The sequence below is a fragment of the Chlorocebus sabaeus genome, chromosome 14 (assembly GCF_047675955.1).
Source record: "Chlorocebus sabaeus isolate Y175 chromosome 14, mChlSab1.0.hap1, whole genome shotgun sequence".
NCBI classification, from domain to species: Eukaryota; Metazoa; Chordata; class Mammalia; order Primates; family Cercopithecidae; genus Chlorocebus; species Chlorocebus sabaeus.
Genome location: NC_132917.1, coordinates 73,633,696 through 73,705,579, shown reverse-complemented (window position 1 = coordinate 73,705,579; position 71,884 = coordinate 73,633,696). Strand labels below are relative to the sequence as shown.

Sequence of the window (71,884 nt, the reverse complement as noted above, 5' to 3'; positions counted from 1 at the left end):
ATATTGGCCAGGCTGGTCTGGAACTCCTGACCTCAAGTGATCTGCCCAGCTCGACCTCCCAAAGTGCTGGGATTACAGGCGTGAGCCACCGTGCCTGGCCTAATCCTGGTATTATTTACATTTTAAAACGTTGAAGACTGTGAGACCAGGGAGGTCAATTTACTTTTTGAAGTCACACAACCAGTAAGTGAGGTGGCCAGAAATCTCCCCAGTCAGTCTCGCCCCTGCACCTGCCCTCATAAGCTTGGCATTATGCCTCCCCTAGCACTGAGGGAGAAAGCTCTACTTGCAACCTGGTGTTAGCTGAGAACTATTAAAATCATCACTTGCAGTGTTCTGAAGGCGAAGTTCTCATGTAACATCACGCAAATAACTAAGAATCAGTTTTAGTTTCAAAATGTTACTGCAAATGTGGGTCCTCCTTTCCATACATTTGGTTTAAGAAGGATTTTTGGGTAACCAAAAATAACCTTTAACAAGTCCAATGAAGAAGCTGTGAAAAACCAAGATAGAAAGAGGCCACTCAGGACTTCATCAAAGTTACAGTTTATCCTACATTTTTCATCGTATTTATTTATTTAGTTTTTTTGAGACGGAGTCTCCCTCTGTCGCCAGACTGGAGTGCAGTGGTGCGATCTTGGCTCACCGCAACCTTTGCCTCCTGGGTTCAAGCAATTCTCCCGCCTCAGCCTCCTGAGCAGCTGGGATTACAGGCATGTGCCACCACGCCAGGCTAATTTTTGTATTTTTAGTAGAGATGGGGTTTCACCATGTTGGCCAGGCTGGTCTCGATCTCCTGACCTCGTGATCAGCCCGCCTCAGCCTCCCAAAGTGTTGGGATAACAGGCGTGAGCCCCCGGGCCCAGCCTTTCACTGTCTTAAAAATACTTTACTTCAATACATTGTGGTAAGAATTGAATCTGGCTGATAGATCTCTGGCAACAAAGGCAGACTCTGGAAGCTTTCTGAGTTATTCTGGAAAGTGGGTTTGTGTGTGGCCCAATGCTGAGTAACACCTAGGAAGTTCACTTCCTCCAGCTCTTACAAAACGGGGTCAACTGCCCCAAGTTTTATAAATATGAGGCGAGTCTCTGACTAGAACCCAGTTATGGTCCTTCGCTGCCCAGGCAATTTTAAAACTTGACCCTAATCTAAAGCACCCACATAGAACTTTCTGTCTCTAGAGTTGTCAATGCTTCTGAATCATGAGCTCCAATCCTCAGGTGTATTGATTGCTTTATTTATTTATTGTGTTCATTTTTATTTTATCACTCTATGGACTTGGCTTTGTTTGGCTAGACACAGAGTCCAGTTTATCTTGCCTTCAATAAGGACATCCTGTGTCTCCTCTAACTCAAATGAAAAGTCTATTTGTTTATTGGCCATTCTACCCAAATTCCATGCCAGCTTTTTAACAAATTGTATAAATTGGGATTCTCAGATCAGCATTTGACATAAGGAACAGATGAGCTTTAAATAATAATTCCACAATAGGCTGCTACTGCCATAATTTTTGCCTTATGGTAGTAAGAATAATATCAAATCATTTGCAACTTTTATTGACCTATCCTCAGCTATGGGCCATGGACGAATTGACCAGGCACTGCCCTTCTGCTTCATGGGTCAGAGCTGTGGGAACAACTTTCCTGAGGGCTGATCCAGGCTGAGCTCTGATACCATGTACTTTTCCACTCATAAAAACAAAAACAAAACAAAACAAAAAAAACCCGATGCCATCTTTGGATAAGCTGGTTGCATAGCCTCCCTTGCTATTAAGGAAAAAAAAAAAAAAAAAAAGGAGGCTGGGCATAATGGTTCATGGCTATAATACCAGCACTTTGGGGAGGCCAAGGCGGGAGGATTGCTTGAGGCCAGGAGTTTGAGACCAGCTTGGGTAACATAGCAAGACTCTGTTTCTACAAAAAACTTAAAAGATTAGCCAGGCATGGTGGTGTGCATCTCTAGACCCAGCTACTCGGGAGGCTGAGGCCGGAGGATCACTTGAGCCCAGGAGGTCGAGGCTACAGTGAGCTATAATAGGGCTACTGCACTCCAGCCTGGGTGACAGAGCAAGTCCTTCCTCAAAAACAACTCTTCCCCCCAAAAAACACCAGAAAAACAAAAACCGCACTCACACAAAAGAAAAATAAATATTCTTTCTTACTCTGATGATATAGTTTAATTTTCTCGGACAGAGAATGGTTTGTATATATAGCAGAAGCTACTAGCCAATTATGGACAGAAAGAAAGGCTACAGATCAAAAACCTTTGATGCTAGTTGTTACCTAGGTAGGTATTCCAAGTTCGTAAGTAAGGAGACAACCACACTGTCTGAAATTCAATTCCCTAAATTTGCTTATACAGAAACTTTTGTGGTTACTGCAAGCTCCTTCTTCACTGTAAAGTGGGAATCCATTTAGTAAGTGGACCTATAGGCTGTGTTCTTCCATCTTGGTGAGCCGTGTTAAAACAAAACAAAAATGTGTTAGAAGTTGAGAGCCTCATATCTTACTCAGCCACCAATAAAGAATGGCAGCTGCACCCCAGGCATTGCCAAAGATTACAATTCTGAGCTCACTGCCACTAAATATTTATTAAAATATTAGTGCAGAGAACAACCCAGAGTTGTTTAAAATGCATGCAGTCCACCTGAGCTCCCAGATACGACGAAATCCATCCGTAGGTTAGGTCCAGTTAGCAGACAACCCAGTGTCTCAGCTGGACTATGTTGCCTTCCCCACACCCACCACAGTTTCAGTAGAATTACATTCACCATATCTTGTGCCTTAGTGAGACTTCATCATTTCTATGGGAAAACAAAACCCCTCTACCAGATGTTGGGTTTGTTATGCAAATTATTTATTATGTCATACATCCTACGGCCCATCCATGGTGGAAATGTAAGTAATCATGGTTTACGTGTTTTGCTTTATTGCTGAATTCACTTCGTTGCATACTTGATTTCTAGATTCCTTTTCCCCACTTTCAATTTATTTTCTCTTTCTAGTATTTTACACATCCTGGGAATCTGTCTGAAATCCTTTCTACAAAGTTTCTAGAGTCCTGTGGGACTTGGCATTTAGTAGGCGTATAGTAAATATTTGTTGAATAAAAGTGGAAGATACAGAAATTAAAATGAAAACATTCATTTCTCCCTCACTTGGGTTCTCTCAACACTTCAGGATAAAGTTGGTGCTCATGATTCTGCGTACACTCATTGATCATGAATTGCTCGTGCGCTGCGAGAGTAGGGCTCCTTTATCTTCGTTATCTGCTCCTTGAGGACAGAGAGCATAACATCTACTTTTGTGTACTTTGAACCGTGCTCTGCACACAGCAGGTATTCTATATGCAAATTAAATGAATGACCCACAGCCTGGATGTGCGACCCACCTTTTTGGGAGAAGGTCACTACCCCATTGTCCAGCTGCTATTATCTAAAGCTAACAGCACTTGGTGTTCCCATTTATATTAGCTCATTCACTTTGGGTCGTACTGCCCACAGTAGAGATGGTAGGTTCTAGTTTTTTTTCTTCTAGGCACACATGGTGGACATCTGTTACCTCTGCCTCCCCAGCATCTACTTCCCCTTCTGCTATTAATGCCACCACCATTCTTCTTTGGAAATGAATGCTGCCCCACTCTCAGTGCATGTGGCTTAGATAGGTTATGGGTGCATGATCCAGGCCTGGCCAATTACAGCATTCCATCCTTCAGGCCAGAGTGATTGGTTCAAGGATGAAGTCATGACCAAAGCCATGACCCAATAACTCAATTCCAAATATTGTGCTGAAACTGTTGAACTAAGAAGTTCTTTTTCTTGGCCAGATGCAGTGGCTCATGCCTGTAATCCCAGCACTTTGGGAGGGTTAGGCGGGTGGATCACTTCAGGTCAGGAGTTCGAGACCAGCTTGGCCAACATCGTGAAACCCCATCTATACTAAAAAAAAAAAATACAAAAATTAGCCAGTCATGGTGGTGTGTGCTTGTAATCCCAGCTGCCCAGCTGAGGCAGAAGAATCACTTGAACCCAGGAGGCAGAGGTTGTGGTGAGCTGAGATCTCGCCACTGCACTCCAGCCTGGGTGACACAGTGAGACTGTTTCAAAAAAAAAAAAAGGTTTTTTCTTGTTGAGTTTACCAAGGCAATAGGCTATATAACCCTCTGGCTGTCAAAGCTACCTCACTGAAAAAGCCAATTAAATGAACAAACATTAAGCATAGAAGAGCCTAGAGATGAATAAAAAATTAGCCTTGATGACAATGGACACTGGATCCAACTGTACCTGAACATCAGTTTTAATTGAGTTTTCTGTCAGTGCAATTAAAATAATTTTTGTTTTTTTTTTTTAAGACGGAGTCTCGCTCTGTTGTCCAGGCTGGAGTGTAGTGATGCAATCTCGGCTCACTGCAACCTCCGCCTCCCGGGTTCAAGCAATTCTCCTGCCTCAGCCTCCTGAGTAGCTGGAATTACAGGCACCCACCACCATGCCCGGCTAATTTTTTTTGGTATTTTTAGTAGAGACAGGGTTTCACTATGTTAGACAGGCTGGTCTTGAACTCCTGATCTCTGGCGATCCACCCACCTCAGCCTCCCAAAGTGCTGGGATTACAAGAATGAGCCACTGCGCCTGGCTGCAATTAAAATAATTTTAACTAACAGGGTTCTATTTTCATTATGTGGTTTCCTCATAGGCCAGCTGAAGTCTCAAAGGCCATAATCATAGGCCCTGTGCTTATAGAACAACACTGTGGCTGAGAACCAAAATATTTGTGTAAACTTATCCTGCATTTACCATGGTTCAATTAAAAATAATTTTAAATTCTTGGCCAGGCACAGTGGCTCACGCCTGTAATCCCAGCGTTTTGGAAGGCTGGGGTGGGAGAATTGCTTCAGGCCAGGAGCTTAAGACCAGCCTGCACAACAAAGTGAGACCCCGTCTCTACTAAAAATAAATAAATAAAAATTTAAACCCTCCTACAACATGGGAAAGGTGAATACTAGGCTGCATGAGAAAAGTTCTAGACACAGGTGTCTAAGTGTGGTGAGCAGGATGTTAAGAGCTGTTCAGTGTGGCACAGGGGCTTGTGCTGTAGGTGATATGGAAATATTTTGATGGAATTCTGCTTTGATATGATGCCATTCACTTTTTTGAAGGCAAAACGGGGTGAGGAGAGGAGGCTGCTGGGGATAGGGAAGCTAACCATAGGGAATTACGGAGGGGTATCTAAGAATAGTGTTACTTCCTTTAGTCTAGGTAATGTTTTCACTTCTGTTACCCACCAATAACCCATTATGATTTGTCCAACACAAGGAAAATCCTACATTCTAACGCAAGCCCAGAAAAAAAGACAGAAATAACCCTGGGTCATTGTGGGAGTTCTTTTTTGAAGGAGGCTGAGGTTGGGAAAAGTAATCCTTCCCTAGGAATAGATCATAAAGGAGACCTGCTAAGTCCAGATGGGTACCCAGGACTTCTTCAGGCTGTCTAAGGCCAGTGCTTCTCTCTTCTTTAGGTCAGTTCTTTCTCAGCTCTCCACTCACCACGTTTTGTCCAAAGAGCTCTGCTAGTTCTTGCGACAAGGTTTATGTTGAATGGGTTCCAGTGGTGAGGTCACCCTCATGGAAGGTTTCCATATATGACATGCCTCTGCTGCTACGCCCAAGAGCTTTCCCAAGCCCTTTTCACTGATGCTGTCCAAGAATAAGGTCTGGCTGGATTCCCATATTGAAGGGGCAATGAAGTTTTAGTTTCTGAAAATAGAAGGTATTGTCCTTTTTGTCTAATTATTAAAGCAATACATGTTCTTTGTAGTACATTTGAAAAAATTCAAAAAAGGGTATGGGGAAAAATGAACAGTCATCCCATAATTCTGTCACCTATGATAACTAATATTAATATTTTAATGTACTTCTTATTCATAGTTTTTCTGAATACATGTATTTATGTATATTTTAGGAAGGTAGCATTGCAGTGTGGTTGAGTGTGGGTTTGGAAGTTTGACATTATTCATTTGGAGTTCTGTGACCTTGGGCAACTTAAAGTCTTTTTTTTTTTTTTTTTTTTTTTTGAGATGGAGTCTCGCTCTATCGCCCAGGCTGGAGTGCAGTGGCGCGATCTCGGCTCACTGCAAGCTCTGTCTCCCGGGTTCACGCCATTCTCCTGACTCAGCCTCCTGACTAGCTGGGACTACAGGCGCCCGCCACCGCGCCCGGCTAGTTTTTTTGTATTTTTTAGTAGAGACGGAGTTTCACCGTGTTAGCCAGGATGGTCTCGATCTCCTGACCTCGTGATCCACCCGCCTTGGCCTCCCAAAGTGCTGGGATTACAGGCGTGAGCCACCGCGCCCAGCCTAACTTAAACTCTTTAAGTCTTACTTCCTTCAACAATAAAGTTAGCTGATTCTTAATTTAGTCCTCGGTCAGTATCAAATTATTTTAACTTACAGGTTTATAATAAGCATTATCTGGTAATAAAATTTCCCCCAACATTCTTTCTTCCAATTTTTAAATGGTTATTTCACATATCCTAGATTAATTTTAGAATAATCTTTCAAGTTAAAAAATGGTATTTTTTGGTAGACTTGCATTTAAATTTTTGGATTAAAGAAGAAGTAGCATCTTTAAAACATTAAGTCTTCCTCTCATAGAATACTGATAGTGTTTCTGTCTTTCCATTTATTTTCTGCATGTTCCTCTGAAAAGCTTAGTGGTTTTCTTCATACAAGGCTTGCACATTTCCTGTTAACTTTGTTCCAAAGTATTTTATATTTTTAGTTGCTAGGTGCTGAATTAGATTTTTTTCCCCCAATCACAAATGGCTATTACCTGTACTGGAAAGCTATTTTCAAAGTTTTAAAATGCATCTTTTAGTGAACAACCTTGTGCCTTTCTCTTATTAGGTCTGATTGTTTTTTCAGAGTTTATTATCTTCAGATTTCTAGGTAGATACTTAAGTTTGTTGCCCAAACCTGTCCGCTTTCCAGTAGTATACTCTTTATCCTGCTTCATTGCATGGGTTAGATTATCCTTTCAGGACACTGTTCAATAATAGTAGTTAGAATGGATCTATCTTGTCCCTGACATCAGTGTTTGCTTATTAAGTATGATGCTGCATGTTATATCAGATTTATCATGTTAACAAAGGTTCTTTCTTTCCTCTTTCTTTTTCTTTCTCCTTCCTCCCTCTTCCTTCCTTCCTTCCTTCCTCCCTCCCTCCCTCCCTCTCTCTCTCTTTCTTGTCAGGGCCTCTCTCACCCTCGTCCAGGCTGGAGTGCTGGAGTGCAGTGGCGCGATCACAGCTCACTATAGCCTTGACCTCCCTGGGCTCGGGTGATCCTCCCACCTCAGCTTCCTGAGTAGCTAGGACCACAGGCATGCACCAATGCCTGGCTAATTTTTTGTAGAGACAGGGTTCCACTATGTTGCCCAGACTGGTCTTGAATCCCTGGGCTTAAGTGATCCGCTTACCTCAGCCTCCCAAAGTGCTGGGATCACAAGTGTATGCCACCGTGTCTGGCCTTTTCTTTCCTTATTAGGGGAGTTAAAAGAAAAAAAAAAAGTTGATTTTCATCTTAATTTTTTTTAATGAGAGACTCTTGTTTCTGTTTGTTTCCTTTGACCTACTCCTGTGATACATCAGTGGATTTCTTTTAATGAGGCCACCATTACATTCTAGGGACACAAAAATCACCAGACACCTCAGGGCTCTCAGAGTCAGGTAGACCTGGGCTGCCATCCGACTCATCACTTTCTAGCGGGGGAACCATGGGCAAGTTCTACAGGAGAATGCATAATACATGCTGGCAGTTAGGATACTTTATTCCTTTACTAGATTGATGATTTTTTTAGAGCTGTATTTAGAATGTTTGCATCTATATTATTGAGATTGGTGTGAAGTGTGTATACACAATTAATGAGATTGTGCTCACAAAAATGAATTATGTTGGTTTTCTTATTTTCCTATGCTCTACAACAGTTAAAACAGCAATGAGGCATTGCACACTCATGTTCATAGCAGCACTGCACAACAGCCAACAGGTGAAAGCAACCCGTGTCCACTGACAGATGAATTAATAAACAAAATGTGGTATCCACATAAAATAGAACATCACTCAGCCCTAAAAAGGAAGAAAATTCTGTCACATTACAATACAGATGAACTGGGAAGACATTACACTAAGTGAAATAAGCCAGTCAGAAAAAGACAAATACTGTATGATTCCACTTATGCAAGGTATCTAAAGAGCTCAAATTCATATAGACAGAAAGTAGAATGGTGGTTGCCAGGAGCTGGGGGAGGGGGAAAGGGGAGCTGCTATTCAACGGGGATAAGAGTTTTAGTTTTGCAAGGTGAAGAAGTTCGAGACCTGTTTCATAATGATAGGAATATACTTGACATTACTGAACTATACACTTAAAACTGCTTACATTGGTAAATTTTGTTATGTATTTTTTATCACAATTAAAAAATGGCATGAGAATTATATCTGTTCCTTGAAAATTTGAAAGAACTCATAAAAGCATATGAAGATAATACTTGCACACTTTTCCCCATTTCTCTATTGATTATTGTCTTTGAAGTCTTCCACTTAAGATAATTTTGGTTTCATTCACGTGTATTAACATAATTTTTTTAAACCAGAAAATCATCTATTTCATTAAGTAGCAAATTCAATAACTTAGTTATACATAGGACTTTCTTACATCATGCATTTGTCATATCCCCTTGCTAATTTCTAATTTTATATACATTTTCCTTTTTCCCCTTTGGCTACTTTATTGCTTTTTCAAAGAAAGACATTATGAGGTCAGGCACGGTGGCTCATGCCTGTAATCCCAGCACTTTGGGAGGCCAAGGCAGGCGGATCACAAGGTCAAGAGAGCGAGACCATCCTGGCCAATACGGTGAAACCCTGTTCGAGACCAGCCTGACAAACACGGAGAAACCCCGTCTCTACTAAAAATACAAAATTAGCTGGGCACGGTGGCGCGTGCTTGTAGCCCCAGCTACTCAGGAGGCTTAGGTAGAAGAATCAGTTGAACCTAGGAGGCGGAGTTTGCAGGGAGCTGAGATTGCGCCACTGCACTCCAGCCTGGTGACAGAGCGAGACTCCATCTCATTAAAAAAAAAAAAAAAAAAAGACATTATTATCTATCTATTCTCCTATTTTTAAATTACTTAATTTCTGCTTTTTTTTTTTTTTTTTTTTTTTTGATATGGAGTTTTGCTCTTGTTGCCTGGGCTGGAGTGCAATGGTGTAATCTCGGCTCACCACAACCTCCGCCTCCTGGGCTCAAATGATTCTCCTGCCTCAGCCTCCTGAGTAGCTGAGATTACAGGCATGCGCCACCACGGCCGGCTAATTTTGTATTTTTAGTAGAGACGGGGTTTCTCCATGTTTGTGAGGCTGGTCTCGAACTCCTGACCTCAGGTGATCCACCTGCCTTGGCCTCCCAAAGTGCTGGGATTACAGGTGTGAGCCACCACACCCAGCCAATTTCTGCTTTAATATTTATTTCTTTCCCCCTGGTTTCCTCGTATATTTTATTATCCTTTTTCTAATTTGAGTCCAATGCTTAATTCATATCTTTTGATTCTTTCTTCTTAAATAATGAAAGCATTTAGAGTTCTAAATTTCCTTCTCTGTATAATTTGTAGAAATTACAGAAATTTTAATTTGTGATATTATATTATCATTCATCTCTAAATAAAAGATGAATGATTATATATGTAGTTTTTCTCATTTGCCTTCCTTCTAGAGGTAACTTTCTATGATTGTTATTTATTTTTTTACACGGAGTTTCGCTCTTGTTGCCCAGGCTGGAGTGCAATGGCGCGATCTCGGCTCACCACAACCTCTGCTTCCCAGGTTCAAGCAATTCTCATGCCTTAGTCTCCCAAGTAGCTGGGATTACAGAAATGCGCCACTACATCCAGCTAATTTTGTATTTTTAGTAGAGACAGGGTTTCTCCATGTTGATCAGGTTGGTCTCAAACTCCCTACCTCAGGTGATCCGCCCGCCTCGGCCTCCCAAAGTGCTGGGATTACAGGCATGAGCTGCCGCACCTGGCTGATCGTTAACTTTTAATTTGCACAATCTTTAAACATCAGTATTTTTTTTTTTTTTTTTTTTTTTTGAGACGGAGTCTTGCTCTGTAGTCCGGGCTGGACTGCAGTGGCCAGATCTCAGCTCACTGCAAGCTCCGCCTCCCGGGTTTACGCCATTCTCCTGCCTCAGCCTCCGGAGTAGCTGGGACTACAGGCGCCCGCCACCTCGCCCGGCTAGTTTTTTCTATTTTTAGTTTAAAATGTGTTCACATTTGTTGCACTTCTCCCAAAAAAGCAAAGCCTTACTGTTTATTAATTGGATGATTTTGGACAAGTCTGTGCATTTATTCTTATCTTATTCCATGTCAGGGGACTAAGAGTACAAAGGTGAAAAAGACAAAGTTGCTGTTCTCAAGGAGTATACTTTAGATACATAAGCTAGTAATAAACAAACAGGATGATTTTAGCTCATGACAGGGCTACACAGACAGTAACAGTGACGTGATAGAGTGATGGGGACGAGGTGCTTAAAATGGGGTTGTCAGGAAAGGCCTCCGCTAACCACCAGATCTCATGCGCTCATCTTGAGATTTAACCCAGAAACCTCTTCTGAGCCAGCTGGCACCACTGATCTCCCTCTCCTCCTTCAAACTGTTGCCTTCCTTAATTTCTGTGACAAGATACTGATGTCGCTATCTCCTTGTCTCCTTCTACTTCCCAGCTCCCTTTTTCAGCCTTCTACGCAGGCACATCTTCTTCTGACCACCCATTAAATTAGCTGTTGGCCTGCTGGCAGCTGGAAAGAAAGTTCAAGTGCAGCACAGGCCCAGCATATGATGCTGAGTCAAGTCCAGACAGCTTCCTACAAGGTGACGTAAGAGTTTCTCCAGGCTAGGACACAGGTCCACCTGGCTTCCTAACACATTATTCAACACCAAGGAACAGCTAAGCAATAAGGTTAAGTGCCTATACTGACTGCAAGGCATGTTACACAGTGCATAAAACAAATATGATTCTTATCCTAATGAAATTTACACGATAGTTCAGAAACATGACTTACATAAAAGACAATATGAAAACACTGCAAAACAACAAAAAATACACACAAGTTGTGGGAAACAGACTATAGTTGCCACTGGAGTTCAAGGAAGGAAGCCCTCAGACTGAACCTACCAGTGAGGGAAGGCACTAAAGGAACTGGAAGGACACAGAACCCATGGTTATGTAGTGTCATAGTGCTGGATTCTGGATCTAACAGGCTGATTGAGTGATGCTGGACACACCCTGTAAGTTAAGGCCCAGCTTCTAACCTCAAACAGGCTAAGGTGAACTAAAAATTGAACCCTGGATTAACGAGTGAAGACTTCAGTGAAGAGGGCCAATGTTCTGCCCTTCCTTCATCTCAAGAAGTAGTTGGAACAACAAAAGTGGGAGGTTCAAACAAGAGGGGGCTGGAGCCAAGGGAAAATAGAGATGATATAATTTCTTTAGGTTCTGGGTCTGCTCTGGGTCTTAGGGAGAATGATAGAAAGTTGGAATGGTTCTTGAGGTCCTCCGTTTTCCTGCTCAGAACATCAGGGTAGACCAGATAGCTTTGGAGCCAAAGCCCAGCTAGTGCTAAAAAATGTGGATCTGCCCAAAGATTCCTCTAGCTGTACGCTGAATGGGGCAGAGGTCTAGAAGATAGAAGCAACCGCATCCCAACTGTAACACCTCAAGAAAGACAAGTAACAAATCCCTTACATCTTTATAGCATATTTCAACTAACATAGGCCTTATATGCATATAGATGTCATTCTGTCATCACTTGAGGTAGGCATATTAGACTGATCCCATTTTACAGATTTTAAAGAAATTTGAGAAGTGATTTGCTGGTGAATGTATAGCTGGGCCTAGAAGCAAAGTCCTAAATGTTCAACCTGGCACTTCCTCTGGAGAGGAAAATATTCCAATAGTCCTGATCTAAACAGGACTTCCAGTGCCCCAAGCAAAGCTCCTCAGAAAAAGACATGATCCTTGACTCAGAAGGTCTACTCTGGGCTCATGCTTGAAAGATCCTTGGAAAACTGGTCTCCAAACTCAGGTGGGGTTAAAACACTGAGATATGAGGGGTGGGAGGCACAATACCAATAGCTGACTGTATTTTCTAGGGAAGAACATCTACTCTCGGCCTAAAACTGTGTTCTCAAAATCCACTGGAAACATATCAAAATTGCAGGATTCACCAGACTTTCACTCATTAAAGCTTTGCTCCTAATAGCCTCCATTCTTCTCAACCCCAATATGAAAAATTTCTCTTTCAACTGGGGTAACTAAAACCCCAAAGAAGCCATCAACAGTCAAAGGGGATAGGCACTTACAATTTCAAATTCTGTGGCACCAAAATGAAAGCTGAAATCCTCGTCTCTCAAGCAAGAAAATCCACCATGACACTGGCCCAAAGGAATCTTTCTCTCATGCTGCCTTTTACAATATCTGGTACCCAAGACAATATTACAAAAGCTTAAGGGTTTCTTCTTCTTCCCCTTTGGTCCCATTTAACAAGGAGTATATGAAAGTGATGATCTGAAAAAAACCCAGCTCTGCTCTGATCCCCAGCAAAGCAGCTCCTCTGATTCTCTCTGTACCTGGCCTATGGCACTTCGGTGGGTTTGTGCCTCCCAGGGCAACTGGGACATTGTTTGGCAACCTGACATTGCTTTTGTCTCCCCTCTCAGTCCAGAACACTAGGTATGGTACTTGTGCAGCTTGCAAGAGTGGGAAAGTCTCCTGGTCTTTGAGCCTCAGGAACCCAGGAGTCAGTCCCTTTAGCCAAATAGTCATTACCCTGTCAATGTAATAGCTTTCCTCAGCTTTCATGGTCTTAGTCCCTTTTATCCACAGTATTCCTTTCCTCTTTTCCTGACTGCTCTGGCTCCTCCTCTTTCCCTCTGGCCTACCCAGTCTCAGGGCTTCCTTGTGGGCTGCCTTGACTCCACATCTCCTCCACAGAGGTAGGATGAAGGCAGAGACACTTAGACCATCCTATGCAGAGTGCCTCTGCAGTGGCTAGGCTGCAGCAGATATGAAGAGGGATCTACAGACTGATTTCCTGCACCCATCTAGTCACTAAGATATCTTGTGCATAGAGGAAGAGAAAAGAAGATAGCAGTTTGGCGATCAGTCTGTGATTAATGTGGTTGCAATCAATATGTTGTTCACCTGGCTGAATGTCTTTGGTGGGCAGAGACTGATAAGAGAGCTCACAATTCTTAGGTATCAAGGACCAATGCAGTGGTTTTCAACCCTGGTTGTACTTCAGAATTCTAGCAGCTTGAACAACAAACGCAGAAACAACATCTGGGGCTCCACCCCAGAGATTCAGCTATAATTGGTGGGGGTAGAACACAGGCATCAGTATTTTTTAAATTGCTTTCTAGGTATTTGAATGTATAGCCAGGGGAAAGAACTTTTTCTTTTGAGATGGAGTCTCGCTCTGTTGCCAGGCTGGAGTGCAGTGGTGCGATCTCAGCTCACTGCAAGCTCTGCCTCCTGGGTTCACGCCATTCTCCTGCCTCAGCCTCCTGAGTAGCTGGGATTACAGGCATGTATGACCACACCCAGCTAATTTTTTGTATTTTTAGGAGAGATGGAGTTTCACTGTGTTAGCCAGGATGGTCTCGATCTCCTGACCTCGTGATCCAACCGCCACAGCCTCCCAAATGTTGGGATTACAGGCGTGAGCCACTAGCCAGGGGTAAGAACTTTAAATGGGAAGTTCTGACTAAAAGCTAAATTTAGACTTTCGGCAATGGGAAGCTATTGCAGGTTTTTGAGCAAGAGAGAAAACATGAACATGGCTGTAGTGTGAGAAGCTTCTCCTGATCAAAGTGTGCAGAACAGACTGGAATGAAGAAATGCTAAAAACAAAAAGACTTGGTAAAAGCCAATGGCTACAGTCGAAATAAAAGGTAAGAAAGCCCTAAGCTAAGTGGTAGACAAAGAATGGGAAGAAGGGGATGGATTTCCCAAAAGCACAGAACTGGGCGATTTCAGGACTGTTTAGAGCAAGGTGGAATAGCCAGGCTGCTCTGGGCTGTAAGAGGAAATGGCTTTCCCAAGTCCAACTGGCCTCCAGACCCACCCATACCAAAACAGCAGAGAAAGAATTTCCACTATATGGGGAGTTAACAACCCAAGAGAAGAAAAATAATATAGAGAACTGGGCTCTTTCAGGGGACAAGTTCAAGGACCTCCAACCTAAGCAATAAAGACTGAGATAAAATTTAAAAATGAAGCAAAACTTTATGCATTCACAGATTCTCCCTCCCCTCACCTAGAATTCTGATATAGAAGAAATCACTCTTCTCCTAGCCAAAGTATTTACTCTCCTGCCCTCATTCGAGGTGTCACAAATGATACCATTAATTCTAGGCCACCTAGAACACCAGGCTCAGCTCACAGAAAAAGGCAGTATCAACTGCCGCTTCAAGCGTCTTCCTAGGTATTGCCTTAGTCAGAAAAGAATAGCCAACACAGTGAAATTGGTAGGGTGGGGTGGCTGGGAAATGTAATCATTTACTGGAGTGTAACCTGGTACTCCAAACAAAGACTTCATTATCCTCAGCCAAAAGCATGGAGGGCATAAGGAGGAAGTGAATGGTTGACCCATTTGAGACAGCACCAAAAGAACAGAGATGACTTCACACCTCTGGAAGACGGCAACAGGCAGATAAAAAACATGGAATAATTAAAAGTGAACTGGGACACACCTTCAGTGTCAGTAGATCTCAAATTCCATTTTCCCCTCACCTTTCCAAAACAACCACACCTTTTAACCTGTTTATACAATGCTTGATCAAATGGATCACTCTGGAGCACAAAAACATAAGTTAATTGTTACTTTATTGTAGAGGAAAAATATCCTGAAAACACTTGTTAAATAACAATAATTCCTGACAAAATCACTCTTCAGGATGTGTTAGCCTCACCATCTGGTGAAATGGAGTGAGCTGTCCCTCACCCCAGTAATAAGCTCCATTAATATTGCCATAAACCACAGGAAAATCCAAAAGATTTTCTAAATGGCTTCCAAATTTCTGCATAGATGCCCTTATTGAGCCCAGAGGTAAATATAAACAAATTGACAGATAAATTAGAAGGACAGCTGAGAGGAAAAAAATGTTAACAATTGGTGAATCCAGAAGGAAGGGGATATGGGGGTTCATTATATCATTCTTTCCACTTAATTTCTGAGTTACAGTTGCTTTTGGATGATCATATTCTCTTTCTGACTTGTCTAAAAAATATGTTCAGTTATTTCTTTTCAAACCTGAAACAAAATCAACTCTTTCTCAGGTGATGCCCCACTTTCTATTCTGTCTACAAAAACTTCCAAAGCTTTCTAGAAACCTTATATTAAAGGGCTACAGTACACTGATATGGTTCTGTTGTTCTTGGAAAGTGTTGGACTCAAACGCTCATCGAAGGTCTGTGATGGTCACTGCTCTGTCCACAACAGTCACGTGGCTGCAGCTCTGCAATAGGAAAAGAGAAAGAAAGGTGGAGCTAGAAAATTCTGAAAAGTCTTTTTTTCCCCTTCATACAGGGTCTTGCTCTGTTGCCCAGGCTGGAGTGCAGTGGCACGATCTCAGCTCACTGCAACCTCCGCCTCCCGAGTTCAAGCGATTCTCCTGCCTTAGTTTTTCCAGTAGCCGGGATTACAGACACAGTCACCATGCCCAGCTAATTTTGTGTTTTTAGTAGAGGTGGGGTTTCGCCATATTGGTCAGGTTGGACTTGAACTCCTGACCTCAAGTAATCTGCCTGCCTCAGCCTCCCAAAGTATTGGGATTATAGGCATGAGCCACTGCGCCCGGCCTGAAAAGTCATTTTAAAAAACCCCTTTTTGGCTGGGCGCAGTGGCTCACGCTTGTAATCCCAGCACTTTGGGAGGTCAAGGTGGGCAGATCACGAGGTTAGGAGATCAAGACCATCCTGGCCAACATGGTGAAACCCTGTCTCTACTAGTAAAGAAAAAAAAAAAAAAAATATTAGCCCGGCGTGGCGGTGCACACCTGTAGTCCCAGCTACTTGGGAGGCTGAGGCAGGAGAATTGTTTCAACCTGGGGGGTGGAGGCTGCAGTGAGCCAAGATCGCACCACTGCACTCCAGTCTGGCAACAGAGCGAGACTGTCTCAAAAAAAAAACAACAAAAAAAACCTTATTTAAAATGTTCATTCTAGGCTAGTGGTTCTCAGTCTGGAAGCCAGACTGCTATTTAAGTGGTAGTTATGGTAAGAGTCTGGGACTCATTACTATCACCAGTTCCACCTGTACATGGAATCAATGTTTGCCCATATACCTTTGTTTATTTTAAAAATGTATGTACATTCTAGACTCATTCTTTTTGATGCCTAAGCTTGGGAACAAATAGTGTCATCCCTAAAATATACATTACTTTAAAAGAATTACTGAATTCATCACACTTTTTTGGGCTATGATGTCGCCCAAATAATAAAGTATACCTACTGTCACATGGTGAGAGGAGAATGCTCCCTTTTGGCAACAGGGGTCTTTATAACCGAAAACATGGGCACTGGTGCCCCAAACCTTTTTTTCTGATTGTGTAGTCTTTGTTTCAACATCCTGGTACTTAGACATTCCAAGGCAGACTGATCTATTTTTGAACAGATTTGTCAGAAAGTTTTTCCTCACGCTCAGCAGAAAACCATCATTCCATGAAGTCTTAGTTGTAGTGCTAGGAGTGACATGAAACATACCCAATCCCTTTTTTCATACATCAACTCTTCTAACACTTGAAGTCAGCTCTTAGATTCTTCCTAGGATTTCTCTTCTAAACATCTCCAGTTCCTTTTAAGTGTCAAGGTTCTTAGTCCCTTTTTCATATTGCTGACTTTTCTCTGAACCCAAAAGAAATAATACTCCATGGCCAGCATGGAGTAATGCAACATCATCAAATCAGATTGGTGGCGCAAATGGAAACATACTGATCTTATCATCAACTAAACTTTTTACTCACAGACCACAGCATAGGGAAAAAAAAACTTCGTAGGAAGGTCGTAAAGCCCCTATGATTTAAGCAAAATTCTACAAATATACTTAATTTACCTATCTTAAGTGGCTTCTCTTTTCCTTTGTATTCAAATCTCTTATTGAAGTACAGGCTTAGAAACTGACATTGACTAAAGAAAAAAGTAACATTTAAAAAGCCAGCGACTGCATTAGGTACTTCCTGCACATTACTTCAGTTAATCATCTCAAGAACCCTATAAAGTAGGTGTTGTTATTATTATGCCTATTTTATAGATGGGAAAACTGAGGCCCAGGAAGGGTAAGTAGCCTAATCAAAGGCACACAGTGGCAGAGCTAAGATTCAAATCTATTCCTATCCCACACTGCTTCTCATGTACGTCCTTACTATTGAGATCTGGAAAGGTAAGTGACAAGGCTGGTCTTCTGTGTGGATCAGGAAGGATGATGCATTTCATCAGCTCTCACTGTCCTCCCTGCCTGAAACACAGCCCCAGTTTCTTCTACATAGATAACGTACACAGAACAGCGGTGGATCCTTGCTGTGTGGGTGAAATCCTTTCTGGCGACAGGAAGAAATCTCCTCTAGTCCATGGTCAGTTAGTTTAAAGAATCCAGTTCTGAAATTAAAAAAAGGCAGGCTAAGAGTCAAGCAAAGGTGTCCCTCCATCCCAAACACATGCACACACACGCACACCAGCATGCACACTCGCACAGCAGGGCAGAGGTCGTTGTGAGACAGCTTCTGTAGGATGCTGCCTCATAGGTCTCTTCTCTGGTGAATGAATCACAGTTAGAGAATGATTCATTACTGTCATCACACTAGTTTTGCTGGAGAATTCATAGTAAATAATCAAAGTGGGAGTAAAGACAGGATTTGGAATTGAAAAGAAGTGCATTCTGAGATAATGTGTTTGATTTTGAAACTTGCTAATCCAGCATAAAACTCTTGACATTCCTATCGCTTCAAGACAAACACTTCAAATTTCTTGTGGACTTTTCTTAGAATAGCAACTAAGTTGTTACTTGGATATCTTTTTGAACAAGCATGATAGATTAATCATGATATGGTGCTTAAAAGGAAGCCCTTTAGAATAACCAATTCATACTACAATCTATGTGTTTTACAAAGAACAAGGCTGCAAGAATAGAGACCTTTTCCCCTGAGGCTTTCTTCCCTACTACCCCCTTGAAACACCCAGAACCATGCCCTTTATACTCACTCCTGGAACTTTGGGGAGCAAACAATGGCTATCGACTCTGGCAACATCATCTGGTAAGAGCAGTGAGTGTGTAGGTCAACACTGGAGAGAAATGCGGTCTGTGTGGGGTGAGTCTGAGGAGAGAAAAAAAGTCAGAGGACTCTTAGCGAGGATATATGGTAGTCCTTCCTTATTTGCGATTCCCTTTCTGAGGTTTCAAGCTACCCATATCAACTGCAATCTGAAAATATTACATGTGATAAGATATTTTGAGAGAGACCATATTCACATAACTTTTATTACACTGTATTTTTATAACTATTCTATTATAGTTGTTGTTAATCTCTTCCTGTGCCTAATTTATAAATTAAACTTTATTGCAGGGCGCAGTGGCTCACGCCTGTAATCCCAGCACTTTGGGAGGCCGAGGCGGGTGGATCACGAGGTCAGGAGATCGAGACCATCCTGGCTAACACGGTGAAACCTCGTCTCTACTAAAAATACAAAAAATTAGCCAGGCGTGGTGGCGGGCGCCTGCAGTCCCAGCTACTCGGGAGGCTGAGGCAGGAGAATGGCATGAACCCAGGAGGCGGAGCTTGCAGTGAGCCGAGATCGTGCCACTGCACTCCAGCCTGGGTGACAGAGCGAGACTCCGTCTCAAAAAAAAAAATTAAACTTTATCGCAGGTATGCATGTATAGGAAAAAAACATAGTATATATAGGGTTTGGTACTATCTGTGATTTCAGGCATCCATTGGGGGGTCTGGGCTCATATCCCCTGAAGATAAGGGAGGATTACTCTGCCGTACAACCAAGCCTGGTCTCTGAAGGAAGTAAAGCCAAGCAGTTCTCAACAGCTGGGCACAATCTCCTTTGTAAGAAGCCACTTGCAACCATGAGAGGTCCACCTGAAGTTCCTAATAAGTAAGGAAGCTCCTTTCCAGCACTGTAAACAAATATAGCTTAATACCAGTATGTGAAGAGACTCATAATTTCTTTCTTTTTTTAAGTTCAAGAGACTTACTATACAATGTGGTGACTACTGTTCATCACAATGTATTATACACTTGAAAACTGCTTAAAAGAGTAGATTTTAAGTGTTCTCATCACAAAAAAGTGATGTAATGCATATGCTAATTAGCTTGATTTTCCCATTCCACAATATGTGTATACATATTTCAAAACATATAGACTATTGTTATTTGTCAATTAAAAAAAGAAAAAAAAAAAAAAAACAAAAACAGGCTGGGCACAGAGGCTCATGTCCGTAATCCCAGCACTTTGGGAGGCTGAGGGGGGCAGATCATTTGGGGTCAGGAGTTTCAGGCCAGCCTGGCCAACATGGTGAAACCACATCTCTCTTAAAAATACAAAAGTTGGCCAGGTATGGTGGCAGGCACCTGTAATCCCAGCTATCTGGGAGGCTGAGGCAGGAGAATCGCTTGAAGCTGGCAGATGGAACTTGTAGTGAGCCGAGATCGCGCCACTGCGCTCCAGCCTGGGTGACAGAGCAAGACTGTGTAAAAAAAAGAAAACAAGAAAAAGAAAATGAAAAATATATATGTGCCCATTATAAAGTCCTAGGTAACAAGGAATAAAATGAATAAAAGAGCTCGTAGAAATAAGGAGCATAGGCCAAGTGCGGTGGCTCACGCCTGTAATCCCAGCACTTTGGGAAGCTGAGGCAGGCGGATCACGAGGTCAGGAGATCGAGACCATCCTGGCTAACACGGTGAAACCCCGGCTCTAGTAAAAAAAAAAATAAATTAGCCAGGCATGGTGGTGGGCACCTGTAGTCCCAGCTACTTGGGAGGCTGAGGCAGGAGAATGGCATTAACCCGAGAGGCAGAGCTTGCAGTGAGCCGAGATCATGCCACTGCACTCCAGTCTGGGTGACAGAGCAAGACTCCATCTCAAAAAAAAAAAAAGAAAAGAAATAAGGAGTATAAACAATTATTGGAAACTGCAAGAGCTGTCCGTGGTGAAGGATACAATGAGAGAGGGGAAGGGAATGAAAATAACTAAGGAAATGAAATAATTTGGATTGCATTGGCCCCAGCAGAATGACAACTAAACAGATGGGGATTTGTCTGAAGAGCAAGCATAAGGAGATGCTACAAATGGGGTGGGGGAGATCCCACTTCAATTCCTGGGTAGGTGGATGTATGCTCTCACTTACATTGTGCAGAACCATAATTCTGAGATTCTGTAGAGTGTCTGATGAATGATAAGGTGATCTTTTTTCTAATGGAAAGCAACACCATTAAGCCCAGGCAAGTGCATGCTGTCCTAGCTCATGGTTATAGATGACATATCAAATAACCCACCCACCACATTTCATCTAATTCACTCAGACAACCTTCTCAGGGAGAGAGCTCCCAGAGGTCACTGAGGCTGTACTGGACAAAAGTAAACTGAGGACGAAGAGGCTTGGAACTTTCTGGCTTCCCTTGTTTGAAGACAGTGGAAGATGTTAGGCAGCTTGAGCACTCAAGAAAGGGGGAACTGGAGTAGGCAGACAAAAAAGGGAGGTAAACACAAGGGGGAACTTTCCTCTCTGTACTACTCAAAACGGGGACTCTGATCCCACCGGTTTAGAAGATCTAGGGTGCCTGATGGGTTCTGGAATTCCTGGTTGGATGAAAGACTGTAGGCTGCAGAGCCATGATGTGAGAAGACATCAAGACATTGGGCCATTAAACTAGGGGGGTATGGAGAGGACCCAGGGACAGAGCTCAAACCTTCCATCTGGGGCATCATTGGGGAAAGATACTCTTCCTCAGTGTTAAAACTCAAAGACCACTGCAAAGTGGGAGAAAAACAGAATTCTGAAGCTGAAATAGACAAGGCAGAAGAATTCAATGCTGTGTCACATTCCAGTTAAACAAATTCTGACATTTCAAAAGGAAATCAAGATCTGGGTTCCAAGTGTGAAGAAAAGGCCTCCCTGAGGTTGGTGTGTGCTAGCCAGGAGATCAGTGTGGTGGGTCTTGTGGGGTGTGAGAACTGGCAAGGGGAACCCCATCTCAGATGACAGCACACAGAAACTGGCTTGGAGACCTCCTTCAGAAGCATACCTGCTGCACAAAGATCACCAGACAGTAGGAGTGGAGACAGGCAAAGACATTTGTGTCTCAGGGTTGGAGACAGACGAGGAGGTTGTTTGCTGATATTTCCTGTTCTGGTTCTCCTGTTCTTGAACCAAACTGGAAGAACTCAAGGACTATGATGTTGGATTCACCCAGGGATCCATGGAATCAAAGGTGTTACTGGGGTTGTCATGATGGGCATCCATGGACAAGGTAGATGAGTGTCCTCAACAACTGTGAACGGCACACAGTGGCCCTTGGAACTTTTCCTAGGGAATTTCTTCTATCTCCTCTAAGAAGCGTTTCTCTCGGGATGATTCAGGTTTTTGTTTTTCAAGAGACTCATAATTTCTAATTGACCATCAAGACTTATTTGGTTCCTTACAAGGTCTCTCCATACCATCGAGTCACCCATTCTGGAACAGAAGGTACATATCCAATATTTCAACATAGTAGAAGTCAAGGACTTAGTAAACCACAATTAGATGAATTATTCTTCTTTCCCACAGAGGTGTTAAAAGGTCAAGCATGAATCAGGTTCTATAGGCAAAGGCTGTCCTGTAGCTAAAGTATCATCCAAGGAAGATATGGGAGGTAGAGGACTACTTGAATTTCAGTGGATAGTTAAACCATACAAAGGAGACCATTCTGTTTGGAAGGAGAACAGGATTCTAAAATTTGAGGTTAATCAGTTAAAGCATCACCTAAATGTGCATCTTGATTAATTTGTTTCCATTGTTTGTTTTATTAAGCACATATTTTATATGCAAAACAGACAACCATATAATGACTTATGTTCATCTTAGAGGAGGTGTGATCTTAGGTAACAAAAATGGAAAAAGATCTAGCATGATTCAAAAAGACAACCAACGTTCACTGACAGAAAAGCACAGACAATAAAAACATGCAATGGACTAGCGTTTTCAAACCTGCTGTCCAAAAAAACAAATCTCCTGCGGAGCTTGACAAAAGCCCAGACTCCTGCACCCCATCCCTGGAAAGAACCATCATGAGGGAACACTTTTCTTGAAAGCTCACTAAGTGATTCTTACGTGCAGCCTCATCTGAGAAGCACCATTCCACAGGGTGCTGTGATGAGCTCACTGTGAAAGAAGCCTTCAGGACGGGAACGTGTTAGCTGAGAGCAGGCAGCAAATCCACACACAAGTCTTCACGGGACATATAAGGACTTCACTGACCACAAAGTTTCTACCTGATAAGAATATAATCCTTTAGGCTGCTAAGGAGCAGTGGCCTGTGCCAACACCATCTTCCATCCCATGGTTAGAGTCCAGGATTCTAACTGGGAGTAAATGTGGGTAGCCAGAAAGATAATAAAGAGACATAAGCACGGACTCAGTAAACAACTATTAAACAGAATCAAAAAACTTTGCCGTGATCCCCTGCTCCTCTCTAACTATTGTACCTTCTCTCCCTCCTTCCTTTCACAGTCAAGTTTCTTGAATGAAAGTTCACTATGTTCACTGTGCCCATGCTGCTGGGGATAGAGGAAGGCACTTTCACAAAGAGAAAACAATATGCTGAAGGAGCAGAAATGAGCAAGGAGGGTGAATGCTGAAGGCAGCCTGGGTGCCTGGATGGGAAATTTTCCCTAGAGGGAAATGGCTCAGATGGGGCTGAGACATGATGAGGAGTGCCTTGAGTTCTGGGCTGGAGGTCTGACAACAGTTGATCGATCCATGACCATACGAAGTTTTTGACCTGGGAAGCTGATTTATAGTTGACAAGGTTAAGAAGGAAGAACTGATCTTTTGCATTTTCCTCTGGCCAATTTCAAGACCTGAATAAATCTTACGGTCTGCTTTTCGTTTGTTTTTGAGACAGGGTTTTCACTCTGTTGCCTAGGCTGGAGTGCAGTGGCGTAATCACGGCTCTCACTGCAGCCTTGACCTCCAGTCTCAAGCAATCTTCCTGCCTCAGCCTCCCAAGTAGCTGGGACCACAGGCGTGTGCCACCACAAATACATAATTTTTTTAAATTTATAGAGATGATGTCTTGCTATGTTGCCCAGGCTGGTCTTGAACTCCTGGGCTCAAGAGATCCTCCCACCTTGGCCTCCCAAAGTGCTGTGATTACAGGTGTGAGCCACCACACTCAGCCTGTTTGTTTTAAATCTCGAATTAGGAAGGAATGGTGCAGAAATGTTATAGAGGGAAAAAAGTTGACCTAGCTGGGCATGGTGGTGTTTGCTTGTAGTCCTAGCTACTCAGGAGGCTGAGGCAGGAGGATCACTTGGGCCCAGGAGTTCAAGGCTGTAGTGCAGTATGATTGCGCCTGTGAATAGTCACTGTACTCCAACATAAACAACATAGTGAGACCTCATCTCAAAATAAATAAATAAATAAATAAAAAAGCTGAACTACTATCAATTTAGGCTCTAAATCTGTTCCCAGCTGGGCCCCCACTGATACTTAAAACACTTTTATTCATTTGTAGCTAAGTTCTACCTGAAGTCTGTACAGAATGATTCTAACCTTTCCCCCATCTCCTCCAGTTTCTAAATCCTCCTTGGTCTCCCTCTTGCTCAACAGCAGACCTAGACTCCAACTTTATTGAGGTCAAGATTGTCTAAAACGTGTTTCCTCAACTCCTCCAGATATCATTTCAAAAATCTCTCTGTATCTTCATTTCTGTTCATTCAATCCTGTCTTGGAGGAATGGATGTTTTTCCCCCTGTGAAGATGAATCCCTCTTTGTGCTTCTGATTCGGTCCTTCCTTATCATCACATTACCTTGATTCTCCTGCCCTTTTCCATCTCTATTGTTGGCTCATTGGGCATAAGAACATGTTCAGAAGACTACACACTAGAATGTGGATAAACCATCAAAATGTTGAGCAAAAGAAGCAAGACACAAATATACATATGGTATAATTCCATTTACAAAAAGGTAAAAGCCAGGCAAAAGTAAACTATAGTGTTTAGAGATACACACTGAAGTGGTGAAATTATAAACGAAGCAAGGGAGAGAGGATTTCCCTCCCTTAGGGCATGCATGCTCCTGACAGCGTTCTGTTTCCTGACCTAGGTAGTGTATGTACATAGATATTTGCTTAATGATTTGTTAAAGTGTACATTTAGTTTCTTTCTTTCCCAAGACCAGGTCTCGCTCTGTTGCCCAGGCTGGAGTGCAGTGGCGTGATCTTGGCTCACCATAACCTCCGCCTCCGGGGTTCAAGCGATTCTCCTGCCACAGCCTCTTGAGTAGCTGGGACTACAGGCATGTGCCAACATGCCCGGCTAATTTTGTGTTCTTAGTAGAGACAGGGTTTCACTATGTTGGCCAGGCTGGTCTCGAACTCCTGACCTCGTGATCCGCCTGCCTTGGCCTCCCAAAGTGCTGAGATTACAGGCATGAGCCACCGCACCCGGCCTAAAGTATATAATTAGTTTCTGTGTGCTTTCTTATATATGTGTTATATTTCAAAATACAAAGCTTTTGAAAAAATCAAAACAAAACACGTTCAAGCCTTTCACTCTGAACAATCAACCAAACATTCTCTCAACCCAGCTTCTCCTTAAACCACCATCCCATCTTTCTCCTTTCCTCTAGAGCTAAGTTGCTTGAAATGGTAGTGTACACTTCATTATCTCCACAACTTTAATCCCTATGACTTATTAAACTCTTACAGTCTACTCCCATTAATGCCTAAAACACACTAAATCAAGGTCCTCAATAATTTCATCAAATCCAGGCCGATCCAAGTCTTCACCATTCTGGAGCTCTCCGCAGCATGTGACATGGTTAACATCTGGAAATTCTTTCTTAAAGCCTTTCTTGGCTGGGCGTGGTGGCTCATGCCTGTAATCCCAGCACTTTGGAAGGCCAAGGTGGGTGGATCCCAAGGTCAGGATTTTGAGACCAGCCTGGCCAACATAGTGAAATCCAGTCTCCACTAAAAATACAAAAAAAAAAAAAAAAAAAAATTAGCCAGGCATGGTGGCGGCTGCCCGTAATCACAGCTTCTCAGAAGGCTGAGGCAGGAGAATCACTTGAACCTGGGAAGCGGAGGTTGCAGTGAGCCAAGATCTCGCCATTGCACCCCAACCTAGGCGACAGTGTGAGACTCTGTCTCAAAACAAAACAAACAAACAAACAAACAAAACCTTCCTCCTGCTACGGCTTCTGTCCCTTAACACTACCCTCACCTTTTTCATACATCTCTTTGCTTCATTGCTAACTACATTCTATGTTCCCTTAGGTGGCCTGTCCCCCAAGTTGCCAGTGAACCTTTTCTTGCTCTAGACTCTTCTCCCCCTTCCAGGGCTTCCAAGATCAGCACTACATAGTGGATTCCCAGAGCCCTCTCTCCTGCTTTGACTTTGCTCCCAAGTTCTAGCCCTACATTGCCAACTGGCTGATAACTACCTCCAATGATTTGATATTTCACCAGTACCTGAAATTCAACTTGCTCAGAACTGAACCCCACTTTCAAATCAAATCCTTCTCCTGGATCCCCTACTTTTGCTTACGAGATGTTCACTGCAAGGCCCCAAACCTCTAAGTCACCACTGACTCTGAGTCATCATTCTCTATTACTCATTTCTCAAATCCTCTGAAATCCTACACTCATCTCCTCCTTCTCAAACACAATGGCATCACCCTAGATCTCATCATTATTAGATTTTTAGCAGCACACTAACCTCTTAAATCATCTCCTTGCCACAACCTACCTTAAAACTGTACTTACGTTAAATTTTCTAAAGTATGGCTTTAATCATATCATTGTTCTGCTCAAAAACCTTTAAGAATTCTCCACTTACTAAAAAGTGGAACAATTCTGCCTGTCCACCCCAGACCCTCCAGAACACGGCTCCAATGTACTGCATTAAAATATATCTAGCCGGGCACGGTGGCTCATGCCTGTAATCCCAGAACTTTGGGAAGCAAGGCGGGTGGATCACCTGAGATCAGGAGTTCAAGACCAGTCTGGCCAACATGGTGAAACCCCATCTCCACCAAAAATACAAAAATTAGCTGGGCATGGTGGCGGGCGCTTGTAGTCCCAGCTACTTGGGAGGCTGAGGTAGGAGAATCGCTTAAATCTGGGAGGCGGAGGTTGCAGTGAGCCAAGATCTTGCCATTGCACTCCAGCCTGGGTGACAAGAGTGAAACTCTGTCTCAAAAAAAACAAAAATACATGTCTACCATTGTTTCCTGATATGAATCACAAATCTCAGCGAACTGGTCCCCACAATGCTCCAGGAACAGAGTCTGCCTCTTCTCTACTTGTCTGCTCCATAAGGAACTTGCCCTAGGTCCAGCTTGCCAACATTCTACTAAACCCTATCAGGCATGGTCCCTCCTTCCTCTGAATTCCACAGTGCCTTCCTGGCACCTCTTGAAACCCTTAGCACATTCTGCCCCAGGTGAAGTTATTAATTGTCTATTTATTTAATCTCCTTCATGAGGCTAAAATCATACCTTACTCAAATTTGTATCCCCTGGCAGATAAGGAATAAGTTTCCTCTCCCCCATCTACTACAATGGGGGTGTGGTGGGGATACACAATAACAGGCAAATCATCAACATGAATGTAATAGAACAGAAGAAAGGACGGACAGCACACGGGACTGCCTCACAGGTCAGTCTTTCCCAAATTCTGGCATACAAGTATGTGTAATTCAAGAATAAGCCAATTTATTTGCAACTCTGTCATACAACACAAAATGCAGCTTGGGTTATGAGAGTGAGGGCTTAAAAAGGAATAGAAAGAAAAATTTAAAAATAATCTTTAGGGAAGGCATCATATTTTACCTGAACATTACCAGAAGGCTGCACAAGATATGCAGACACTTGAAAATCATGTGTATTTATAGCCCTTCTTGTTTATATAAAGATGCTTTAAGAAAGACCAAATGACCAAATGCAAGCACCTGAATTAACCTCCTTGGCTCATTTAAAATATTTTGAGTTATATACCTTTAAGGAACATCATCTGTATACAGTAGGCATAGTCTCTAAGGTCAATGTCCACATGTATTCTAGGCCAGCATCCCATCACCAGTCACACTCAGAGGGTAACTAGAACTTTAGGGAAAACAGTTTACTTTTACTAAAAAATAAATAAAAAGTTAAAAAAAATTAAAAGCCCTAAGTGGGAAGAAAACAATATTGAAGTACAATAGTCAAGTATGCTAAGGACCGCATCCAAAAGAGAGAAAAACAATAAATAATCTGGATATAATTGACTTTGTTCAAAGAAAGACGCAGTGTGTTTACACCACCACGGGAGAGGCGGAGACTAACTCTCAGAGAGCTCAGAATTGCTTACATGAATCCAGCCCAGTGTGATGAGGCCCTGCTGATCCTGTATGAGGAAAAGTTCTTCTTCGTTCTCTGTGTTGCAGTAATCAGACCCAGCACTTTGCTTGGGGATGAGAACATGAGTAATGGTAAATTCATTCCTCATCTGCCAAAGGAGAAAACAGCTGGTCACAATTCTCTGGCGCTCATGTAACCCTGCTCCACCCCATCCCGAAAGTGGAAACGTAAGCATCTATACGAGTGAAAGCCCTTCCCACACAGCAGAAGTCTTGCCACTCAGTGGTTCACAACCTTGGCTGCTCATGCACACTGCCTGGGGTGCTCTGTACAGCAACCGATGCAGAGACCAACCCTAGAACTCTGCAGCCTGGGCAAACATCACAGCCCTGAGGGAATTTCTTGCTGTGCCAAACTGGTCTGCTCAGAAGCTCTAAGTAGAGTACCATTTATCTTCCCTTGCTCAGGTCTAAAGTCGTTTTCCTGTCACTGTTTCCTTAAGTCCACCTCATCCCATAAGCCTCAGCTTACATTTACGCCACTTCATTTATTTATTCATTCAGCAGTAATGGGTTCTTTAAGTGCCTCCATTCAGTGACCTTTCCTTCCTCAAAATTCTCAATACTTACACTGTACATATTTTTTAGCATGATGGTTAGACTTTAGTGCATGTCTGCCTTCTCCCCAAAGTGAATGGGCACTTTTTGTGGACACATACTACGTGCTTTACATATTTCATATTCCCAGGTCCTACTATAAAGTAGGTACTAAAAAAACTGATATGTAGATAATGACTGGATCTTCCTATCAAGTTTAAAATTAGGTATTTCTTACTAATAGCATTAAAATAATCACTTCAATTCAATCAGTCAATACAGGGTCACCAAATTCAACGTGACACGAAATTATGCAGTCCATGGTTCCTTCAGTGGAGGGATTGGTACAAAGAGTAACTGACCCTGGATATTTTCTCTGGGAGTCACAGGATGCCAAGAGGGGAAGAAACAGTTTTGGTTCAGAGAAGAGTTTGGTTTTTTTTACCAGTTTTCCACAGAGAATTCCACATGTCTCCACTCCCCGGGCAGTATTGGCACTGGCTAACTGGAGAAACTGTGGGCACAGTCGCCCGGGCACCACCACATGGCGCAATCCATCGATTGTAGGAACTGTAATGGAGAAAGGAGAAAAGTCTGAGATCACTGAGCCCCACCTCCTCAAGTAGTCCTCACAGCTGGCAGCCCTGGGAGAGCAACATTAAGCCACTGGGATCCCCCCAGCTTCAGGCAGTGAGTGGGGATCTCATTCTAACCGCACCAAAACAAGGGTTGTAAAGTCTTTTCTCCAATCTTGGGCCACAGCTTTAAGAAGCACATTACTTCAAGAAGAGAAAATAGTAGGCTTTAATTATTCAAGTTAAGGGCAAACTACTAACTTAAGAAAAGTTTTCTTAAAAATAACCTTAAGAATGTAATTGGGGCTGGGCGCGGTGGCTCAGCCTGTAATCCCAGCACTTTGGGAGGCCGAGGCGGGCGGATCACGAGGTCAGGAGATCGAGACCATCCTGGTTAACACGGTGAAACCCCGTCTCTACTAAAAACACAAAAAATGAGCCGGGCGAGGTGGCGGCGCCTGTGGTCCCAGCTCCTCGGGAGGCTGAGGCAGGAGAATGGCGGGAACCCGGGGGGCGGAGCTTGCAGTGAGCTGAGATCCGGCCACTGCACTCCAGCCTGGGCCACAGAGCCAGACTCCGTCTCAAAAAAAAAAAGAATGTAATTGGATTGTTTGTAACTCAAAGGATAAATGCTTGAGGGGATGGATACCCCATTCTCCATGATGTGCTTATTTCATATTGCATGCCTGTACCAAAACATCTCATGTACCGCATAAATATACCCACCTACTATGTACCCACAAAAACTTAAAAAATAAAAGTAAAAAATAAAATTTAGCAGGGAAAAAAGAGACAAGTTCTTTAAACATTTAGGAATTTTCTGTCAGAATCTAATACAAAGAATTAAAAAAATAACCTCCCTGCTGTGGTTTGACTGTGTCTCCCAAAGTTCATGTCATGGAAACTTAATTCCTAATGCAAAATTATTGAGAGGTGGGATCTTTAAGAGGCGATGAGGCTATGAGGGATCTTTGTTTGCCCTTCCACCTTTCTGTCGTGGGATGACGCAGCAAGAAGGCCCCTGCCAGGCCCCTGGATCTTGGACTTCCTACTCTTCATGAACCAAATAAACTATGAACCAAATAAATTTGTGTTCATTATAAATTACCCAGCCTCAAGTATTCTGTTATAGCAGCACAAAATGGACTAAGACACTGCCCATTCGTCTGAACTTTTAATTTTAAATCTTTACCTCAGATAATATCAGAGTATGACTTTAAAAGAAATACACTAGTGTAAATTCTTGAGAATGGAAAACAATCTGGGCAGTTATTTACTTCTGAACTTAGTCTTTTGGAAGAAGTTAAAATGCCAAACCACAACAAAATAAAAAATACAGTGTAGTCCCCCAAAAAAGGCATGAACAAAGCAGATCATAAAAAATGCCAAGAATGGACCCAGTTTCCGAACACCATGGAGAAACTCCGTGAGACAGCCAGCAAGCTAAAGTTAGGAAGTGTCTCTCACAGCTGTATTTTCATATTTTAAAAAAAAGGTGGGGGGGGCAAAAGATGTTCTGTTTTTGCGTATTCAACAGCAAGATCTGAATTGCTAGAGAGGTAACAAAGTCAGAGCAGGAGACACATAGTCACACAGCAGTCTGATGATGTTATCTGAGGATTATGAATTAGGTTTGGCAAATTCCTTTCCTTTCAACTAAAAAGTTGATCGTCTGACTTTCAAGAATAATATTAAGCTCTTCAGAAAATCGACCAGACTAGGTTTCAGCAAAGGCCACTTTTATAATAGAGCCAGTGTATTACGACACAGTACAGCAATACTTATCAGATGGGTTTCTGTGACCAAAGCTTAATGAGTGGGATCAGGAAGGTAATCTTAGGTTGACCCCATCAGAATGATACTGTTTGGCTGCAACTGAGAAAGAAGAGGACATCAGCAAATGCACTTACTACTTTCTGAGTTGCTTAGTGCTCCAGGTTTCAAGGACCTGTCCACCACAGGTGGCTTAGCTGGCCTTACAGTTGTGTGACAGTCTGAAGGCTGTGTGGATGAGACAGGTGAGGTGGGGAACACATCTAAGGAGGGCTTCTCCAAGTCAGGCACTAGTGGGCCACCTAGGCCAGGGTCCACCTTCCCAAACTCCTGTACAATTTTCAGTCGCTCTTTTTCTAGCTCCTGGTTCCGGATCATCTCCTCGAAGGCATGGAACTGTTCCTGTTCCAATTGCTGCTGCTTCTGTTGTGCTACCCTCTGTTTTTCCTTTTCCAGCTCTTGCTGGATGGCCATGTTTCGGGCCAATTCCTCTGCTTCCTTCTTCTACAAAGAGAGAAAATTTAGGCTAACACTTCACACCTCAGTGACTTCACACTTCAGGAGAACAAGGCTTTTTAGCACAGAGATTTCCAAAGTGTACTTCTGCTCTGGCCTGATTACCTAACACAGGCTTCATGCTTTCCTCAGTATCTTTATACCTATGGAGTTAGTCACCACCCCTTTCTATCTGGCCACTGTACCTATCTCCAAGGACAATTAAAATCCCAATCCTCTCAATATCCTCCTGGCAATGATTCTACCTAATGCACTCTCCTCTTCACTGAAATCTTTTTCTTTTTTTTTTGAGACAGGGTCTCACTGTTTCCCAGGCTGAAGTGCAATGGCATGATCACAGCTCACTGCAGCCTCGACCTCCCAGGCTCAAGCGATCCTCCCACTTCAGCCTCCTGAGCAGGTGGGACCACAGGCGTGCACCACCACACCCGGCTAATTTTTGTATTTTTTGTAGAGATAGGGTTTCGCCATGTTGCCCAGGCTAGTCTTGAACTAATGGGCTCAAATAATCTGCCCACCTTGGCCTCCTGAAGTGCTGGGATTCCAGGTGTGAGCCACAATGTCTGGCCTGAAATCTTGATGCAACTTATTGTCTGTGTTCTCCTAACCTGTATCACGGTTTCATTCTCTCTGTGTCATGTATATATTCTATATTTCAAGCAAGGCTATAAAATAGAACCAGAACCAAACTCATACCTGCTATTTTGGGGGTCTCTACTGAATTTTTTTTTTTTTTTTTAGAGAGAGAGTCTCACTCTGTTACCCAGACTGGACTGTAGTAGCTAATCATGGCTCACTGCAGCCTCAATCTCCCTGGGCTCAGGTGATCCTCCCATCTCAGTCTCCCCAATAGCTGAAACCAGAGGTGCGTGCCACCACACTAATTTTTGTATTTTTTGTAGAGAGGGGGTTTCAGCATGTTGCCCAGGCTGGTCTCGAACTCCTGCACTCAAGCAATCACCCACCTCAGCTTCCCAAAGTGCTAGGATTACCGGCATGAGCGACCACACCTGGCCTTCTACTGAATTTTAACCCAAAATGAGGCCTCTGAAATTTTTATGGTTTTTATGTATTTGCTCAACACAGAGTGACATTTTAAGCTAATAAGAAATACTTGAGTGGCACTTTGATTTAAAAAAAAAAAAAAAAGAAATGCTAAGTAATAACCTCCTCCTTAAAGCTTACACTCATTTGGTGCTTTAGAAATATATACCTCAGGCCGGGCTTGGTGGCTCACACCTGTAATCCCAGCACTTTCGGAGGCTGAGACAGGCGGATCACGAGGTCAGGAGATCGAGACCATCCTGGCGAACACGGTGAAACCCCGTCTCTACTAAAAATACAAAAAAAATTAGTCGGGCATGGTGGCGGGCGCTTGTAGTCCCAGCTACTCAGGAGGCTGAGGCAGGAGAATGGCGTGAACCTGGGAGGCAGCAGAGCTTGCAGTGAGCGGAGATCGCGCCACTGCACTCCAGCCTGGGCGACAGAGCGACTCCGTCTCAAAAAAAAAGAAATATATACCTCATAGCTGTTCATCCCTCTGCTGATTTTCAACATCAGAGTCCAGAATAGAGACCAGCAGACAGCTACACAACAGCCTGTGAGTGGCTGCAGTATGTATTCACAGCTGGCCACTGACAGCACCCTAGGAGTTTCTCCACATATTTTAACTGACTATTCCCAAAAAGGTCATTTGAAAATAGCTTGAAATGGCCGGGCGCGGTGGCTCAAGCCTGTAATCCCAGCACTTTGGGAGGCCGAGACGGGCGGATCACGAGGTCAGGAGATCGAGACCATCCTGGCTAACACAGTGAAACCCCGTCTCTACTAAAAACACAAAAAACTAGCCGGGCGAGGTGGCGGGCGCCTGTAGTCCCAGCTACTCGGGAGGCTGAGGCAGGAGAATGGCGTAAACCCGGGAGGCGGAGCTTGCAGTGAGCTGAGATCCGGCCACTGCACTCCAGCCCGGGCGACAGAGCAAGACTCCGTCTCAAAAAAAAAAAAAAAAAAAAAGAAAATAGCTTGAAATGGCTGGGTGCAGCGGCTCATGCCTGTAATCCCAGCACTTTGGAAGGCCGAGGCAGGCAGATCACCTGAGGTCAGAAGTTTGAGACCAGCCTGGCCAATATGGTGAAACCTCATCTCTACTAAAAATACAAAAATCAGCCGGGTGTGGTGGCAGATGCCTGCAGTCCCAGTCACTTGGGAGGCTGAGGTAGGAGAATTACTTAAACTGGGGAGGCAGAGTTTGCAGTGAGCTGAGATTGTGCCACTGCACTTCAGCCTAGGTGACAGAGTGAGATTGTCTCAAAAAAAAAAAAAAAAAGCTTGAAAAGTCAATTCTTATAAATAGCTTCAGGTATAACCAAATGTGAATCAAACCCTCAAATTGATCTAAAAACCTATGTTATGGAGAGAATGTTCATTGTTCTTAAGATTCTCACTCTAGATATAGCAGGTAGGCAACAGATTTTCGGTCCCTCAAGTCACTCTCTTCAACAAATAGGCTATATCTGTGTTACAATCCTGAGCCTAACCACTGGTGGTGGTCTACTTTTTTGAGTTTCTGGTCTTTGCCCAAAAAAGGTGAAACAGCACATTAAAAGCACAGGATATATTGAAATGTCATATTAAAATCCCAGGGCACAGCCTAAAAAAGCAAAATAATTTTCTTCTTGCCTGTTATATACTGACCTTTTCTTCATTATATTCTGTATATTCTTTGGTATATCGTTTTAACAGTTCTGCCTTCAACTCTTCTGCTTTGGGAAATGCAATCTCCTTTAATTTCTGAGACACCAAATAGAAAACAGAATTAGAACAACACCAGAAAATTAGAGAATCCAAAAGAAAACTTAAGTCAAGTTGGTGACTGCAACATTTCCCAAAATGATTTAAAATACCCCCTACTGTACCATACCTGCTACTTCAGAACTGTTCTGGTGAAATGGCCTTATTTCCTATTGTAGGATCTGATACTCAGATGCAGAGACTACTACTTTTATCGTGAAGTCAGTCTGTACTGCTCTGAAGCTTTTAGATGGGCAACAATGATAGTCAAGACCCACCTTTACTGTGTCTTTCTTTTCAGGAATGACAGCAGATTTGTAATCTCGATGCTTTGGTAGTTTCTCAATAAAGAGCCTAAGGAAACAGTTAAAAATGATTATGAAACAAATGGTCCAAATGTCCATAAGACCCTAAAGCTATGCAACCCCCTTATCCCGAAGCCCTTACATGAAATGAAAGGTTCCAGAAGTGCAGCTAGCACACCCAGCTGGGCCATGCTCCCTTCCCATCTCTATCCCCCTAAAAAGCCAGAGTCTTTTCCTCTACTCTCAAACTAGGCAGCAAGCACCAGATTCCCACAATGAAAAGGATGGCCAAAAAAATTTGTAAAAGCCTTTCATGTGCCCACAAATGTACCTCTAAAGAAAGAGATCTTTTTCTTGTGACGTGACAGGCTTTCAAAGGAAAGGGCTTCTGTCACAAAGCAGTCTTCAGAGAACAGTTTGGCAGCCATGGGCAGGAAGAGAAAACCATGTTTCCTTACTACTTCTAGTTCTTACGTAACCTTTAACTTTGGCTTTTTTCCTTTGGGATTCATGTTCCTTCAAAGAAGAATATTACTTTGCATCATATAAAATGCATGGAAATACTTAGTGCATGTGTTCTATGCACATAGTATGTGCATATTACATGTTAGTATGTATTGTCTTTGATGAAAAGTGCTTAGATAAATATAAGATGCTAGATTTCATCTTTTGGTTCTTGTCCTTGGCTCTAAAGCTCAGTGGGGAGAATAAACTGAATCAATTCACAAATCTCTAACATTTAAGACATCTACTTAGGGGCAGTGAAAATAAATAAAAGTCCAGTAACTTGTCACAGAAAGAAAGTAGCAGATTCAGAATTTCAACATGAGCAGGCTTGCTCCAGAGTCTATTCTTTTAACTACTACACCATACTTCTTCCATATGGTTTCTGGAATGTCTAGAAATACTGGAGGGGTTCTGAACAAAGATGTCTTTTAACAGAATTAAGTTATAATACACAGAAACTGAGATTTAAAAAAAAATAAATTGAAGGTAGCTTGTCGATAGCTCTAAAATATTATATTGTAGTTGGGATAAACTCTTTTCTACTTACTGCCCATGGGGCAGGAGTAATTGGAAGAGGATGCCTCAATAAGGAAAAAAGATGACCCCCACCAAAACAAACTTTATAAAGATAAGTCCTCATCCTTTAGTTCTTTTTTTTTTTCTTTTTTTTTTTCGAGACGGAGTCTCGCTGTGTCGCCCAGGCTGGAGTGCAGTGGCACGATCTCGGCTCACTGCAAGCTCCGCCTCCCGGGTTCACGCTGTTCTCCTGCCTCAGCCACCCAAGTAGCTGGGACTACAGGTGCCCGCCACCACGCCTGACTGATTTTTTGTATTTTTAGTAGAGATGGGGTTTCACCGTGTTAGCCAAGATGGTCTCGATCTCCTGACCTCATGATCTGCCCACCTTGGCCTCCCAGAGTGCTGGGATTACAGGTGTGAAGTTTCATTTTGATCCAACTTGATAAGGCTCGTCAAGGCAGGGATGGACTCTAAAATAAAAATAGTTCTTTAAAAAGCTTCCTTTTGGATTCATGAAGAAGATATAAAACAGGCTGGGTGTGGTGGCTCATGCCTGTAATCCCAGCACTTTGGGAGACTGAGGCAGGAAGACTGCTTGAGTCCAGGAGTTCAAGACCAGCCTGGGTAACAGAGTGAGACCTTGTCTCTATCTACATTTTGAAGTTTATATATATATAAACAAAACATTAAAAAAAACCCACAAAAATTAGCTGGGTGTGATGGTATGCACCTGTAGTCCCAGCTGCTTAGGAGGCTGAGGCAGGAGGATCTCTCGATCCCAGAAGCCTGAGCTTACAGTGAGCTTTGATCACACCATTGCACTCCAGCCTGGGTGACAGAGGGAGATCCTGTCTCTATATAAAAAAAAAAAAAAAAAAAGAAAGAAAGATATAAAACAGTTTCCTTGAAGTCTATATTTAAAAGAAACACAGATTCATTTGTTCAAACCACAAAGTCCTGAAGAATCTATTACAATAAATAAGATTCATTTCTTATATTTTAGAGACTGATAGATAATTCAGTAGAACTCTCACCTTAGCCCCAAAAGCCAAGATACATATTAATATTTACTACCTTTAGCAGGCTGAATGTGCTTTGTATTGAGGCCTGAATCAGCTAAGAAAGTACTGTATCATACAAACACCATGTTTTATGTTCACTTATACTCTCATTACAGAACTAGACTGTGAGCTTCCTGAGGCCAGAGATTTCTATGTTTCCTGCTTCTTTGTATACTCCTTGGAAGTCAGCACAGTGCCTTGTATAAAGAGGCACTCAATAAATATTTGATGAATAAACATTACATATATGTACATGTATGTATGTATACACAGTAAGTCCTTAATGTTGCTAGATTCTTGGAAACTGTGACTTTAAGCACAATGACATATAACAAAACCAACTACTAATCGACATAAACAAGAGTTAAGCTCCTTTGACCTATCCTCGTCACAAAAACATCAGACTTCTAAATACAGACCAAAACACTTCTAATATTAGACACTGAAATAAATGTTAGCTATACATACATTTAAGAAAGACCTATATAAACAAGTACGTAAAGGATTTATCTGCTTATTTAGTCCCAGGTGGCCAGAGTCCATCCCAGCAGCTCAACGCCAAGGCGCGAACCAGCCCTGGAGAGGATGCCATCCCATCGCAGGGCACACTCACACATACACTTGCACTCATTCAGACTGGGGACAATTCAGACATGCCAGTTCACCTAATGTGCAGACCTTTGGGATATTGGAAGAAGCTTGAATACCCAGAGAAAATCCACACAGACATGGAGAGAATGTGCAGACTCCACACAGACAGTAGCCCCAGGCAGGAATGGATTTTTCTTTTCTCATCAACATTAAAACGAAACGACATCGGACAAAACGACATTATTTGACAACCTGCCATCTTTATTTACTTTGCTTTGTAAGTATATAAAGAAACAGGAAGTAGATACAGAAATGAGGGCAGGGGAAATAGAACAGATAAGAGTAGGCGTGAAACTTTTCACCAAATACCTTTCTATATTACTTTGACTTTGAACCATGTAATGGAATCTAGTTTATAAGTGAAACAAAAAACAAACAAAACAAAACCCCTCCCAGACCTGTACATGAATAGTTTTCCCTTGCTTCAACAACTGTAGCCAGTTGTTTTCTGAATGGAGACAGATAGGCAAAATGGTCTCCTGAAACAGACAATGGGCAACGTAATCCATTACTCATGCTGGAGGTAAAAGAACTTAGTGGTTAGGAGGGCTGGCTCTGGAGCCACTATGCCTGGGCTCAAATCCTAGTTTTGCCATTTACTAACTGTATGACGCTGGGCAAGTCACTTAATCTCACCACTACTCAGTTATTTGCAGGGGTGTCCAAACTTTTGGCTTCCCTGGGCCACACTGGAAGAACTGTCTTGGCCCATACATAAAATACACTAACACTAACTAGCTAATGAGCTTTAAAAAAGGTGATATCTGCCACCACAGATAAGCAAAAAAGTCCTCGAATTCAAAGGGTTGGACATGGCCTGTCTATAAAATTGTATAGAAGGAGACAAACCAGTACTTCCTGACAGGCTTGCTGTAACACTTAAAGAGATAATAAAATGCTAAACACAGTATCTGGTACACAGTCAATATTTGCTATGCGTTTGATTTTTTTTAACAAATAAACAAAAAATGTGAGCAAGAATAAGAGATGAAGATGCTAACACTAGCATCATGTACAGGTCTGGGAGTTTTTTCTTTACTTATAAACTAGATTCCATGACATGGTTCAAAGTTCTATCCCTAGAGACTTTCTAGGGATAGAAAGCGGTGGCCCAGATGTATACTGTTCTCTGGGGTTATATCTGGTTGCAGCCTAGAGAGAGGAAATGTACCAAAGTAAACAAAGATATGATGGCAAAAACACAAGCAAAATGACGTAATAAACAATGAAAAAAGAAGACATAAGCAGAAAAGTAAATACAAAAGGTGAATATATGAAATAATGCTGAATCCACTCATAATTAAAGAAATTCAAATTAGGATGATATACTATTTTCCTCCATCGGATTGGCAAAGGCGTAAAGGTTGATTATACCTGGAATAGAGAAATGGGATCCCCACACAGTGTTAGCAAGATTGTAAATTAATATAACCTTTTATCTTAAGGGAGGGAAAATGGAAGCTAATTATTCAAAATTTAAAATGTGTATATCCTTTATTTTTAATTTGTATTATTTATTTTTTTTTTAATTAATTTTTTTTTTTGAGACAGTGTCTTGCTCTGTCACCCAGGTTGGAGTGCAGTGGGGCAACCTCGGCTCACTGCAACCTCTACCTCCCAGGTTCAAGTGATTCTCCTGCCTCAGACTCCTGAGTAGCTGGGATTAGAGGCACCTGCTATCCTGCCTAGCTAATTTTTGTAGGTTTAGTAGAGGTGGGGTTTCACGCCATGTTGACCAGGCTGGTCTCCAACTCCTGACCTCAGGTGATCTGCCTGCGTCAGCCTCCCAAAATGCTAGGATTACAGGCGTAAGCCACTGTATCCAACTTAAAATGTGTATATCCTTTAAACTCACAATTCTATCTCTAGGAATTTATCCTAGAGATCATTATAAAATAGTACAAAGATATATGTATAAAAATATTCAATACAGCATTGTTCAAAAAGGTAGAAAAAACTGAAAAAAAACAAAAAAAACAAAAAAAAACCCCAAAAACCTAAATGTCCATCAATAGGGGATTGTTTAAAAAATAATGTACATTCAGGCCCGGCGCGGTGGCTCACACCTGTAATCCCAGCACTTTGGGAGGCTGAGACGGGCAGATCACGAGGTCAGGAGATCGAGACCATCCTGGCTAACACGGTGAAACCCCGTCTCTACTAAAAAAATACAAAACACTAGCCGGGCAAGGTGGCGGGCGCCCATAGTCTCAGCTACTTGGGAGGCTGAGGCAGGAGAATGGTGTAAACCGGGAGGCAGAGCTTGCAGTGAGCTGAGATCGGGCCACTGCACTCCAGCCTGGGCGACAGAGTGAGACTCCGTCTCAAAAAAAAAAAAATTATGTGCATTCAAATGTGAAGACAATGTAATCATTCACCCGTTCATTCAGTGAATATTTACCGAGCATCTACTACGGGGTCCAGATTATTCTAAACGTTGGGGATATGGCAGTGAACAACACAGTCAAAAATTCCTCCCCACCATAGAGTGTACATTACAGTGGGGGAACAGACAATAAACAGAAGTATGCTAGGAAAGTCATTAATAGGGAAGGGGGATAGAAAGTGATAGGGGAATGGTTGAAATTTTAGATAGAGCAGCTAAGGAAGTCATCAGCAAGAAGGAAGCAACTGAGTAAGGACTAGACAAGAGTGAGCCATGAATCTGGGACTATTCCAGAATCATGTTCCAGGCAGATGAAATAGCCCTGAGGCAGAATGAGATGGCTCAGTATGTCCTGATATGGAAGACACTACTGTGAAGAAAGCAAGTCGCAGAACAGAATACGTGGTATGAACCCACTGACGCTTTAAGGAAAAGGACATATGGGGGCCCCAAGAGCTTAATCACATCTCATCCATGCCAGAAATACAATACTGGCCACCTCTGATAGATGAGACTTCTCTTTTCACTTTAATGTCTCCCTTGTAGTGTTTGAAAAAAATTTTAAATCATGAATAAGTGTTCATTTTGTATGAAAACAACCAATTCAAAAAGTCAAGCAAAAGTTCTTTAACATGGATGCATTAAGGATCCTCGTCTTGATTCTTCCAGTCTTAAAAGTTACTCAGCACAGTAAGCATGATCACACATGAAACCTTCTTCAGTCTATAAACCCCAAACCCAGCAAACATCTTCAACACAGGTGACAGTTCATTTTCAGAAAGAGGTATGATGTTCCAAGAGGCTCACATAGCAGACAGGAATTGCCTGAATACTCTCACTCCCTTCTGGGCAGCCTAGTTGATGACCATAAAAAGCTGTGAAAGAATCCACTGCCTGGTTTATTGTCTGTGCTCATCATGAAAATATGTACTGATTTAATATGCTGAACTCTTTCTTCTATACCGGGGTCTGCAAAAGGCAAAGCATTCCTACATTAGGGAAGCTACTGAGGGGGGAAATATGCCTGAGATCATTAAGATGCCTGAACTGCTCCAGGAAAAGGAACAAACATGCCTTTTAAAATCCTGAAGTAAAGAAAGTATCCACAAAAGGTCTAGAACAATGATTTTCTGTAGTAGGGGAGGCAGAGGAGTGGTGAGGTAGATGTATACTCCCCTCTCTTTTCTCCTTGGTTGTAGTAACTGCCAAAGTTGAGCCACTGTTATTGATAGGAAAATACTAAGTAAAATACAATAGAAAACAGACTGAGAATCACTGAGCTAGAATTTCTTTGCAATTGCTGTGATTTTCTGTTCACAGAATCAGAATCAGGATTTTAAAGGTTATCTCCAAGAAAAGTGAAGGTAGCTACATTAATTACTTCAGGTAAAGCCGATACAACAGAATTCCAAATTAAACCCTAAATCCCACAAACCAAGTAAATGAGCTGCAAAATCTCATCCCCACCAAAATCTCCTAGCAGTTCATCATTTTAAATGGTCCTATAAGTGACAGGGACAAATTCCCCATATCAGTCTTGCTGTTAACACTAACATGTCACTCAAAATAACACTAAGTGACATAAAAAACAATTCCTTAGGCATCCATGTACTCTTAATCCTATCCCCTCTTGCCTTCTGAGGAGTTTATTACTACAACTAAGCTCTCTTCTGGACCGTCAGCCTCTGCTCCTCCATAGACCCCTTTCCATCAGCAAAAACATGCTCTAAAATCTCGCAACTTAAAATATATACACATGTTCACACGCTCCTTGTCCCGCTTCAACTAGTTCCCCATTTTTCTACTTCCCTTCCCATCCAAACTTCTCCAAAGAGTTGTCTACACCAGGGGTTGGCAAACTACAGCTGGTGTGCCAAATCCAGCTAACCATCTGTTCTCGTAAATAAAGTGTCATTGGAACCAGTCACATCCATTCATTTGTGCTGTCTATGGCTACTTTCATGCTATAAAGCAGAGGTAGTGACAGAGAGAGCAAGTAGCCTACAACACCAAAAATTTTTACTCTCTGGTCCCTTATAGAAAAAAAAATTGCCACCTTCAGCTCTATACCCTTTGCCTCCACTTTCTTACTGTCCATTCACCTTTCTACCCATTCTAATTAGGGTCTCTGTAATCCATCCAGCGAAATTGCTTACCAACATCACCCATGACATCACCTTACCAAACCCAAAGGCCAATCTTCTGTCTTCACCCATCTGACATAGATGGCTACTCTCCTTTTTCAAACACTAACCTCTTTTGGCTCCCATGACACCACACCATTCTCTCTTGGATTTCCTCCTGTCTCTTGAACCTTCCTTCAAAGAAAGTCTCCCCTGTTGACTCTCCCTCCATTAACTAACCTCAGGGCTCAGTCCTAGGCTCCTTCTCTTCTCATTCCATAGTCTTATTAAGAAAGATTCCTGATGTTTTATGTTCCACGGACCCTCTCAGGAATTTTTTAAGGTATAACTTAAAGTACAAAGGATTACCAGAAATACCCCAATTTTATTGAAAAAGTTTTCAAAAATTTTAAAAATTGTGATATATTCTTTGTATTGTGTTCTTTTTTTTTTTTTTTTTCCAGACATTCTCGCTTTGTTGCCCAGGCTGGAGTGCAGTGGCGTGATCTCGGCTCACTGCAAGCTCCACTTCCCGGGTTCACACTATTCTCCTGCCTCAGCCTTCCGAGTAGCTGGGACTACAGACATCCGGCACCATGCCCGGCTAATTTTTTGTATTTTTAAAATACAAAAATATAATATAACAAAAAAAGTAGAGACGGGTTTTCACCGTGTTAGCCAGGATGGTCTCGATCTCCTGACCTCGTGATTTGCCTGCCTCAGTCTCCCAAAGTGCTGGGATTACAAGGGTGAGACACTGCGCCCGGCCTAATGTGTTCATTATCAATGCATTTGATAATGAGATCTAGCTGTAGGTCTAATAATTCTGTACTGTAATTCTGAAGTAGTGATGTTTAGATGCTATTTTGAGATGTCAGCAACAACTGTAATGCAATATGAAAGTATCTTGATTTCTACTGGTGACAAAATTACAAATATCATTACTACTACAGTACTTTGAGGCCTACATTCAAAATGGAAGGAAATGCTAAATTTCAGTCAGTGGTTAGAAAAAATAAGAAAAGTTTTTCCCATTCAGGTTCACAGATCCCCTGAATTCTATCAGTGAATCTCTGTGAGGTTCCTGGACCCCAGATTAAGAGCCCCTTCACTAGAAAATCTCAGCTATTCTCAGGCCCTTCTCTGCATGCCTCAGGAATCCTAAGCCCTGAGGACCTAATCCTACAGGGCAGCTGGCCAGGCCTAAGCCTCCATTTCTTCCCCAGCCCCTGACCCAAGGGTCGAAGGGGAGATGGCAGCCCCTCCGCCATGTGCATGCACCTCTGCTGGCAGGAGGCCAAGTCTCTGGCCGCACAGCCTAAGAGCCGGGGCTTACTCAAGCTCAGCTGAGGTCATCCTCTGAGCCCCAGGGAGGAAGAAGGCCCTGTCCCCCAGCGGGTGGCCACTGCTCTCCCTCCCCGCCTCCAGTCCCTGCCCCTTAGCAGGGCCAGGCCAAGTGGAGTGTTCTCACCAGTCATCTGCAGGCTTTAGCCATCCAGTCCTTTCCCCTGCTGAGGGCTGGGGCTGGACGGGGTCTCCTCCTCTTCCCACAGCTCCCTACTCCACCCCTCACATACACAACTTCTTGGCCCAGCCAAGCAAGTCCAGGCCACAGAATGGCACCAGAGGGGTCTGTGGTCAGCCACCCCACCTTCAGGGCAGCATGGGCACCACGGGGTGGAGGGGAGGGGGAGGCTGCTGGGAGCCTCCAGATGCTGCCTGCTGGCCTGCAGGAGAGCCGTGCAACAGCTGCTGCTCCTGCCTTGGCAGTCACCTCACCTCCTCCACCCAAGCCTCCGTGGCCAGGCCAGCTCTCAGCTGCTCACAACTGATTCAGTCTTCCTCCTTCACACAGGCAAAGCACAGTAGGGATGCGTGGAAAGAATGTACCTATAGATGTGTACGTACCACAGTGCTGTAATTTTGTAGGTAGCAATCATGTAAATACATGTATGGATTTTATAATATATATATATAAATCTATAAAGGCATATTTTTAGAAAAACAGGCCGGGCACGGTGGCTCAAGCCTATAATCCCAGCACTTTGGGAGGCCGAGACGGGCGGATCACGAGGTCAGGAGATCGAGACCATCCTGGCTAACACGGTGAAACCCCGTCTCTACTAAAAAATACAAAAAAAAACTAGCTGGGTGAGGTGGCAGGCGCCTGTAGTCCCAGCTACTCAGGAGGCTGAGGCAGGAGAATGGCGTGAACCTGGAAGGCAGAGCTTGCAGTGAACCGAGATCGCGCCACTGCACTCCAGCCTGGGCGACAGAGCGAGACTCTGTCTCAAAAAAAAAAAAAAAAAAAAAGAAAAAGAAAAACAGCGCACCACTGCTTCTTTTGAAAATAGTCTGAATAAGAATAAAATGAATTTCTACAGAGGGAAAAAAAAAAGAAAAGGGAAAAGAAAATCTCAGCCATTCTTATGACTTCGGAACCATCTGTATGCTGAGGACTCCCTTGTCTGTATTTCCAGCCCAGACCTCAGTCTTATTCGACCTTGACATCTCTACTCGGATATCTCACAGGCATCTCAAATTTTAACATGTCAAAAAAAAACCCAAACGTGAACAGTGAAATCCCCCCCGCTACCCATCCCTCTTTAGATCCCACTTTTCCCATCTCAATACATGGACTACCCCATCGTTTAAGTTGTTCAAGGCAGAAACATGACATCAACCTCCACAGTATCTTTTTCCCTAAGCGATCAGTAAGTCCTATGGACTTGACCTCCAAAATACCAAATCCATCTGTCTCTTTCTATGTTGCCACACAATTCAAGCCACCAGCCTGCAAGAATTTCCTAACTAGTCTCCCTGCCTTCTCTTAACATTTGCTCCACCATTTACCACACAACAGCGAAAATTTATACTTTAAAAAAATTGGTTGGGCATGGAGGCTCACACCTGTCATCCCAGCACTTTGGGAGGCTGAGAAGGGAGGATCGCTTGCATTCAGGAGTTTGAGACCAGCATGGGCAACATTAGTGACATCTTTTTTTTTTTTTTGAGACCGAGTCTTGCTCTATCACCCACGCTGGAGTGCAGTGTTGCGATCTCAACTCACTGAAACCTCCGCCTCCCGGGTTCATGCAAGTCTCCTGCCTCAGCCTCCCGGGCAGCTGGGATTATAGACGTGGGCCACCACGCCTGGCTAAATTTTGTACTTTTAGCAGAGATGGGGTTTCACCATGTTGGCCAGGCTCGTCTCGAACTCCTGGGTGGCCTCTCAAAGTGCTGAGATCACAGGCGTTAGCCACCGTGCCTGGCTGAGACCTCATCTCTTTAAAAAAACAATAAGTAAATTTAGGTCTGAATCCCACTTAAAACTTTTCAGTGGCTTGCTGTTACTCTTAAGATAAAAAACAGACGCCTTACCATGGCACATAAAGTCCTGCATGATCCAGCCCCACTTGCCTCTCCAGGATTACCTGGAGTCATCCTCCCTCTTCTCTGGCTATACTCCTAACACAATGATCTTTCAATCCCCAGAACATGCTAAGGTCTTTCCCACTTAAGCACTTCTAAACACATAGTTACCTGTGTTTCAATACTCTGCCCTACGCTCTTGGAATGACCAACTTTATTGCATCCCTCAAATCTCAGCTTAAATCTTGTCTTCTCAGACAGACCTTACCCTGACTATTCTAGTCATAAACCCCTGCTTATTCTCTATCACAGTACTCTTTTCATTGCCTTCATAGCGTTTTCCTTATTTCTTGACTACAGCTGACTTTTGGACAACATGGGTTTCAACGGTGTGGGTCCATTTATACATGGATTTCCTTCTGCCTCTGCCACCCCTGAGACAGCAAGACTAACCCCTTCTCTTCCTCAGCCTTCTCAACATGAAGATGACGAGGATGAATACCTTCATAATGATCCACTTCCTCTTAACAATCTATATTTTCTATTCTTTATGATTTTCTTAATGACATTTTCTTCTCTCAAGCTTACTTTTCTGTAAGAATATAGTACATAATACATACAATATACAAAGTATGTAATAATTGACTATGTTATCAATAGGCTTCCAGTCAACAGTAGGCTATTAGTAGTTACGTTTCTGCGGAGTCAAAAATTATACATACATATATATATATATATATATATATTTTTTTTTTTTTTTTAGACACGATCTCGCTCTGTCCCCAGGCTGGAGTGCAGTGGCGTGATCTCGGCTCACTGCAACCTCCACTTCCTGAGCTCAAGCAATTCTCCTGCCTCAGTCTCCCAAGTAGCTGGGGTTACAGGCACCCGCCACCACACCAGGCTAAGTTTTGTATTTTTAGTGGAGATCGGGTTTCACCATGTTGACGAGGTTGGTCTTGAACTCCTGACCTCAAGTGATCCATCCACTTCGGTCTCCCAAAGTGCTGGGATTACAGGCATGAGTCACTGCGCCCAGCACTATGTATATTTTTGATTGCATGGGGGATTGGTGCTAACCTCTGTGTTGTTCAAGGGTCAATAGTATTTATTTGCTGTTTATTGTCTTCTCCCATACCTATAAAGGAACACCAATAAGGACAGGGGCCATTTTACTCACTGCTGTCCAGGACCTACTGCAGTGCCATGCAGATAGCAGGTATACTCAATACATATGTACTGAATGAATATGGTCTTTGCCCTGAAAGCCCTTTCTATTGTGAAGCAAAAGGATTCTGAAGGACCTTCAGAAAATACCTGGTAGAGTGATTCCACGATCCTACTGAACTTTCTGAATTAGTGTTTCTCCAAAGGAATTGTGCCCCTGGGTTTCATTCTGAGAGAACAATCTACAAGCTTATAGGAAATACATAAGAATATTCTTTCTACCAGTAGTAGAGTATATAAAGAGGACAGAGTAAAAAAAACTGCTCAGGAAAATAAATCGTGTGCCTAGGAATGAAAAACTCCTAATAGCAAAGAGAAGCAGAAATATAATTATAATTCTGTGAAACCTTAACAACACTGAGGCCACATGACATGGCATAATGGCATTACAGAACTACAGATCTTTAAGGAAACAGGTGTTAAATTAAAGCTGCCTCCGAAGATAGTGAACTGTAACCTAACTTAATGTATAAACAAACTGTAACTTAATGTAAGAGTTAGGTTACAAGTACAACAAATAGCTGAGTCTCAGCCAATCATAGCAGCTGAAACCTCCAGCCAATCGGAGGCTAAAGGCTGCCAAAACCTGACCAAATAAGGCAAACACAGAACTGTAGCCAATCAGGCTATTTCTGTATCTCATTTCCTTTTCTCTGACTATAAATATAACCTGCACAACCTCCACTATGAGGTGGAACATTCTGCACCACTTTTGGTCCTGAGTGTTCCCTGAACCTTTTTCTACTGGATTAAACTCTATTAAATTTAACTTGTCTAAGGTTTTCTCCTCCTAACACAGGCAACAATTCTAAATAAAAAAGACAATAGCCGTCCCATTTCTCCACTCTACAATTACAATATGAATCCTAGACAGTCCACTCTTCCACATACTTTTGTTTGGAGCACTGGTTCTCAAACAGAGGTGATTCTGCCCCTCAGAGAACATCAGATAATGTCTGGTGACATTTTTGGTTGTCACACTGTTGGGAGGGGGCATACTGGCATCTAGTGAGCAGAAACCAAGGATGCTGCTAAACATTCTGTAACACACAGAACAGCTCCCACCACAAAGAATTATTTAGTCCAAAAGGCCAATAGGGCCAAAATTGAAAAGCCCTGCTTTAGAGGAGTATGTGATCAAAAACTTAATGTGATAAAACTGGTATATGTGTATCATCTCTTGGAAGATATCTAAGAAACTACTAAGAGTGATTGTCTCAGGGGAGGAGAACCAAGGGTTTGGGGGGAAAGAGGAGTGTGTGGGGAGACTTTTTTTTTTTTTCTTTTTTTTTGAAACAGAGTCTTGCTTTGCCATCTAGTCTGGAGTCCTGGAGTGCAGTGGCATAATCTCGGCTCACTACAACATCTGCCTCTTGGTTTCAAGCGATTCTCCTGCCTTAGCCTCCCAAGTAGCTGGGATTACAGGCGCATTCCACCATGCCCGACTAATTTTTGTATTTTTAGTAGACGGGGTTTTGCCATGTTGGCCAAGCTGGTCTTGAAATCCTGACCTCAGGTGATCTGCCCACCTTGGCCTCCCAAAGTGCTGGGATTACAGGCGAAAGCCACTGTACCTGGCCAAGACTTACTTTTTAACTATAATTATTCTTTTGTGCCTCTGAATTCTGTACTATATATATGTTACCTACTCAAAAATCAGTAGTAAAATAAAAAAACAAAAAATAGCCAGTATGACTCATGACTATGATCTCAAAAGACTACCTCTGACTCTAGAACATTACTAAATGGAAAACAAGAAGAACAGGACCTATGTTGTAGAACAAATCCTGAATTAGGAGTCAGAAAACCAAGGTTTTGTCACTTCAAACATAAGCATATCACCAAACACTGAGTTTGTTTCCTCATATGTAGAATGTAGGGTAGTGTGCCCTATTTCATGCATACAGAACTGTGAAGATCCAATGAAATTATGCAGGTGAAATACACTGTGAGCTACTAAGAACCAAATACATTGTAATCATTTTTTTTAAAGTTCTGGTATTGTGAAAGACCAAGATTAGAAATGATAAATAAGACCTTTAACATTATTCCCTTTCTAAATTACGTATCATTTCATTGTCAATGGAGTTTTAGAAGTTGTTTGCTGTTAATAGTACTGAAATCTTCTACTTATGCTGCTCACCCTAAGATGATAAACAACTCAAGGGAAAGGTCTTATTATGATGAGTCACACAAACTGTAGGCAGTTACTAATTATTTGATGATTTGCATGATTATGATAAAGGTTAAGAGGAAAAAATTTTTTCCTGTATCACTAAATTTGCTACAAAATAAGTACAAGTGAGGAATGTTGGCTTTGCTAGACCCCAACAATAATCCTATGATTGGCTGCTTTAGTAGAAAGAGAACAGTAAAAGCATTCATCAGTACATAACATGTCTAGTTTAACCACCAACTCTTTTGTCTAACAGCTGGGCTATGTGGGCATAGGCCAAAGAACTAAGTCTCTTACTCATAAATTACTGAGTCATGAAAATAACACCTTCAGCACTCATGTCTTTGAATGGCAAGGACAGCCAATATGTAGGAGTTGCCAGCAAAAATGATTAATGTTGATGATATTGTGAAGTTCTGTGGTTTTAGCAATTCTGAGCCAAATAGGCAAGGCACCAGTCACCAGAAAGGAAAAAGGAAACTGTAGGTGTCTTACGTGATATACTTGTTATAGAGGATGAAGGCATGTTCAATGTTGCCTTCCTCAGAGTAAATGGATGCCATTCGGATAATCTCAACTCCAGAGCGGAAGTACCGACGGGGTGGAATGTCTTCATTCACCTCTACCGCACTACCCAGCTGGGAGAGAGCCCTCACCCGGTCTTCGGGCGGGAGGCTCACATCTCCATGGTCAGACATCAGGACCAAGTTCTGAGACAGAAAAAACAGATGGCATCAATACCATTGCCCCCATCATCTCAGCACAGTCTTACAGTTTATCTCACAGACCTCTATCTTAAGAAGAAAGTATAAGAGAAACATACCAAATGCTGTGGTGCCTATTAAATAAGGACTTTCCTACAAGGCTGAGACCTTCAAGGAAGTCCAAATCATAACAATGAGAGGACTGGCAGACTTGAAAACGTACAACCCCTGTGCCATAATTAGGTGTTATAAGAAGTAGAACCACAGTGGGCCAACCAAAAGTTCAGTTCAAGTTAATCAAATTCTTGCCATCAAGTGACTCTACCCACAGCACTGTAAGAGTGGGAACAGCATCTTTTATTTTCTATTATTTCTCCTTCCAGATACCCACATACCTCCACCCCAGTACCCACTCAGTGAACTTTCGTGAGGATTGTTCACTGACTTCAAGGTTGACCATTTTTATCTAATTTGAGAGTAACTGACATCTTCTGTGGTGTCCTTTTTCATATTTGAGCGCAAGGTGAGTTAGGGGAACTGGTCTGGGAATTAATGCTCATAATTGTAACTCTGCTCACTAAACTACTATAGTCAATCTATAAAATCATTCATTTATCATTATCATGGCAAGGGATTTGAATCTTGAAAACATTTACTCATTTTCATAGACTAAACACTCTGAATAACAAAAAGGCACGATGGTAACTTGCATTGCAAAAACCCCTGGGGTCCCGAAACTCCAGTAATTCTAGTCTTTCTAGATGTAGTTGCTGTTACAATCAGATTCCAAATTCCAACCAGATATGGCCACTGTCATCTCCAAAATAAATCTGGGCATTTGACACACATTGCATTACATCAGACCCTAATCAGTATGCTCTAGAATATACAAACTACAGTAGAATAAATCTTGGAATTCAAAGCCCGGCAACTGGCCTTCCCCAACAGAGATCTTTTGCTTCAGTCAGGATTCCAATCTGCCCAGGCATCCTCACATTTCAGTTTCATTTGTCTAACCAGTTTTTCTTTTCTACTACAACTCTTCCCTCAGGGGAAGTCTTCTCTCAGTCAATTCCATCTTTAGGTCTCTTCAATATTCGGATCACAATTCTTTCACAAAGCTTCCCCTCTAAAACACCCTTACTAAGCGCACAAAAGCCGTGAAGACTACTAGGGAGGCAGAGATAGTCCATCTCTCACAAGGCCTCTTTAGGGACTAGGAAAGCCGCAAGCATATCTAAAACCTCCACAAGTAATTAGTAAACCTAGTCCACAGTCCATGAAAGTTAACTGAAACAGAGGATGCTCGTTGCATCTCAGTACCTCTTGGGAGAGGTTCTTGTGGGTTAAGAAAGGAACCACCTCCCGAGGCCAGGAAGCGGCGCCGGTTACCACCCGGTTGAGCAATTCCAAAAAGGGGAAGCAGCATCTGCAAGTGAGGGGGGAAAGGCGGAGTGAAGGACCGAGGGGGAAAAACGAGGAGGAGAAAGGAAGTAGCACGAATGAGCGGAGGGGGCATATACAGTGGGGAGGGCTCTATCGACAACTGTTTGAGGAACCCTCTTGAAGGCACTCAAGACCAACTTGCCAACCCCAGGCACAATCATCCAGGGTTTTCGGGATCTTTCAAACGCAGTAGGCAGGGAAGCGCTGGGCCTGGCTGGTCAGGCGCCAGCCCGCGGAGACCGAAGCCTTCGGGTACCTCGAGCGAGGCAAGCCGGGCAGGGGACTCGGGGAGAGAAGCCTGCAGGCCCCACACTCACGGCGGCCGCTCCCCTTCAGAGTCCGACCACGCTTGGAGGCCCTGAACCACCACGTTCCCGGGACCCTTCCCCACCTTTCCCAGCGGATGACACTCGGAGGTTCCGGAAACGTCACATCCGGCGCCCGTTCCGCCCACTCCCGCTCGTCTGTCTATTACATTCCCAATGATTTAGGACTTGGAATGGAGAGCTAGTAGGTGGGGCTAGAATCGGCACCTGCGGAAAATCCGACCAATGAGGAGCGAATGACAGAGCGGCCATCTTGGTAAAGGAAAAGGAACAAGGAAGAAGGTGGAACTAAAGACCAAGCTGAGGTTTGCTTTTAAAATTATTTTGATTTGGGGTAGCCCCTTATGACACTCACAATACTGCTGCATTTAAGGAGGGATTGCTGATCCCAGTACAACTGCAGACTTAGCTAAACTAACCAGGATTTATAAATTGGGGACAGAAAGTCTTTCGAATGTATTTTTTAGCTTGTATTATACTCTATACAAAATTGGTAGTCTTAGTTATTAGGCAATATCTAACACTAATATTATTCCTTAGGAAAGAACATAAGTCTAACTTTTTTTTTTTTTTTTTTAAGACAGGGTCTTTCAGTGCCACCCAGGCTGGCACAGGAGTGCAGTGGCGTGATCATAGCCCACTGTGGTCTCCAACTTATGGACTCAAGCGATCTTCCTGCCTCCGCCTCACAAAGTACTAGGATTACTGGCGTGTGCCACCGCACCCAAATGAGACTAACGTTTTAATGTCAAAAAACCTATAAAATATTCGGAAAAAAAGAGTTTAATCTCTAAGAGCCACTGTGCAAAAGCAGTGAAGACCCAAAGATCTGTATGACACTGTTCCTGCCCTGAGACCAGGACAAGGTGGTTTTATGCATCAAATACAGAATGGCACGTTCTGCACGTAGATGTGTGTCTGTGTGAATCCATATACATCCTTTTTCTGGAAAGGTCCTACAAGCTTGCTAGTGATTCTGTCTCAGGAGACTTTGTGAAACATTAGGCTTTGGTTTAAAAGTCTAAGTCTCTGGGGGCCACTTGCCCAAAATTTGGGAGCCTCGCTGTGAGTTTGTTAGTGTGATGGCATGACGTATTATTCAAGGTCTAGCTTAAAGCCCTAATTCAGGTGTTGCCTCCTCCACCTAGCCAGCCTCCAGATCTCTCATTTCTCCCAAACCCTGTTGTGTATATTTCTGTTGGAGTTAGGTGAAGTGATTCTGTGTAGTCATCAACTTTTCAGACTTAGGGTTGAAGTACTTACTTGCATCATCACCTCTCCTTCTGCCCCCAGCAAGCACTAATATGCATGGGTCTACTATCAACTCTCATGGATCTACTACAGATAGATCTGGGAAGATAACTGTACAGGGCACGCTATTGTGTCTTCAAAACTCTCTCTACTGACTCTCTTCAGAATGTAAACATGATGGGTTGGGCCTAAAGAAATGGATGCACTGGAGATGCTGGTCATTGGGTGGGCATATAGTGCAGATGGGGTCCTGGCAGGAGGCAAAACAGGTCAAAATCAGATCCATTCAACCTCTCAATAAATGTTTACTGAGTGTCTACTATGTGTCAGGTTCTGTTCTAGGTGTTAGGGATACATCAGCAAACAAATCCAGCAGGTGGATACTCTAGTGATGGAAGTATAGGTAGAAGTACAGCTGGTGGGGTAGGGAACAGGGGCATCTGCTCCCATTCAGCACAGTCTCTAAAGTAGTTCTTTTTTTTGTAATGTTTAGCTTTACAAGTAAAGAGAATTCGCAAACATCCTAGATTTTAAAGTTATGATGAGAAGACTTTAAGAAGCTATAACTGAGACACACGTGTAAGGGGTGTGCATAGTCATAAACATAGCCAGTGCCACATAGAGGCTGTTCCTGATATTAGAAAGTTAACATGCCCAGTTGCTAGCAGTTCTTAAGGTAATAGCTAAGTGAATATAGGAAGCAGGATCTAGTCTTTTTAGGGAGAGAATTTGTAAATGTTGTCAGAGTTTTTGACATATGGGGCAAAGTTCAATACTCAGCTTTCTAGGGACCTGAAATAACAAGAAAATCTTGGCCAAGGTGAAAATTTTACATTCTTCATTTCTTATTTAACTGGAAAAGTTTAAAAACTAAACAATTTTGTACACATAATCAGGAAATCAAAGCTATACAAGATTCTTGGCATAACTGATGAGAATATCCTACCTACCCCTGCCCTAAAAATTGGAGGCTAAGCATGGAAGGTATTCCTTCAGCAAATAGGCTTCAGCAGCTCACCTAGTAGACTAAGACCAGGTTAGGAATTGAGATGCTGTTTCCTTCTGGTGCTCACTCCCAGCTGTGAACACTTTTCCTGAACATAGCAGCCTCCATCTGGCCTCTTGCATATGCCAACGTCAGGTCTTTTGCACTCCTCATGCTCATTCCTACCTGCTCATTTTTGGGCAGCAGCAAAAGACGCCTAGAAGGTGAAGTTCTTAATTTGAAATGTAACATCGGGGTTTAGAAAACACAGGCCTCGACTAGATGCGCTGGCTCACGCCTGTAATCCCAGCACTTTGGGAGGCTGAGACAGGAGGATCGCTTGAGCTGAGGAGTTCAAAGATATAGTGATTGCACCACTGCTCTCCAGCCTGGGCAACAGAGTGAGACCTTGTCTCTAAAAAAAAAAAAAAACAAACCAAACCAAACAAAAAACCCAGGAGGATCACTTGAGCTCAGAAGTTTCAGGTTGTGGTGTGCTATGATCTCATCTGTGAATAGCCACTACATTCCAGCCTGGGCAACATAGTGAGACTCCTATTGCTAAAAAGCAAAAAGGGAAAAGGAAAAGAAAAACACAGACCCATAGGAGTTTGGGGGGTGGGGGATAAAAACAAGGAAGACTCCAGGTGTATTTCACTTGCAAGATTGGTACTCTTGTGTTAAGTGACATACCTAGAGGGACAATTGCATTAGTACAGGAAGGGCATTAATTCTTACCTACTACAATGCGTTCTTCAGCAGCTAATATTTTTTTTTGTTTTTTGTTTTGTTTTGTTTTGTTTTTTGAGATGGAGTCTTGCTCTGTCACCCAGGCTGGAGTGCAGTGGCACAATCTCGGTTGCAACCTCTGCCTCTCAGGTTCAAGCAATTCTCCCTGCCTCAGCCTCCTGAGTAGCTGGGATTATAGGTGCTCGCCACCACACTTGGCTAATTTTTGTGTTTTTTAGTAGAGACAGGGTTTTGCCATGTTGGCCATGCTGGTCTTGAACTCCTGACCTCAAGTGATCCACCCACCTCAGGCTCCCAAAGTGCTGGGATTACAGGTGTGAGCCACCATGCCTGGTCACCAATGATCTTTTTAAAGCAAAAATCAGATTCTATCACTCCTGGGCTTAAAACTCTTCAGTGAATTCCTATGACACTTAAACATTCACACTCCTTACTGGGGATTACAGAGTGTCTCGGCCCCTGTTGCCTTTCTAACTTCATCTCCCAATCTCTTTGCTTAATACTCTCCACCCATACCATCCAAACATCTGCTTTTCCACTCAAGACCTTTGCATGACTGATTCCTTTTCCTGGGGTGCTTTTACCCTGATCTTCACTTGGCTGGCTCTGCCTCATCATTCATTTCTCAGTTTACGTGTTACTTCGTCAAGGATAACTTCTCTGACCACCCATTCTAAGGAGCCACCCAGTCATCCTTCATTAGTTGGTCCTATTTTAATTTTTTAATTGTCTTGATAATGCTTACCACTGTCTGATATGATTTGGGTTGCTTATTGTCTTTCATTCCCCACTAGAATATAATTTCCAGAAAGTTAAGATCTTTTTCTGCCTTGCTCACAGCTCTATCCCCACTGCCTAGAATGGCTTGTGAACCCAAATGTGACACTCAATGAACATTGTTGAATGTTCAAATATTGTTGGGATAAATATTGTCTCACTGACCCCAAAATGATTTACAGGAAAATAATTTATTTTCCAATGATGATGAACAATGAAAAACAATGACCGTTATGCTTTTGGGACCCACTCTTCTCTGCAAGGCACTTAGAAGCAGAAAGTCTAAAGGCTAGATGCCTTTATTAATTGAGAAAGTGTTTATTGAATATCTATCATGCTCATGGGTCTGTGTCTGGAATGGGTCTACCACAATGAAAAAGAAAAACTGGGCCGGGCATGGTGGCTCATGCCTGCAATCCCAGCACGTTGGGAGGCTGAGGCAGGCGGATCACAAGGTCAGGAGATCAAGACCTTCCTGGCTAACACAGTGAAAACCCGTCTCTACTAAAAATACAAAATTAGCTGGGCGTGGTGGTGGGTACCTCTAGTTCCAGCTACTCAGGAGTCTGAGGCAGGAGAATCACTTGAACCCGGGAGGCAGAGGTTGCAGTAAGCCAAGATCGTGCCATTGTACTCCAGCCTGGGCGACAGAGTGAGACTCCGTCTCAAAAAAAAAAAAAAAAAAAAAAGAAAAGAAAAACTGAGTTCCAGTTGTTTTAAGACTTCGTGGATGAAGGTTTACAGCCATCAGAAGGAAAAAATTCTTTAAAAGATGAGCAATATTCTCAAGGGGAGGCTAGGTGAGCTCCATGCATTGAGACACTAAAACAGCCTGTCTTGAACATTGCTTGGAAATGGAGGGGCTATGAAAGCAGAAATGGAATGTGTACTAAAGACAAATTGTTCACATTGTTAAAATTTTTGCTATGAGTCCATTGGGAATATAAAATGACAGATTTAAAAAGTAAATACTTGGGAAGAAAAAGATATAGAATGAGCTGATTCAAATAAAGGGAAATGTAGCAAATGCCCTGGGATCTTTTACGTTTGTGCATTATGAATGCATGCATATATGTTCCTTTTCAGCTGCAGTTGGAATTACCCAATGAAGTTGTTCCTTGAGAAGGCTACTGTAAAACCAGTAACATGAAGGTGAATCTGTGGTTTGGAGCTCCCCCTACAGTTTGTTTGAAAACTGGTCTCTCTCATCGCCAAGAAAAACGACCACTTTGGAAAATGAGTTCTTAGGCATGCTTGGAAGTGTTTTCAATGTGTATATATTGTTTAATTTTATGTTTAAATGTGTACATGAGGAATCCATTTTATGTTAGACCTATTTTTTTCTTTTGTTACCTGTTTCCTAGCTGTGGACTACATTAATTTATTTTCCAGTGAGTCAAAGTCTTTGTTTTAGGTCAGAGTGCCATTTTCAAGGTTGCGAATTTCAACACGAGTTAAATGACACGCGAAACTTTACAGCTATTTGAGAATTGGACATTTTGAGTGAGGGATTTTATCATTTTATATTTGGTTTGTATATTTCTTTTCAAATATAGGGCCTGACTTAATGAGGGATAAAGAATTGCATGCCACCATGTGTGTACTCTGAAAAATACTCATTTAGTTAGTCATTTGACAAATACTGATTATCATCTATGTGCCAGACGCTGTTTAAGGCATTAGGCATATATCAATGAACAAAGCAGACAAAAATTTCCCTGCCCTCAGGGATCTTATAGTTTAGTGATGGATGAAGGAGTGGTGGATTATAAAAATTATTATGATAAAGAAGTCAATTACATAGTGTATTAGAAGGTTCAAAGTACTGTGAAAGCAATGGGCCCTGGCATAGGAAATCAGATTGAAGGAAGGGAGAAGCAGTGAGACAACTGCAATTCCAAATAGTGTGGCCAAGGAAACTCCCATTGAAAAGATTTGAGACAAGACTTGGAGGTAAGAAGAGCTTTCCAGGCAGGGAATAGCAAGTGCAGAGGCCTTGAATCAGGAGCTTGCTGGTGCATTCAAGGCACAATAAGGGGGCTCAGCATGCCTGGAGTGGAGTGAAGGGGAGTGTAGCAGTAAATCATGTAGGGCAAGAGTAGCAAACCAGTGCAGCCTGTTTTTGTAAATAAAGTTTTATTGGAACATGGCCATGCTCATTTGTTTATGTATTTTCTGTGGCTGCTTTCATGCTACAACCACAGAGTGGAGTTGTTGAGACAGACGATCTATCCTACAAAGACTAACATATTTAACTGTCTGGATCTTTATAGAAAATATTTGCTGACCCCTGCTGTAGGTAAGATTTCACAGGCCACTGTAAGAATGTTGACTTTGACTCTGAGAGAAATGAGAAGCTATGGGAAGGATTGAGCAAAAGAGTGATGGGATCTGATTTGTGTTTTGAAAGGATCATTATGGCTGCCATGTTGACAAATTTTAGGGAAAAGGCTGGGAACAGGAAAACCAATTAGAACTGTGGTTCAAAAGGTGTACCAGCCAGGCATAGTGGCTCATGCCTATAATCTCAGTGCTTTGAGAGGCTGAGGGGGAAGGATCTCTTGAGGCCAGAGTTTGAGATTGCACCAGTGAGCTATGATCACACCACTACACTCTAGCCTGGGGGACAGAGTGAGACCCTCTCTTAAAAAAAAAAAAAAAAAAAAATTTACCAATGTGCTCCCAAGACACTACAGCAGATTCATCTGGGTGCAGCTGGGTATTTTAAATTCGTGAAGGATTCATAGCAATACCTAACATCTGTTAGATATTGTATGAGCTTCTGGCTAGTAGGTATAGTTCACAGTTTCAACATCAGGTCATGCCACATTCCTTTCAATGATACTGTATCTTTGTGAAGCTGGGTTTTTGGCAAGTGACCTGTGCAAATCAGTGTGGAACAGGAAGTGATGCTGGTAGTGTCCAACTTGATTCTAAGGTTTGAGACGTGCAGTACCCAACTGGCATACATATCCCATTAGTAAGTGATTGTGGCTAAGAGTAAGGTTTTCTTTTAACTTAATTATATTATTTTTCAGATGGCACCTTACTTGTTAGAGCATTGTATTAGTTTCTAGTCGCTGCTCTAACAAATCACTACAAATGACTTCAAAGTTTCCTGCCCCAAGCAACTGGAAAAATGGCATTACCATGAACTGAGATAAAGAAAATTGTGTATGAACCAGGTTTTTTTGTGGGGGGAGGAAGGCAGATGGGAGATTCAATTTTATACATGTTTAGGAAAGAAGATACAAAGGGAAGGAAATGATATACATTCTGACCAGGGCCTTTCTCCAGATTGTCCACCCATGAGCCCTTTAGGCTGTTGTGTTTTGACTTCTTACTAAAAATATGAACTGAGCAAGTACAGAGGTGCCATGTTAGAGAGAGGAGACTCAGCAAGCCTTGTCTGACTCAGAGTCTTAACTAGTTTGGGGCAAATGGAGCTCTACTTAAGGAAACAGAGAACTACAGGGTTCCCATGTTTAAAATAATTATGTCAAAAGATTGAGCAGAATTTTAGAAAGATGGAGGCAGCAGTGTTGTTTTGAATCTCCTCAAATCCTCTCATGGAAATAGATCAAACCAAACAAAACACCCATGAGTAGCCTTTACCACAAAACTAGATGACAGTTTTCCCTATGAACCCCAAAACAAGAGGGTGGGGCAAACCATCACCAATGGTCACCAGACTTGCCTGGTATGGCATCCACACAGGAGGGAGTGGCAGACAGGATGCCTTCAAACTGCCAGCAGAAGTTCACTGGAAAGTACCATGGGCCAATGTGAGAACAGCAGCTGAAACTCTGAGGGGTTTTTTTTTGCCCAGTCACAAAGTGAGTAAGTACAAGGGACCTGTGATAGACTCTGAAGCAGTGAAGCAGTCTAATCCCTTCCCACTCGTGAGCCTGAGCAGCCAGAGCTCCTTTCCAGGATGCGGCCCCACACAGAGGACAAACTACTGGGAGGAACAACAGATACAAAGGATAAAAATCAAGGAGGCAAACAGAGCTGGGAAATCTCAAAAAGCAAACCATCATGTCATTTGATACTACATTTTTAAAAAAGAGAAGTTTGGGGAAGTTTTAGAAAAGTTATCCTTAACACCTCCTTTTCAAAGTGCAGAAAAATCAATTTCATCTAAAAATGAATAACAGAAAAGGATCGTAGTCAAATCCCATACAAAGGTATTATAAGAAAAAAGAGAATAAGCAGCAGAACAACATCCTCTCAGACAATAAAAGCAAGTCAGAAAAGACAGGCCCACAAGCTGATCCAAAGAGTAACCTGCTATTTGAAAACTAGCTAAAAGACATTAGGAAAAAACAATGCAAAAGATGAAAGGACCATAGGGGGCAGTAAGGGAAGTTACTGAATGAGTACTGTACAGAGTTTTTGTTTGGGATGATGAAAAAGTTCTAGAGATGGGTAGAGGTAATGGTGGAACAACAGTGTGAATCTACTTAATGCCACTGAATTGTACACTTAAAATGGTTAAAATGGTAAATTTTACATTATGTGTATTTTACTGCAATAAAAAGGGTGAGAGAACATATAAATCAAAATTAGGTGAGATGGTAGAACTCAGAACAGAATTAAAAACAAAAGAAAAACTTCAGAAGAGAAGACTAAACTAAAAAGAACACAAGAATGAACAGGCTGGGCATGGTGGCTACATTTTAAAAAACACCTGTAATCCTAGCACTTTGGGAGGCCGAGGCGGGCGGATCAGTTGAGGTCAGGAGTTGAAAACCAGCTTGGCCAACGTGGCAAAACCCTGACTCTACTAAAAATACAAAAATTAGACCGGGTGCGGTGGCTCACACCTGTAATCCCAGCACTTTGAGAAGCCGAGGCGGGTGGATCACCTGAGGTCAGGAGATTGAGACCAGCCTGACCAACATGGCAAAACCCCATCTCTACTAAAAATACAAAATTAGCCAGGCATGGTGGCGCATGCCTGCAATCCCAGCTACTCGGGAGACTGAGGCAGGAGAATCGCTTGAACCCAGGAGGCAGAGGTTGTGGTGAGCTGAGATCGCGCCATTGCTCTCCAGCCTGGGCAACAAGATCGAAACTCTGTCTCAGGAAAAAAAAAAAAAAAGAAAGAAAGAAAAAAAATTAGACAGGCGTGGTGATGTGCGCTTGTAATCTCAGCTACTCAGGAGGCTGAGGCATGAGAATTGCTTGAACCCAGGAGGTGAAATTTGCTGTGAACCGAGGTGGCACCAGTGCTCTCTAGCCTAGTGACAGAGTGAGAGTCTGCCTCCAAAAAAAAGAAAAGAAAAAAAAAGAATTAACATAATGGATAATGCCTTTAAAAAAGAAGAAATTTTTAAAAATCAAAAAGAAGATAATAAAAAGGATTCTAGAGAAATAGCAAATATAAAAGATAGGCAAAAAAGTCAGGACAGTTCTGAAAAGAGTAATGCAAACACATAGAAACATAGTATACCATAAAAGTGACATTTCACATCAATGGGACAGATTATTCAGTAAATCATAATACATACATGTTGGGGTAAAAATAATTTATCTGGAAGAATCCTTAAAGTGGCAAAAGTAGATGCCTCTAAGGGAGGGGTAGGTGGTGGCTGGGAAACTTGGGGAAAGGGTGAATTTCCATTGTCACCATTTTGTGTCTTTTCAATGTTCTATCATGTGAATCTATTACCTTTGAAGTCTAAAATGCCTGTGTTCAAATCCGAACTATTGCTAGCAGTTGCTAGCTAGCTCTTAATCTTGGGCAAAAATTCTTCAGATTCTCTATCTCCTTATCTGTGAAATGGGGTGAATAACTTAGCCAGGTGCTGCCAGGCACAGAATAAACTCTCAATAAATATAAAGTGCTGGTGGAAACAACCCAAATGTCTAGTAACGGATGAATGGATAAGCCAATGTGGTGTAGTCATACAATAAGAATAGTATGCAGTATGAAAAGGAATAAAGTTCAGATACACACTACAGCATATAGATAAACCTTTAAAACATAGTACTAAATGAAGCCAGATACCAAAGGTCACATGTTGTATGATTCCATTTGTATGAAATGTCCAGAAAAGGTAAATCCAGAGATTGGTGGTTGCCTGGTGCCAGAGGGAGGAGGGAATGAGGAGTGACCGCTAATGAGTAGCGGGTTTTCTTGCAGGGGATGATGAAAAGTTAATGCAGATAGTTGTAATGATTGTACAACCTTGTGAACATACTAAATGCCACTGAATTGTACGATTTTTGTTTTTTGTTTTGAGCCTGAGTCTTGCTCTGTTACCCAGGCTGGAGTGCAGTGGCACGATCTCGGCTCACTGCAACCTCCCCCTCCCAGGTTCAAGCGATTCTTGTGCCTCAGCCTCCTGAGTAGCTGGGATTACAGGTACACACCACCACGCCAGGCTAATTTTTGTATTTTTATTAGAGACGGGGTTTCACCATGTTGGCCAGGCTGGTCTCGAACTCCTGAGCTCAAGTGATCTGCCTGCCTCAGCCTCCCAAAGTGCTGGGAATACAGCCGCTCCCGGCCGCATCGTACGGATTTTGAACGGTGAATTTTATGTTAGGTGAATTATGTATCAGAAACTAATTTTTTAAAAAGTGAATTACTGATTTTCCCATGGTGACCATCCACTGCCCCCATTTTCCCTTCCCCCACCCATTCCTCTCCTGCCCTCCCCCCAGCGCCCCCAACCCTTTCTACCTCCCCCTGTGCCTCGCAAGGGGGGCCCCCCTCCCACTAAGGAGCGTCTCTGTACAGCTGGGCGCCTGGTCTTGCGGTTTTCGGAGGGGGACCCAGGGCGCATGCGCGCCCACCACTCATCCTGTGAAAACGGACGCTCCAAGCCGTTTTTTTCTCGTGTACTTCAGTTAATGGTGATGGCCGAGAAGGTTGCACGTGCTGGAATGGGTGGAGGAGGATCTGGCGGGCCTCTTAATATTTAAGTCCCTCCAGAAGCTTGATTTCCTCTGCCTGTAACCTCTGGATGCCGTGGTCTGAAAGCCAGGCTGGCTGCCTGCAGGCGCTTGCAAACGCTGAGGACTTCGGAGACCCACAGGCCTTCCCCCTTTGCATGCAGAGTGACCCAAGCCCATTGCTGAACCTCACTAGTAAAGTGGCACAGTGTTACTGGTCTTGTGTGTTGTTGTGAAGGTGAACTGAAGTACTGCGTCTCACTGCCCCGTGCATAGGTGTTGGTTGAATAAATGGAGATCCATACTCTGGGGTCTGTCCTGGGCCAGCTTCATGCTGCTGCAGTTCACTTGGCTGGGCCCCCGGTTATCAGCTGCACCTTGGAGAGCTGTGAGCCCTTGCCATTCCCCTGGTAGATTTCCCCTATGTTTTGTACTCACTTTCCCAACTGTGATCATGTATGTATAAGGTAACCCAAACCTGTTGATGAGTCCTGAATCTTATTTTCTGAAATACCTATCTGCTAGGCTATGAGACATAAGGCCATCATCCATGGGAGATTTTGTACATTTATTTTGGTCCACCCAGCCTCATCTTCTGCCATCTTCAACTTATATCCAAATTTTATTCTTTTAGTCCTGTCCTCAGATTCTGCATCTTACTTCTGCCATTTTCCCCATTTCTGATTCCTTGTATAAGCCCATAAAATCTCTCCCCATTTGACCTTCTCAGTCCTGGACTATGTTCCTTCCTGTTTCCTCAATTCTTATCCCTTTCTGTCTATTCTCCCATCCAACTTTTAGTTCCTTCCTTTTTTTTTTTTTTTTTTTTTTGAGATAGAATCTCGCTCTGTTGTCCATGCTGGAGCGTAGTGGCATGATCTCGGCTCGCTTCAACCTCCACCACCCGGGTTCAAGCGATTCTCCTGCCTCAGCCTCCTGAGAAGCTGGGATTACAGGCACCCGCCACCACACCCAGCTAAATTTTTGTATTTTTAGTTTTTAGTTTGTATTTTTGTATTTGTAGTTTCACCATGTTGGCGAGGCTGGTTTCGAACTCCTGAACTCAGGTGATCCACCCACCTCGGCCTCCCAAAGTGCTGGGATTATAGGAATGAGCCACTGCACCTGGCCATAGTTCCTTCTTTTTTTTTTTTTTTTTTTGAGACGGAGTCTTGCTCTGTCACCCAGGCTGGAGTGCAGTGGCTGGATCTCAGCTCACTGCAAGCTCCACCTCCCAGGTTTACGCCATTCTCCTGCCTCAGCCTCCCGAGTAGCTGGGACTACAGGCGCCCGCCATGTCGCCCGGCTAGTTTTTTGTATTTTTTAGTAGAGACGGGGTTTCACCGTGTTAGCCAGGATGGTCTCGATCTCCTGACCTCGTGATCCACCCGTCTCGGCCTCCCAAAGTGCTGGGATTACAGGCTTGAGCCACCGCGCCCGGCCATAGTTCCTTCTTTCTAATGCAACCTTTGATCCCCACCCCCACACCAAAGAAAACTCACAGTCAACGGCATCTCAAAACTGAAAAGGCCTCTTTATTACTTATCTATTAATTCTATTACATTTCTTTATTATGTTTTAAAAATATATCAGGATAAATAAATTAGTATCTATCTATATATGTGGAAAACCAGCGGTATCCAAAGTAAAACCAACAATCTTGGCTCTTATATTGTGTAGCCATAGTATTCAGCAATTTCCATTTCTCTTTCCCTTTCAATGAAAAACTGCACCTTCCCCAGAGAGGTGTATTTGGCAGCATTCTCACGCTCTTGTTGAGCCTTTCTCTTCATGGCCTCACGCTCTGGCCTCTGCTCTTCTGTGATAGGCGTTGACATTACTGGCTCAGGAACAGTGGGTTTCCTCCATGGACTGGGTTGGAAGCTGCAGTCTTGGATTAGAAATTGATTTTGAGGCTTGGGCAGTGACTGGAGATTGGTCACAGCAGTGGAAACAGGCTCCCGATGCAGAGAAGTACAAGATGATGTTTTGTAGAGTGATGGCCTAGAAACTGCAGATTGAGGGACAGTAGGCTGGGTAGGGTTGGCTGAACCAGGTTGGGTTGCTTTGGTCGAAATTGACTGAGCTGGTGTGGCAGGACCTGGCAAAGATGTGTTGCTAGGAGCTGGTCGGGATGGATTGACTGCAGTCGATTGAGCTGAGTTGGTAGAATCAGGTTGAGCAGGGTAAGCCACAGCAGGCCTACGTGAGGCCGGAGGGTTTGGCCGCCGAGAAACAGGTCGAGCTTGAGGTTTGTCCAGGGCCAGAAAGGGCAAAGGTATCAACTTGACCTTCCCAGGTGGTGGCAACTCAGAGTGGGATGGAGATAGACACTCTTTTTCAGCACTACCATCTAGTTTCTGGGCCTTGACTTGAATTTTCTCCGGGCCTTTACCCTCACGTTGGGTATCCAGCCATGGTTTGAGAGCTGGGAATGGCTGGCGGTTTTGGGTGTTGCTTGAGCTTCCCAGGGTCCTGGAGGAAGAGAATCCAGTTTTCTTATCGATCTTTTTCCCGAGTGCATGGAAAACTTGCACGGACTCCAGCATGTGCATGCCCAGGGAGCTTCGGGGCTTTTTAAAGATCTCTTGGCTAAGCTCAGGTTGATTTTTCTTCCGCTTCATATTGGGAATGGTTTGCTTCTCTTCTACCTTGATGTTGTTCCCTGACTGCTTACTCTCTTCAGATTTCTTGGAGCTGTTTTTTCTGTTCCCTTTGGTCTTTTCCTGCCCATGGCTCTTCGTTTTGCTGACCCTGCTGGATGCAGCTTTGTGAGGTTTGTTGCTAGAATGCTTGGCCTTGTTTACAGAAGCACCGTCACTGATTGTAGCACTGCAAACAACCACTTCTCCCTCTAATAGGCACTCTGGGTTCTTTGGCTGGATTTTGGCCTTCGGAGCACCCTGGATAGGCTCGGAAGCTTTATGCTTGTTCTTCCTGTCTTGATCAGAGTGACCCTTTATGACATATGACTTTTCCTGCACCTGATTTACCTTGATGGCACTGGTATCTTTGGCTGTCTTTGCTGAGGGACTTTTGGGTAGGTCAAGATCCTGTAAGGAACTGAAGATTGGGGGGAGGTGAGTATCCTCCACCAATGTAGTGATGTCTGCCAAATCACTGCTAGACTCAATCCCAGTTTCAAATATCCCTTGGTCCTCAAAACTCAGGCTGTTATTTCTTAGATCGGCATTTTCAGAACCAGGCTGCTCCTCTTGGCCAAGAGGATCAATGCAGGCCAGAAGTGGGTGAATATCAGGGATTTCTAAAGGAAGTAGTGGAGGATCTTGATTTCCTATTAGGATCTGGTAGACATCTAGAGGCTTTGAAAGGTTGGTTTTAATCTCATCCAAATTCTCATTCTCATTTTTTTCCTGGCTTGGAGCTGGAGACAGTGTCAAGAGATTAGTAGGACTCTGGATTGGAGTTATCATTGAAATGTCCCCAAGTTCAGGTGATGGGTTACTCTCAAGTATCTGGGTATTTCTGCTACTGAAGGACTTGGAGAATTCTTGAGCTTGTGGCAGACAAAATGTCTGGCTTGGAGATTGCAATCCCAGGGAAGTATCCATCCCCAGGGAAGTTTCCATCACTACAAAGGAATCAAGGAAGAAGTCAGTCTCTGGTAAGTGAGATACTCCCCCTACACACCAATGCGGCAATCGGATACCTTTCCAACATGGGCAAGGCATTTCTACTAGCTCTTCTTGCAAGGCATTTCTACTAGCTCTTCTTAAGGACCATGGACAAGACCTGTATTAGGAGATTGGCAGTGACTGTTCTCTTACTGGTTATCATTTGATGTGATTGTTTCTTGGTTTTCTTTGCATTTCATAGGGTTGTTGTAAGTCAAAAAGTGAAAGTGATTTTTAAAATAGGAGATGTTTTATAAAGCCTCACATTCTTATAGGGTCCTTTCAATTCTCTCCACTCTCCTGAGAGAATAAGAACACTTTACACCATGGACTAGGGGAAAGAGTGGAGCCCTTCCTCATGAAATATATAAGCAAGCACAGATTCTGAGCCTGTTTGTTTTGGAGAGGATCTCTCAACACAAGGTCTTAAATCCTATTGTAAGTTAAGGAAAATCAAAATGTCACTGCCAAAATAAGAGTTCTGAAGTGCCTTCCAAAGAGACTAAAGTAATAGATTAAGGAAGGATATTACAGCGTGGTAGTGCAGAGGAAGTGATCGGTCAGGGCACTAAACAATGTATCCCTGAGTATGCTCTTTGGGACTCTCTTACATGTAGCATAGATGGCCATTATAGTGTTCCACTTTCCCACCTATAAGGTGTTCTCACATAGAGTCTGCAAATGGAGAGCACTGCCCAAGAATAGTGGTTGAAGTCTCAGGACTTAAATTCTACCTATCCGTGGACTCATCACACAGCTACAGATTTGACCCTCTTTTTCAATGCTGACATTATTTCTCTCCTTTCTTGCTGTTTGTACTCACCTTGAACACTGGTTTCTGTGATGGGTTGAGTAGACACAGAGTAATACATCCCAGAAGTAGAGACTGGTGGTAGGACATTTGTGGGCTGAACCTCCTTTAGCACCATCACCATTTCTGGTTGATGGGCAGAAGCCCTATATCCTGTGTATGACACAGAGCCATAGGATTGCAGGCAGGATAGTTGAGGTCCCAGTGTGCCTTGATTATAGTAATAGACCTGACTTCCTATCTGGTAGGGAAGTGACAGGCTATGGCCCTGCTGATTTGGAATTTGAGTTAGTGTGCCCTGAACAAGGCTGGCAGATAGTGATGGATACAGAGGGACCACAGTATTGGTATCTGAAGTTTTATCATACTGGGCTGTCATAGACATGGAAGAGACAGCTGTATTCTGGTCAATGACAGTCACAGTGAAGTCCCTGAGTGAGGATGACTTCTTTGCTGTGCTTGCTGTACTATCCCACTCAAAATTGCCTGGATAAGAGGCAGCTGAAGTAGAGATATGGCTCTGGCCAGTAAGCCCAGACAGCATGCCAGTAACCCCAGACAACATAGTTGTGCTAGAATGTTGATAAAGGTAGGCACTGCCCATGATTGGCTGGAAGGAGGTGCCAGAGGCTGATGGCTGTAGCCATGCTGAGCTGATGGCTGGAGCAGAGGCTCTGGAGAAGTTGGAGATGCTTCCTGTTAAGGAAGCCACATTGCTCACCACAGGAAGAGAGAGCTGCAGAGAATTTGCAGTTCCAGGTAAAGACGTATTTTGGAAATTTTCTGTAGGAAACAAGAGAGAGATGAAAAAAACCGATGAGATTGAAAAATTCTCACTTATTTGAAGAACAGCATTATCTTAAGGTTGTTGCAATCAGGAAGCCTGTAATACCAATACTCACTGAGATACCAAAAGCCAAACAGTTTATGATGGCCATGAGTGCTGAGGCAGTTTGGTCCTCTTCTGACTTGGACACAGATGTGAAGACCCAAGTGGTCTGGGTTCGTACATTATTTCCTAGGCTAGAAGCAACCTTCTCCCTTCCCTATCTTTCCCTTGAATCTGGGTTAGTATAGACTCATAACTATTTCCTAGAATTGGAGCATTTTAGAACTAGGAGGTCCTTAGAGATGTTCTAACATTTCATTTTATGAGTCTGAGAGAGGTCAGATCGACCTGTTTAAGTTTTACCATTATGTTATTATCATTACCAGTTTACAGAACCTGACTTCCTTGCCAGGAGTCTTTTCTCTTAGCATCGACCAGAAACTAGGAAATCAGAACTTTTAATATGGCATTTTTTTTTTTTTGGATCTACTAGAATACAGTACAGCTATTACCTTTATAATCCTTGGTGTCACATTTTGCTTCTGCAGGTCATGTGACATGTCCCAGACTTTATATTTAACCCAGGCCATTGGTAAATCTAAAAGGTCATTCTTTGCCCTCTTCAAGCCTGGCTTTTTATCATAAGTCAAAATAACTACCTGATAGAAATGCTTTTTTTTTTTTCTTTAATTGAGACAGTCTTACTCTGTCACCCAGGCTGCAGTGCAGTGGCTTGATCTCAGCTCACTGCAACCTCCGCCTCCTGGGCTCAAGCAATTCTCATGCCTCAGTCTCCTGAGTAGCTGGGATTATAGGCGCTTGCCACTGTGCCTGGCTAACTTTTTGCATTTTTAATAGAGACGAGGTTTTGCCATGTTTGCCAGGATGGTCTGGAACCACTGGCATCAGATTATCTGCCTGCCTTGGTCTTCCAAAGTGCTAGGATTACAGGCGTGAGCCACAACGCCCAGCCAAGAAATACTTTTTGAAAGAAAAAAGCTAGTTAAACTCTGAGCTTCAGGCTGCTTGTCTATAAAGTAGTTATAAAATAATAGCAGTGATAATTCATACATGAATAAAAGTGATAGATTACATATGACTTATAATGAAGATATAGTAAGTTCTGAAAAAACAGACAAAATAATTAAAAACATAAAATTATGGAATTAAAACAATATATAGATATTAATGAAAACTGGGGTATGTAGCTAGCATCAGAATGTAGTAAATTACTAACTAAAGCTACTACCATACATGCAACATTAGGAAACTGAATAATATCTACTTTTTCTTTTTCTTTTTTTTTTTTTACTTTTTCTTTTTCTAAATGAATACTATTAACCAAGAAACAGCCCATAATAGAACGAATGAATTTCTAACCAGCATATATAGATAGAGAGACTGTATCAGCAAAAAGTGTGTAACAAGCAGAAAAACGCAGTAAATGTGAATGTAAAATAGCCATAATATATGTGGATATTTCAATAGAAACTGGTACAAAATAGAATGCAAAAAATAAGTAAAGGAATTCTATTTTTATGCTCATGCATATTTCTATGAATATTACCCAGCAAATGACAGGCATTAATCTTAGTAGAATACTTAAATTATTGTAGCCACATAACAAGCAGAAAAAAATCCTTAAAAAGTATCATGAGAGCTGTAATATTTATCCTCAAAACCTAGATTATAATCATCTCCAACATCCAGGAAAATGACATCCCCATAGCTTAAAAAAAACAACTGCTAGAATCCAATTTAAAAATGTTTTGAATGTAGGAAAGTTCAAAGGACTCCAGAAAATTTGATTTGGATAGATATGGAATTAGAGATATGTGGCTGATATGTGGCTTGACTTTTTATTCTTAGGTCTAAAAGCAGTTCATTGCAAATCAGTATGTACTCTGTTTTTGGAAAAAAGTATTAAGATTTAAAAAAGCAGCTTTTACTAGAAATCTACTTTTCACACAAAGGTATTGTTTTTCTGATGCAAGTAATGATACATTCTTTTTTCAGAAACTTAATTTTATTATTAATAGGAGAAACATCCATATAATTTAAAAATTAGAAACAGCACACTGCAAATTACATGTCCTCCAGCTCTCTAGGTAACCACTTATTAGTTTCTTGTTTGTAGGAAGCATCATATCTTTTCTTTTGAGATGGAGTCTTGCTCTGTCGTATGGACTGGAGTGCAGTGGCAAGATCTCAGCTCACTGCAACCTCTGCCTCCCGGGTTCCAGAGATTCTCCTGCCTAAGCCTCCCGAGTAGCTGGGATTACAGGCACCTGTCACCACACCCAGTTAATTTTTGTATTTTTAGTAGAGATGGGGTTTCACCATGTTGGCCAGGCTGATCTCGAACTCCCAACCTCAGGTGATCCACCTGCCTCAGCCTCCCAAAGTGCTGGGATTACAGGTGTGAGCCACCGAGCCTGGCCTGGAGGCATCATTTCTAACACACACACACACACACACACACACACACACACACATATATTATGTTTACATATATATTTTTTTGAGAGAGTTTCGCTCTTGTTGCCCATGCTGGAGTGCAATGGCATGATCTCAGCTCACTGCAACCCCCGCCTCCCAGGTTCAATTGATTGTCCTGCCTCAGCCTCCCAAGTAGCTGGGATTCATGCAGCACTACCATGCCTGGCTAATTTTGTATTTTTAGTAGAGACAGGATTTCTCCATGTTGGTCAGGCTTGTCTCACACTCCTGACCTCAGGTGATCAGCCAACCTCGGCCTCCCAAAGTGCTGGGATTACAGGTGTTAGCCATCCTGCCTGGCCTCTAAAACATATTTCTAAAATGTTTATATTAAAAACTGTCAAGTGTCATCTATGTTCAAGAAGGCAACAGAAAAAAAAAAAACTGAATGTGACTTCTGATAAGTTACTTTACCTAGGGACACTCTATTCTAGCCTGTTTCCTTCCTAGGTCATTGATAGAAGCATTTACTAAAACCAACTTCATTTTGCCCTATCTTGAATAGATTTCACTCTATTGTCCTTCTGCTTCTTTTTTTTTTTTTTTTTCCAAATTTAAAATATATTTTTTTCTTTTAAAATCATTTTGTCATTCTCCAGGGTATATCCCAAGGGGAAAGAGTAGGGGACCCTTTCTGCTTTAATTAAAATCCCAAATTCCTTACCCTAGAATACCTACCTCCTTATAACCCAGTACTCTCTATTTTGTCTTTCCACCTAGTTTAGATAGGAGTCTCCAAAACGTGGATATTACTTTTGTTTGTTTGTTTGCTTGTGACAGGGTCTCACTTTGTCACCCAGGCTGAAGTCCAGTGGTGTGAACATGGCTCACTATAGCCTCAACCTCCTGGGCTCCAGCAGTCCTCTGATCCTCCCACCTCAGCCTCGTGAGTAGCTGGCATACCTCCAACCCTGGCTGATTTTTGAAAAGTTTTTGTAGACATGGGGGTCTTGCCATGTTGCCCAGACTGGTCATGAACTCCCAGGCCCAAGCGATCCACCCACCTCAGCCTCCCAAAGCATTGAGATTGCAGGCATGAGCTACCACACCCAACTGAATATTAAAAGCATTACTACACATCAGTAAACATCACTAAATTTAAAATAGTAAAGTTGAAATATTAGTGAGGGAGATGGCCCCCCAAAGTGCTGAGATTACAGGTGTGAGCCACCGTGCCTGGCTGAATATTATTTAAAACATCACTAAACATCACTAAATTTAAAAGAGGAAAGTTGAAATATTAGTGGAGGGAGATTATTACAAATGAAACATCTCAGAACATATTGCTACTTTTCTATGCCACTTTGGGTTTTTCTCTATTCCTGTTGTAATGAACACTTTCAGAAAGACTCTGATTTCATTTTCTATATGTATACCCTTTAAGACTCAGTGTTGGAAAAGAAAAGGGCGAGAGGGAATAACCAATTTATTATCCTAATGTAACAGATGAAGAAACAGATTTCGTGAGAGAATAAGTTATCTAAAGTCACACAGCTAGTAAACATCAAAGCAAAAACTGAAATGAAGTCTCTAGATTTCTACTTGAAGAGATTCCCTGTTATTCCAAGCTCTTTGGGACTATAGGGGGAAAGAAATCTAAATTTATGGGGAAGGAAATCTCATGAAAACCTTTTTAAAAAGTTTCTTTCTTTACCTGACATGGTCAGAGAAGAAGAAACATCAACTGCAGATACAAGGGATGAAGAGACGATACTAGCGGATGTCTGGGTGGCTCAAGCCAATGAGTGCATGTGTCCAGTATGAAGGCCACTGGTCACCGGTCACTGGTCACTGGCCACTTGCGATGATACAAATGTACAGGCCACTCCCAGCAAACCCCAAGATTCTACCAGGTGGTGGTAGGTTTGGAGGGAGAATGATGTCACAAAGCAGGCAGTTTAAAGGTCTGCCATAGCCAATAGGGAGGTCAGATTCCCAACAAGACAGGATTGGCTGGCAGAGGTGGTAGGAAAGCTGCAAGAGCACTAAGTGGCTGAGCTCTGGGGAGGTGAAATCTGCAAGACAGACGTGATAGTCCCACTTTCCCCCAGGCTCTCATGTTAGGGAGATCGTCTGAATGTTTCTCATAAATGTTCACTCATATAATTAACTAACATTTATATTTTATACTTTATATTTCATATTATATAATACTATGCATTTGTAATTATATAGTACATACACAACATCCTTGGGGGGAAAGGAAAGGGACGTCTAAGTTGAGCAATTACAGTTGTTCTAAAACCATTTCAGTGAATCTGATTAATGAATTTACTGCCGCTTTTTTGTTTGTTTGTTTGTTTTTTGAGACGGTGTCTCGCTCTGTTGCCCAGGCTGGAGTGCAGTGGCATGATCTCAGTTCACTGCAAGCTCCACCTCCTGGGTTCACGCCATTCTCCTGCCTCAGCCTCCTGAGGGACTACAGGCGCCCACCATTTTGCCCGGCTAATCTTTTTTAATTTTAGTAGACACGGGGTTTCACCGTGTTAGCTGGGATGGTCTCGATCTCCTGACCTCGTGATCCGCCCGCCTCAGTCTCCCAAAGTGCTGGGATTACAGGCGTGAGCCACTGCACCCAGCCCTACTGCCACTTTTAAGGGCCAAAGGAAGGGATTAAAGAGCCCTCTTTTGTAATTTGGTTGAGGAGCAAAGTTCGTTGACTGCTCCTTGTAGGAAATGATGTGGTCCAAGAGTCTTCTCTTTTAGTTTCTTCTCCTTGAATCCTACCTTC

At 42.7% G+C, this 71,884-nt stretch overlaps 2 protein-coding genes and 1 long non-coding RNA gene across 9 annotated transcripts; 1 reads left to right on the top strand and 2 right to left on the bottom strand.

The window, feature by feature from the left end:
- Positions 1–14,919: 14,919 nt before the first annotated feature.
- STAMBP (STAM binding protein) lies at positions 14,920–50,864 on the bottom strand. 7 transcript variants are annotated; one of them, XM_007970202.3, is made up of 11 exons: positions 50,705–50,779; positions 50,265–50,370; positions 48,733–48,947; positions 34,189–34,264; positions 33,815–33,910; positions 30,742–31,108; positions 28,702–28,826; positions 27,671–27,808; positions 18,308–18,420; positions 17,605–17,704; positions 14,920–15,568 (listed from the first exon to the last, which is right to left on the bottom strand). In XM_007970202.3, exons 3-11 carry the CDS (start codon positions 48,933–48,935, stop codon positions 15,512–15,514), a joined length of 1,275 nt encoding a protein of 424 aa, XP_007968393.1. In that variant the 5' UTR covers positions 48,936–48,947; positions 50,265–50,370; positions 50,705–50,779; the 3' UTR covers positions 14,920–15,511. The 7 variants fall into 7 exon arrangements, 6 of the variants coding, with proteins under 6 accessions (XP_007968393.1, XP_007968391.1, XP_007968390.1 ...); XM_007970200.3 differs by having other exon boundaries at positions 50,644–50,772; XM_007970199.3 differs by lacking the exon at positions 50,265–50,370 and having other exon boundaries at positions 50,779–50,863.
- A 50-nt stretch (positions 50,865–50,914) lies between these two features.
- LOC119627279 (uncharacterized) lies at positions 50,915–51,622 on the top strand. The gene is made up of 2 exons (XR_005243423.2): positions 50,915–51,018; positions 51,294–51,622. It is a non-coding gene; the product is annotated as an uncharacterized lncRNA (long non-coding RNA).
- A 10,435-nt stretch (positions 51,623–62,057) lies between these two features.
- Positions 62,058–70,904, bottom strand: C14H2orf78 (chromosome 14 C2orf78 homolog). Its single transcript, XM_073023083.1, is given in 3 exon segments — positions 62,058–64,971; positions 65,838–66,608; positions 70,808–70,904. Coding segments are annotated over 3 exon segments (2,793 nt in total). The 3' UTR covers positions 62,058–63,046.
- Between the last annotated feature and the right edge of the window lie 980 nt (positions 70,905–71,884).

Bases quoted from the DNA above. Each gene is read 5' to 3' on its own strand.
- STAMBP (XM_007970199.3), bottom strand. From the start codon at position 48,935: ATGTCTGACCATGGAGATGTGAGCCTCCCGCCCGAAGACCGGGTGAGG. The intron at 27,809-28,701 runs GTAAAAAAAACC...CTCCTTTGGCAG, and splicing joins GAATTCTCTGTGGAAAACTG to ATGAGGAATGAATTTACCAT. The intron at 15,569-17,604 runs GTACGTTATCTA...TTCCTATTGCAG, and splicing joins AGGATCCACCGCTGTTCTGT to AGCTGCAGCCACGTGACTGT.